Below are 72,089 nucleotides of genomic sequence, written 5' to 3' on the forward strand. Positions count from 1 at the left end.
GGCTAAAGAAGAAAATTATTTGATAATATCAATTGATGCAGAAAAAAATTTGACAAAATCCAATAGCCTTCATGATATAAACTCTCAGCAAGTTAGAAATAAAGGAGAACTACCTCAACTTGATAAAGAGCATGTACCAAAAAACCTACAACTAACATCACATTTAATGATAAAAGACAGAAGGCTTTCCCTGTAATGTCAGGAACAAGGCAAGGAAGTCTGCTTCTATCACTCTTACTCAACATAGTACCTAAGATTTTAGCCACTGTAATTAGGCATAAAAATGAAATAAAATCATATAGATTATACAGATTGGAAATGAACCTGGACTAGAGACATAACATAACACCTGTGGCTCTCCTAAAAAAAGCCAGATCACAGATGATCTAGCAGCTGTTTGAGGATACATAAGTGAACCTAACCACACTAAAAGAATTGCCCACTGACCTGCAGATTACTGAGCTAATAAATGCTTATTGTTTTAAACCACTGAGTTAGGGGTAGATTATTTTGCAGCAAAATTTATTAATATAAACAGCCTTGTAAAAACGTAGTATCAGAAAAGTTATTCTCCAAAATAAACTGAATTTTAGAAAAAGTTTTAGGTATTCAAAGAAGAAAAAGACAAAGATTCACTGCTTACCCAAGATGATCTTATGTTAAGAAGTGTAAGATGCATAAAAACTTGGTTTACACAAATATTTGCTCTTCTTTTGTAGTGCCATTAGAAGAATCATTTAAATTATTAAATATTAAAACCCCTTATAAAAAACAAATTAAATTCCTCGATTAATTAGCAAAGTGAAAATGTATATAGGTGATTTAAATGAAGTAGTATGCATGTTCAGATGCACCACATTCTCAGGTACTAAAAACAAATTCATTGTCATCATGAAACCATTATGATGAATGTCAAAAAGCCAGGAAGACAAGAGAGGAGATTAAGGGAGGTGAAGGCATGAATATTGTAAAAAAAAAAAAAGTCACAGAAAGGGACTGAGAAAACTATGAACCCCTATTGGACATTAAACAGATAAAAGAAAAAAATCGACAATGTTTAAAACAAGCTTATTTGTTTTTAAACAACCACTAATTGCATACTAATCTCTACATTCTGAAGAATATCCACAAAATCTCATTGAAGTATCACAGCCACTCGTTAAGATATTATTTCATCCCCATTTACAAATTAAGATGCTGACAATTTAAAAGATGTTTGAATTGCTTAAAATTCCATAATATTCTCAAAGCATAACTGGAACTAGAAAGAATTGGAGTGTTTCTCCTCCATAAGCCATGTAGTTTATGCTGTGCCCAATTCCTTGCCTTTGTACTTAAAATGGTTTTTTTGAAACATTTTTGTGAAATGAGCCAAAACCAACCATAGAACACATAAAATAAACAAACCAAATTTCCATTGGAAACTTATCAATGTAGATTGATGTGATTAAAATTGTAGAAATAAATACATGAAAAACTCTAGCAAGAAATCAGCCAATGCTTATTTTTATCTTTATTTTATTGAGTGTTAATTTTATGTTAAAAACATTCTCACCTAATTGCATAGAGGAGACCATGTTTAATTGATTTCATATGAAAATAATCGCTGTAAACACATAACGTGACACTATGTATAAAATATACACTAGGTGGGAATAATATATTAAGTTTAGAAAATAGAAATTTAGGGTTCAGTCAAGGGAGTTATAGTTTATTGTTAGCTGGGTAGACCGCAGCTTGGATGTAGTGTTTACTACTGTATATTGCTAATAGCTTTTAAAAATAGCCTTTTTATAAAAATGTATTAAAATACCTAATGTATATCAGCCAATGTGTCATTATCTAGGTGTGCAAACCAAAAAGTGATAGTGTCCTTGTACCTTTCTCTTTCATATAAACAGAAGTTCCTCCAGAGCAGGGACTTCTTTTTCATTTTCACATCCCCAGATTTCTATTTGGTAATGTGGTTTATAGAAATCATGCACAATGTGTGGGTTAAACAAAACTGTGGTTGTAAAACCATCAATGAATTAAAATATAAGTGCTGTATTTCATTATATATAGTTACATATTGTTGTTATAGATACCATGACATTTAAGAAAAGGACTGAGATCATAGGAAAAATTGATGGTGGAACAATGAGTAAAATTTTTTTTTAATTAACTTTTCACTGTGACTTTTTTTTAATGAAAAAAGTACTGGCTATTCCTTTTTTCTGGGATATTTTTCTCCCAGGTCAGTGGCCTCACGCCTTCATCACCTTTGAGTTTTTGCTCAAATGTCACCTCTCAATGAGACCTAACCTGACCACTCAAAGTAAAACTGTGAAATTTTTTATCCTTTTTCCTTGTTCTACTCAGTGTTGTTCCATAACGATTGTTGCCTTCTAAAATACTACATAATTTGCATATCATTATGTTCTTTTGCTCATGATTTGTCTTCCCCCTCTAGAATATACTGTATACTAGGGCAGGGATATTTATCTGATTTATTCTCTGATGTTTCCTAAGCATCTTAACTGTGTCAGACTCATTTATCTAATGAGTGAATAAGTGCATGACATTTAACATTTTCAAATACATCAATCCAGTAACATTATTTTGCTTGTGACACTCATGGAGTGAAAACAGTAATATGTGCCTTCTTTTGCCTTATTTCTTATATATTTCTTCATATTTTTTAGTTAAAAAGTAGTGTTTGTTGTAAGAATGCGATAAAAAATACACAAAGAAAATATCAATCACCTGCTCCTTCCCTATTCCTCCAATCCTATCTATCCCTAATCAGCCAAATATTGCCAACCTGGTATATTTATTTTAGAAGTTTTCTCATGCTTTTACATATTTATAGGTATATATACATGTGTTTTCATTTGTTATGATTTTATCTTCATAATAATAAACATTCTACATGCATTCATTTGCAACTTTTGGACATAATTTAACAAAATACCATGAACAAAATTTCAATTGAGCAGAAACAGTGATAATTAATTCTTTTACTTAGCTATATATATATATATATATTTTTTTTCCTTTTTTTGCCGTACGCGGGCCTCACACTGTTGTGGCCTCTCCCATTGCGGAGCACAGGCTCCGGACGCACAGGCTCAGCAGCCATGGCTCACGGGCCCAGCCACTACGCGGCATGTGAGATCTTCCCGGACCGGAGCACAAGTCCGTGTCCCCTGCATTGGCAGGAGGACTCTCAACCACTGCGGCACCAGGGAATCCCTTAGCTATATATTTTTGAGGAGACAAATATATTATTTACATACAATTTCCCAATGGTCAGTTGTTCCTTTTTTCCCCACTGAAAACAGTGCCATACTGTAATATTTCTGCTGGTGTGAATTCCAAAATTGAGATTACGTGGTCATAGTGTATATGCATTTTTAGTTTTCATTATTACTTCCACTTGTTTTACAAGTGTTTTAGTTTTTTACTTAATTCACAGAACATGTTTGGATAAGTCCATTTGCCTTTTTATTCTTCAACAGAACACACAAGTTGTCTAAAACCAACATAGAATTTGAGATTTGAACATCATCATAAGTTTGGACACACTATTTTTAATGAAAACTATTGACCTGTCTCAGGTTCAGATGTAGATTTCTGGGGCTGTTATGAATTGGTACTATTTTCTCTTTAATTACTTTCTGTTATTCAAAAGCCTGATAATGTCTTAGGTGCAGCCATTGCTCAATAAGCTCCACTGAATTACTGAAAATTGATCACTTGTCCGTAGCAAGTAAGTTCCCATTAAAAACAGCCACTGCTTATCATGGCCAGCTGATTAGACTGTTTTGACTAAATGTATATTGGTATAAGTTTATAGGCTCTGAGTACCTTTTTTCATGTTGAAGTGCTACCCTAATCTATCAACTCTTTCAGTTCATCTTGCTTGAGTCCTTTATATAAAATTAAGAATGTAATGTTTTAAGAAGGATGTAATTTTAGTTTCCTTTCACTGCTATGTTTTCTTGAACTGAAAATACAATCTTGAAACTTTCATTGAGAAACCTCTTATTTAGCACAGGTGATCTCTGTTTCACTCTACTTCTGTTTCTGTTGTGGACATTATTTAGGCTTTGGCAAGTTTTCTCAATGCGACAGGAAGAAAGGATAATGAACATCTAAATAAGCAATTCTTTGGATTTTTTGAACCAGCAGAGTATTAGCGCTTTATAGTCTGTGTCTGGCGGAAATATGTCAATAACAACATATGACTGTTGTCAAAAAGTCAGCAATTTATTATACTTGTTTGCTAGTTGAGGTGGTGGGAAAGGAAAGGCAAAGAGGGGTAAACCAGTCTACTACCCAGATGTTATTTACCACTAAGAATAAAACCTCCTAGAATCATGAATTTTCAGCCAAAGAGAAATGAACTAGAGTAGGGATGCCATACAGAACAAAGTGGCTCTGGACAGAATCTACCACCAGTAAGTGTCTGAACTAAGCCAAATTATCATGATAATTATCCTCATTGTGACTCTGAGGGCTCTGCAGATCATTATAATTCTAAGTTACCACAACTCAGTTATTACATTTAAAAAGTCATTTTCTAAAACAAACCTAGAGTAATTAGGCCTCTTTTAAAAGCAGGCATAATTATGATTTATACAGAAACATGAACTAAAACTTTTTTCAGGAGGTAAAATGCTAGAGTATGTGAACCTGTTGGAACCCAAAAGCTGCAGGTGCTTATTTGAAAAATGACACATCCATCATCTACCTGACAAGTACAGCTGAAATATCAAAGTTATAAACATTCTGCTTCTGTGTGCCAGCTGCTGTTTCCATGGAAACAACCTGAGTTGCAAAAGGAAGGTAAATGTCTTTAACTTAAAAGTGTGAGGTTTTAAATATTTTACTAAATATGTATTTGGATATATCACTTTTTATTATAAAAATGTCCATTTTGTTAATTTTATTCATATATCTGTATATCTACATATATAAGCTCAAGTGCTATTAAACTAAATAACATTCTCTTTTATTTTAACTTAATCTTGTATGATGTAAATATAGTTATAATTTATAAAATGAATTATACTTATCACAAATATTACTCATTATTTAAATATTATAGTGTTCAAAATCTTAAAAACATAGAGAACACAAGGACATATGTCATATATTTTTATTTTTTCATATAATCTACAAATAACTAAAAACAAAGGGGAAATTATTTAATAGTCTAAAAATAAGCTAACTTTAATTTGTATTGATTATCCAGATTACTTTTATCAAAAAAGAAACAAATTAATTATTGGATTTACGTTAATGGATTCTAATATTTTTATATTCTCCTATCTTGCTCTAACAATGCAACACACATTTTGGTATATGCAAAAAAAGTTATGCAATTTTTTCTGATGCAAAATAGTAGCTAAAGATGGAGCAATCTTGCTGTTTTCTTCATCTATATAATATTTAAAGTTGTGATATATGACATAGCTGATGAAAACCTTTCACCCTATTCATTATATATTTGTACACTTGGAATTCATAAACAATAGTAATTTTTATACCTTCAAGAAAGATTAAAATGTAACTTTATGATACTTTCAGTATGTGAGCCAATGAGATTTCATATAAACACTATGTTCTAGGCACTAAAATCATAGCACTGTCATATTACTAGAAGATATGCTTTGCCCTGTTATTAATAGAGCATTGTTAATTGTTGTTTCTACTATTTCAATTACTTGGGATATTATTTTTTAATAGTGATGACACTTATTTCAAGAGTTTTATAAAGCCTGATGGATTAACTTGCATTTCAAAGATACATAAAGTTGGACTGGCTGAGCCATTGGGAGAATCTGCATCATCCTCAAATATTACTTAGCTAACCAATTTTTGTTGCAATTTAAGACTTCTGTGATTTGATAAGGCATTACATGTATTAGTCTCATAATTTTTATAAGGAATTGATTATATTGCCCTTTTCTTGGTAAGTTAAATGGGATATATATTGATCTTTGATTAAAGAATTTCAAGTTTCTTTTTTGTTGAAATATAGTTGATTTACAATATAATGTTAGTTTCAGACGTACAGCAAGAGATTCAGCTTTTTTTTCAGGTTATATTCCTTTATAGGTTATTACAAGATATTGAATATAATTCCTTGTGCTAGTACACTTGAGTTTCTTTCTTTTTGGTTTTTGTGAACCTATTGTATATTTTTGACTTGTGGTTACCATGGAGTTCAAGTATGTTGGCCCATAACTATATCTACTTTCTTTAAACTGATAGTCATTTAAGTTCAAACACATTCTATAAGAGCTACATTTTAATACTCCCCGCCCACATATTTTGTGATTTTGAAGTCCTATTTTATATCTTCATGCTTATTCTTTTACTGTTAATTTTAGTTATAATAGCTTTTACAATTTTTTGATTGTTTTTAAATGTATGTACTGGCTTGTTTAAGTGATGGGTACTTTTATATGTTTGCCTTTCCAGCTGTGATTTTTCCTTTCCTATAGATTCTTGCTTCTTTTATATTTATAGAAGGCCCTTCAATATTTCTGTTAAGATAGGTTTAGTGTTGCTGAATTCTTTTAGTTTTGGCTTGTCTGAGAAATTCTTTCTCTCTCCTTCCAATCTAAATGATAATCTTGCTGGATAGAGTATCCTTGGTTGCAGGTTTTTCCCTTTCAGGACTTTGAATATATCATGCCACTTCCTTCTGGACTGCAAAGTTTCTGAAGAAAAATCAGCTGATGGCCTTGTGTGGGTTTCCTCGTAAATTATCCTTTGTTTTTCTCTTACTTACTTTAGAATCCTCTGTTTTTAACTTTTGTTTTGGTGTGGGTTGTTTGGGACTCACTGTGCTTTCTATACCTGGATATCTGTTTCCTCCTTTAAGTTTGGTAAGTTTTCAGCCGTAATTTCTTCAGATACATTTTCAATCCCCTTCTCTCTCTTATCCTTCTGGAATCCCTATTATTCATAGATTGACACGTTTTATATTATCCCATAGATCTCATATGTTGATTTCACTTTTTATTTCATTTGTCTTTCTGTTTGCTGTTCTGATTGGGTGACTTCCATTATTCTATCTTCCAGATCACTTATTTGTTCTTCTGTGTCATTTAGCCTGGTATTCATTCCTTCTAGATTGATTATTTTTCTCAGCAATTGAATTGTTTATTTTTGATTGGTTTATCTTTATAGTTTCTAGTTTTTTATTATAGTGCTATGCATTTATATTAGTAATCTTTCTTAATTAAGTTAGCATTTTTATTATCTCCTTTTAGAACTTGTAGTCTAGTAGACTGGTAAGCTCTGTTTCATTATTTTTTTCTTTCAGAGGATTTCTCTTGTTCTTTTAGTTGGGAGTTGTTCCTCTACCTTTTCATTTTACTTAACCTTCTCTGTCTCTATTAATTTAGGAGAAGCAGTTATCTACTGTGGTCTTGAAATGGTGTATTTATGTGGGAGTGTCCTGGGGTAGAATGTGTGTGTCCACTGTTTTTGGTGCAAGGCTGGTTTCAGTTTGGATGCCAACCATGTCTTTTCTCAGAGTGTGCTGCTCATTTTCCCCCTGATAGGGGGTAAGGTTGGTGTTGTAGTATCTAGAGTCCATGATGGATATGAGGCAGGGCTTCCTCTCTGCTCCATGGTTGTTACAGCCCTGTCAGGGGAAGGGGTCTGCTCCCCAGTTGGTGAAGTATAAATCCTGAGGGTCTGGTTCAATCAGGATCCGTTGCCCTTGAGTACATGCCCTGCCCCAAAGGCAGTGATTGCTGAAACAAGTGAGGCCTGTGCAGACACAGAGGAGCTATGCACCTTGTGTGTAAACGCCTGTGGTTCTGCTTAGAAGCAGCCCAGGATCAAGTCCCTTTCTCTGTTGTGTTCATCCCAGATCTAGTGCAAGGCTGTGGTATGGATTAGGTTAGGGCTTTGGGTTAGGGTGTTGTGGCTGCAGAAATTGCACTGGCTGTGCTGCTGCCTGAGATCTGGGCTGCCTCTGTGGCAGACTTCTCCCAGGATACCAGTCTACCCGAGATCTAGCACTAAGCTGTGGTGTGGAATGAGTAGAACCAGGGCACTGCCATTGGGAGACAAACCCTGGGTACTCCTGAGCATATTGACAATGACCTCACCACCCCACCAGACCACACCCCAGGCTCTCCAGGCTGTGTAAGCATAGCTAGATGTGTTCTCTCCCAGGGCCTGTCTGCCCAAGATTCAGCACGTAGCCACTGCACAAGTTTGTTGTGCTGCCCCATATGCATGCTGGAGATGACCCCATGACTACACTCACCACTCTGTGCACACACTGATAGTAGCCTCCAGGGTTCTACTTGGATCACACTCCAGGTACCCTGGTCTGTCTCTCTGCAGCTAGACTGGGTCTCTGCCCAGATATCATGCCAGCCTGTGGTGTGCAGTAACCGGGGCTAGGATGTTTGTACCTTCAGATTGGGAAGTGCAGTGAGGCAGGCAGTAGCCACCTGTGCAAGGCTCTCTCCTCCCTGATTGTCAGCAAGCTAGCACACGCACTCTCTTCCCAAGTAGAGTCTAGGCTTCACTAGACCTTCTATGTGTCTCAGTGGATTTTCCAGACAACAAAGGGACCCATCACTTCTCCTCAGGACCCCGGACTGGGATGCCTAGATTGTGGTTTGACCTGTTCACTTCCCAGGGTGAGAGTCTGCCCTTGCAGATGTTTTCCTCCTTCTAGATCCCTCCAACCCCATGCCTTTTTTTTCCTGTCCTACTTGGTTACATGGAGATCTTCCTTGCAGCTTTGGTTGTGTAGGAATTCTTCTGCCAGGTTCCAGTTAGTTTTCCACGTGAATTGTTCCACATGTAGATATATTTTTTAATGTGTTTGTGGGGAGAGATGAGCTCTATGTCCTCCTACTCCACCGTCTTGGTCCCCTTCCTAAACTCTCTGCTTTTAATCTGCTGCATTATGTTCAGTAAGTTTCTTGTCACTTCACCTCCTTGCACCTCAATTCCAAGCCTACAATTCTTTTAGCATCCTCCAGTATCCCAGGAGTGGCCCTGGCACCCAGCAACCACTATATAGACCATGTGCCTCTCTGGGGCAAAAGCTACAAGGACCTTTGCACAGGCCCATGGGGCCAGGATCAAAGCACTTCAAGTTTCTTAAATAACTTAATAATATTTTTAAAATATCAATTAAAAAATTTAAGAAAATTCAAATGCAGATAATACACATAAACACATATAAACATTTTCACTACATGGGGTGATTTTTAGTGACTGTGTTAAACGTACATTTTAAAATGGGATATTTAAAATAAGTAAAGATTATGAACTTCAGAGGTATAGTAATGAGTTTTCTTATTCTTTGCATAATCAATCATTCCACCTAATTCTGAAAGTGCCGGAAGTTAATGTTTCTATGTTAACCTTGATTCTATTCTTTAGTGCACCAGCAGGTGATAGGCAGGATCTCAGTCTGAGAAATGTGAATTTATTGCAGCCATAGCATTTACCTCAGCAGAAGACTTAGAAATTCAGTTGCATTCTACATGGGCTATTATTTCTTAAACCAACTTTGGTCTTATTAGGAATAAACATCATAAGACTTCTGCGTTTTTTTTACCTTTTCCATTCTTTAATTGACTAAGATGTATTTCTTCTTTTCTTTCCCTTTTTTTTTTTTTTTTTGTGGTATGCGGGTCTCTCACTGTTGTGGCCTCTCCCGTTGCGGAGCACAGGCTCCGGACGTGCAGGCTCAGCGGCTGTGGCTCACGGGCCTAGCCGCTCTGCTCCGTGGGATCTTCCCGGACCGGGGCACGAACCCGTGTCCCCTGCATCAGCAGGCGGACTCTCAACCACTGCTCCATCAGGGAAGCCCTTTCCCTTTACTTTTATGTATCTTTTTTCCTTCCCTCAATTCCCAGGTACAATTCTTTGACCCTACTCTTTGAAAAATTAAGATAGTGTCATCCATCTCCAATGTGACTGTATTTCATATTACTGATAAAAATACTTTGGAAACCATAGTGTTGGTAGAAAATATAAATGGTGAATTTTCATTATCATCCAGTGTTAATGTACCAAATGTTATGTAATAATATGATATGTGGCTCAATCAGTCACAAATGATTTTTCTGCTCTCCCCTCTCTTTATCTAATATTACTCTATATCATAATACAGTAGAACTGGAATGGATAGAGTATAGATCCTGAGAGGTTAACCCTTTAACCATGATTACCTAGCTACTTAGTGACAGAGCTAAAACTCAAACTCAGTTTTATCTATTGCCCATCATTAATTACACATGATTTTGTACTGAAATCATTACAAGGTCAGTATATTCCAACACGCTGTGTTCTGCTCTTTTTGCCGTAGGACAATTGGATTACTTCCTTTTCCTTCTTACAGTCCTGGTGAGGCAAGTTTGTATATTATAGTAGAAAATGCACTAAATATTAACCAAAATTATTTAAGTTATGTCAATAAACATAACCTATAAACTAGAATTCACTTATATATGATTTTATAAAATTCATGTATTTTAATAATTCATGTGTCATCTCATTTACTTAGCAAAATAACCTGCTAAGATTATTTTATAGAACAAACACTGAGGGTTCAAAAATTTCATTATTTTCTTAAGGATACAAAATAAATGGAAGGAGTCATTTCTTCTGGATTCACATCTAACAGTCTTTCATTGTTGAAAATTTATTTGATTTGCTTCCTACTATGTTAAGTGAAAAATTAAAAAAATTAATCATGGCTGGCAATCATAAATAATCCAACAGAAGTTCTATAGCCTATATTTTAATAATTAATTCAGAGTATAACAACTTTATCTTAATTCTAACTTGATAATTCATCCCACCATGTACATTTTTTATGAAATTAGAGTTGTATGTAGGATTTTCATTTTAATATTAAAGACTAAAGAAAACCTTAAGAACTCAGCATAATCACATTTGAATATGAACTTAGGTTTGTTTCCTAATTATTTATTATTAATTATTACTAATAATTAGTAATTATTTAACAAGGCAGAGACTCCATTCCAGACTGATGCAGCCAAGAATACAGAACTTTCTCTCTCTCTGGCTCTCAGTTGGACTCCATTTCTGTAGTGGAGGTGCCACTCAGAGAGAAGCTTGCCATTGTTACCATCCCCAGCTCCAGAGTCCTGGCTTACTGATTTTTCTGGCAAAAGACTGGCCTTAGAAGAGAGAGCTTTTAATCTTTTACAAAAGTAACTTTCAATTACTTCATAGTATGGAGAAGCTCAAGCCTAAGAGTGCTCTCAAGAACAGTGGAGAATGTGGTGAAAGGCAATTGGGAGGAAATTTAAGATACAGGCTAAACTGCAAATCATGTAGTTTGCGGGAAAGAATGGGGAATATGATAGGTGAGAGAAGCCCTCCTGGTCAGAGCAAATATCAGACACTGACTTCAGAAACTGTCCCTTCAAAGGAGCCATAATTTGATTGATTAGTTTATAAGGTAATCTATGCCAGAAGGTGTTGTTGAACTAATAGAGCAATCAGCTGGGCATTGTCAGGGAAAGAGAGGAAAGAAGCCCTATCAAATCACATGGGGATATATGAATAAAAAAATATTGTTTACAAGAGGCACACTCAAAATTTGAAATAAAAGGATGGAAAAACAAAACAAAACAAAACAAACAAAAAAAAATCACTGTCAACCCAGTGTGACCTCTGGGCACACCTCAAGTTGTATCTCCCAGAGGAACAATATCATAGGCTTAACACTTTGTGTGTGGGGGAGTGGGGTAATAAATAGTTCACCAAAATAATTCATCACTAAACAAATAAACAAACAAATGACAATAAAAATCCCTGATGAGAATGAGAGACCAGTTCCCAGAGCTACCACAATGTATTATTTAAAGCGTCCAGTTTCCAACTACTGCAACAATAAAATATGATGCATACACAGAAAGAAGAAAGTATGACCCATACCCTGGATAAAAAGCAGGCAACAGAAAATGCCTGTAGATGTGAACAGATATCAGACATAACAGAAAAATAGTTTAAAGTAGCCATTATGTTAACAGAATAAGGGAAACTATGATTAAAGAAGTCAAGGAAGGTATGATGACAATGTCACATCAAATAGAGAATATCAATAAAAGATAGAAATTATAAAAGAGAACCAAGTGGAAATGATAGAGTGGAAAGGTAAAACAACTGAAATAAAAAATTCCATAGATGGGTTCAACAGTAGATTTGAATTCATAGAAGAAAGGAAAGGTGAACTTGAGACAGAGAAATAGAAACCATGCAAACCAAAGAACATGGAGAAAAAAGAATGAAGGAAAATGAAAAAGCTCAGAGAAATATGGGGCACTAGTAGGCACACCAGCATGTATATAATGAGGATGCTAGAAGGAATTGAGAGAGAAAGAAGAGGAAATAATGTTTGAAGAAATAATAGCTGAAAACTTCTCAAAGTTTTTGTAAAATAATAACTTACACATTCATGAAGCTAACAGATTCCAACTAGGATAAATGCAAAAAAAAAACCCCACAAACAGACCCAGCATAATAAAAACATTGAAAGTCAAAGACAAGGAAAAAGTCTTGACAGCAGTAAGGAAAAAAAATCACACAATACTTCCATGGAAATTCCAAAAGATTAATATAGCTGACTTTTGAACAGAAGAGCAGAATGGAGGCCAAAAGGCAGTGGGATAACATATTCAGAGTGCTCAAAGAGAACAAAAACCTGTCAAACATGAATCCTATATCAAGCACAGCTACATTTGAAATATGAAAGCATATTAAGGACTTTCCAAGGTATAGAAAAAATAAGAGAGTTTGTTACTGGAAAACCCATCTTACAAGAAATACTAAAGGAAGTTTTTGAGGCTGAGAGAAGTGATCTCAGGTGGTAATTCAAATCCACATTAGTAAAGAGTATTATATAACTATATAAATCAGTAAGAATATATATATTTTTGTCATTTTTCTCTTCATTCATTTAAAAAGCCATTGTATAAAATTATACATATGTTATAGATAATATATAATCCATATTTATAAATATTATATATTAGTCTTTGCATAATATATATATTTTTTATATATAATATATTGTAGGGCCTATAATTTCTTTTAGGGCCTACATATAGAAATGTAATATATTTGCCAGTAACAGCACAAAAGAGGCACATGAGAGCAAGGGCTAAGGAAATGACTACAGATGGTAAAAGTAATTATAACAATTTATTGTTGAGTTTGCACATTAATGTAATATGCATGATGACAATACAACAATGAGATGGAAAAGGGAATAGATATATAGGTATAATATTTGTATATAATACTGGAATTAAGCTAGTACAAGTTGGAAGCTGAGTCAGTTAAGTTGAGATATATATGGTAAACTTTAGAGCAGCTAGTACAAAAGAACTCAAAACTATGGTTAAAATTATGAAATAAATTAAAATTCTACATTAGAAAATATTTACTTGGTGCAAAAGAAAGCAGTAAGGGAAAAATAGAGGAACAAGAAGATATGAGACATACAGAAAGCAAAAAGGAAAATGGTAGATATATGTCTGAATATATCAGCAATAACACAAAAGACACATACAGAGTGAGAGTAAAAAAAAGAAAGACTAGGCTTCCCTGGTGGCGCAGTGGTTGAGAGTCCGCCTGCCGATGCAGGCAACGTGGGTTTGTGCCCCGGTCTGGGAAGATCCCACATGCCACGGAGCGGCTGGGCCCGTGAGCCATGGCTGCTGAGCCTGCGCTTCCGGAGCCTGTGCTCCGCAACGGGAGAGGCCACAACAGTGAGAGGCCCGCGTACAACAAAAAAAAAAAAAAAAAAAGAAATACTTAAAAAGATATTTCAAACAAAAACCACAAGACAGCTGGAGTGGTTATGCTAAGATAAACTTTAAAACAAGAAATGTTACTATTGATAAACAGGGATATTTTATAATGATAAAAGGGTCAATTCATCAGGAGGATATAGCAATTATAAACACAAAACAATTATAAGCACAAAAACACACCAAAAAGTGTGAAGGAAAGGGTGAAATAAATAAAGAAGAGTAGACAATTCAACAATAATATTTGGAGACTTCAATACTTCACTTTCATTAATGGATAAATTAGACTAAAGACCAGCAAGGAAATAGAAGACTTGAAAATGTTATAAACCAACTAGACCTACCAATCATTTTTAAAATATTCCACCCAACAAACAAATACACTTTCTTCTGTATGGTACATGAAACATTCCGCAGAAGAAACTGTATGCTAGGCCATGAAACAAACGTCAATAAATTTAAAAAGTTAGAAATAACGTGAAGTATTTGCTTTGACCACAATGGAATGAAATCAGAATCAATAGCGGGAAAAAAATCAAGAATCTCACCTATATGTGTTAATAAAACCACATGCTTCTTAATAACAGGTGGGTCAAAGAAGAAATCAAAAGGGAAATCAGAAATAACATTTGAGATGAATAGAAATGAAGACACAAAATTTACAGGAGGCAGCTAAAACAGGGAAATTTATAATTGTGCCTCTATTAAAAAAATATAAATGATCTCAACTCAGTAACCCACCTAAAATGGGTAAAAAATTTGATAGATATTTCTCCAGAGAAGATAAACAAATGTCCAAGAAACATATGAAAATATACTCACCATCATTAATCATCAAGGAAATGCAAATCCACTGTGAGATACTACTTCATACCACTAGGATATAAATAATTTTTAAAAAAGATATTAGTATTGTTACAAGGAAGTGGAGAAATCAGAACCCTCATACTTTGCTGGTGGGAGTCTAAAATGGTACATCTGCTTTGGAAAACAATTTTTCAGATCAAACAAAATCTTGCACATGTATGTTAGTAGCAGTATTATTTATAATAGCCAGAAGGTGGAAACAACCCAAATGTCCATCAACTGATAAATGGATAAGCAAAATATTTCCTACAAGGAAATATTATTTAGACATAGAAAGGAATGAAATACTGATGCATAATAAAACATGGATAAATGTTGAAAAAATTATACTAAGTGAAAGAAGCCAATCACAAAAGGTCACATATTTACATAATTTCATTCATATAAAATATCCAGAGCAGGAATACACATATATAATAGATTAGTGATTGCGTAGGGGTGATGGGGTATGTGTGTATAAGGAATGAAAGCTGCAGGGTAAGGGGTTTCCTTCTGAGGTTATGAAAAAGTTTTAAGATTGACTGGTGATGGTTGCACCTACTGGTGAATGTACTAAATACCATTGAATTTTACACTTTAAATAGATGAATTGCATGTTATGCAAATTATATCTCAATAAAGCTTTTAAAAGTAAATAATGTGTCGAGCTAGTTTTGGAGAAAATTTGTGTCTAATTCTGTGTAATGCAATGTTATCTGTTTTTAAATAATTGATTGACTTATATTCCTTATCTCAGTTTCTTGCTGGTGACAAGTATACAGAACTCACATCTATTCCTGGATGCCAGTAGACTTTCAGAGTTCTGGGCCCTGGCCTAAGACATTTGATCTTGTGACCCATTGTCTAATTGATGCCAAAATTTGCTTACTTGACCTATCATGTTTATCAAATAGACCAGAGAATATGGACAGACTAAGCTTGTTAAAAGAGGGACTGAATCTGGCTCAACTTATTCTAATCTGTTTTCTTTCTCAAATTATTGAATCACGTGTGTGTGTGTTTTGTTTTGTTTTGATTTGTACAATCATCAAAGTAAAGTGATACAGGTAGCCACAGTTCCATGACTTTTCCCAAATTTTGAAGATTTGGAAGAGAACAAAAACAATACTTATAAGTTAATTATGGTAATATTCAGCACTAGTATTTTGAATGCTAGTTATAATGCTTATTAAAAATAACTGAAAAGGAAGTAATTACTATTATACCAAATAGGTCATTCATGATAATGCCTCTACTTACATCTTCTAGTGGCACATTGATCATAGCTTCTCTCTTTAGGTAGCTATGTTTTTGCTAGATGGGCTGGGATACTTCTGGTACATACCTGGTTAGGACACATTACTTTGGGGTAAATGATAGGTGGCCTACTTGGGGCAAAGGGCATATGAGAAATTGATACAGAGCAATGCCATGAGAAACTAATGGAGAGTAATTAGATTTTCTTATTTAAATAAGGAAATATCAAGACACTGAGGAAGCTGAGATATCTGTAGGCATATTAAATTTGTGAAGAAGAAACTGAGAATAAGTAGAGGCAGTCAAACAGTATAGAAAGAGGAGAACAAGGAAAATGGACAAGGAAAAGGCAAAGTCAGAATTCATGAAAGAGAAATCATATGACATATGGTGAAATTGTAGCCAGATACCTCTTGATACTGTAAAGATTATACATTTAATCTTGACATTATTTACACTTCAGAAATGACCAATAGTGTTCTTTATACGGAAATCTGACATTTACTTAGAAAAACAAATCTTGAGAATCATATTAAGTCAACTTCTCAATAAAAACATATTAAAATTCTCTTTTAAGGTTTTCTGAAATAAATGCATCCAGAAGGTGTTTATTTCTTTAATAGTCTTTCTTTCAGGAGTCCCTAAACATGGCCATGTAATTTAACTTAGCCTTGACGTCTTGACCTTTTTCCCTTTAACAACTGTCATCTATTACTAGCAGCAGTTTTGCATCAATGCTTTCTTAGCCAGAATGCCAGAAAAGAATGAATCCAAACTTTGATTGTTTTGAGAGTAATAGTTACAGTTCTCTAAATGATATAGATCTTGAGCTTTCATTCATGAAATAATGTTTTTTTTCCTAAGGTAATATTTCCAATTAAGTATATTCAACAATGAAAGTCTGTTAAGGAATGTCAGAGTGCTCATATATTTTGCTTTTGCCAGAATCTTTGCATTTAAATCCCTCATAGATCAAAACAGTGCTTGTGAAAGAAATCACCATTTTAAAGAACAAGATTAAAAATATTCTTGTTAATAAATCTTAATAAAATTTATTAATATTAGTGTTAATAACTTGGTACGGTTATAATGCCTGACATATTTTCTCCCACTCTTACTAAAGTATATGTTAATATATACATTTAAAAACTAATGACTGGGCTTCCCTGGTGGCTCAGTGGTTGAGAGTCTGCCTGCCAATGCAGGGGACACGGGTTCGAACCCTGGTCTGGGAAGATCCCACATGCCGCGGAGCAACTGGGCCCGTGAGCCACAATTACTGAGCCTGTGCGTCTGGAGCCTGCGCGTCTGGAGCCCGTGCTCCACAACAAGAGAGGCCGCGATAGTGAGAGGCCCGCGCACCACGATGAAGAGTGGCCCCCGCTTGCCACAACTAGAGAAAGCCTTCGCACAGAAACAAAGACCCAACACAGCCATAAATAAATAAATAAAGCAAACTGTCAACAAGTAAAAATAAATAAACACTAAAAAAAAAAAACTAATGACTAGGGTGAAGTAAGTCAGAAAGAGAAAAACAAATATCATATATTAACACATATATGTGGAATCTAGAAAAATGGTACAGATGAACCAGTTTGCAAGGGAAAAATAGAGACACAGACGTAGAGAATAAATGTATGGACATGAAGGGGGGAAAGCAGGGGAGGGGGTTGGTGGTGGGATGAATACACTAATATGTATACACTAATATGTATAAAATAGATAATTAATAAGAGCCTGTTGTATAAAAAAATTAAAAAAATTAAATTAAATTAAATTTTAAAAAAATTAAATTAAAATTTAAAAAAAGACACAAAAAGTAATGACTACAAAAGCATTGAATAACATGGGAAGAAAGATGGAAATGTGAGCTTTAAAATTTTATATTAACCTCAATATTTAGGCATTTACATGTTATTTTAACTCATATTTCCTCTTTTAGTTCATTACGTTGTTTCTCCATTACTCGGTGGTAAACCTCATATATAATCCTGAACTGCAGTTAAGGCTTGACCTGAATATGGGTGTACTTGTGAAGAAATTACTAATGCTAAGTCTAATGTATTGCATCATGTTCTTCTTTTTAAAAACTGATTGAATTATTCCAATGAAGTCTCAGTCTTATTTTAAAACGTAGCGGCCCTTGCCAGCTTGTACATCCAGTTAAATATTAGGGCGCTGCAACAGAAGGGAAATTATTTAGGACATAACCCACTTTGTGAAGAACATCACTGCTTTCTCAGAGCTATAGAAAAACACAGTAGGAGACTTCCATTATAAGTAGATAAGAAGGTGTCATCTTTTTTACATGCAATAGACAAATGTACTAGCTTTTCGTTTTAAAATTTGAACTTAAAAATTTTTTGTAAATTTTATTTATTTAATAGTTAAAGTTTTGTACTAGCTTTTCTGATTGGGCAAATTGCAGCAGAGTTAAAGTGTTAGTTTCTTGTCCATAATTAAAATTAAATTATAATCAACTCAGAACATACATGTATAATATTCATATATATGTCATAGAAAATAGCCACATCTAATAAAAGAATGATTAGGTAGAGCCATTTCACTAACTAACTGAGAAGCTTTAAAATCTAAAGGGATGTGCTTCAAGAATGCTGCTAGGGGTTACAGCAAAAGTTACCAACAGGTTAACTGCTCTAAAAACTTCATTAACGAAGATCAAGTACCCAGGTACAAGTTGATTTAAAAGAAGCCAGAATATGACTTGGGAAAAATGCTTCATGCAACTTTTTATCCTAGATTTCTATTTACTTTGTTTTGTATATGTATATATATATATATATATATATATATATATATATATATTTAGCTACGTTTATTAAAAAGTATCATTTTGCCATCATGTTGTGGCTGTTTCCCTAGCATAACAGAACCCAAAGACATTCTAATTAATAAGATGGGCAATGTCACATTTTTATTCTCATTCTATATCCCATCCCTGGAAAAATTTGCCTGTCACTTTCAACAGACTAACAATTCTTCAGCCTCCATATGAACCTATCTCTCCCTTAAAACCCTTTTTTTCATTCATGACATGTTTTCTTTATATTTTGGATTGGCATATTTGTCCACCAAATTTGGCAAAATTGGCTTTCTCCTTTTTCTATGCCTAAAACATCCAATTAGTCTATCTCCTTCATGTCATTCATAGTTATTCCATTCATTTCCATTCCCATCACCACAGTATTCATACTTAGCTTGTCATTGAGTTTTAGTTTGGTGCTCTAGTTGAAAAAAAAAAAAAAAGAAGCTTGACCAAAGATGCTTAGTTGGGAGGTTAAAACCCAGGACAGTGAAAATGAAGAAAAGAAGAAATGAGGTGTGGAGGGATGTGAAGCAATGTGAAGTGATCCAGCATGGTGATTGCTTCTACTTCATAATGAGCTGAAAAGAAACAAAACATGTCTCTTGGCAGGTGTGTACATTGGTGTTTCTTTAGATAGAATGCATGGAAAGGCTGTATTTCAGATTAGTCTGTGGGAGAGGAGGAAATTCACTTGCTAGGCTCATTTCCATGTTCTATTCTGCATTAATTAAAGTTCACCCCACGGGGAGTTAATTTTTTCTCACTTCTATATTGCATGATATACCAACTTGGAGGCCACACCAGACTGCCAGATCTCTTACTGTCTAATGCAGTATTTCATCTCAACCCAGAAGGGGCAGGAGGAACTTTAAATTCTAAGTGTGAGGCTGAATGGCTTGGCTGCAGAGGAGTCATTAAGGGGGATGACCAGCACTCCCACCTGCCTGGAAGTCACTGGAGACATTGTGATCTGAGTGGTGGGCAGAATTCTGGGAAAGAATTAAATTGTCAGAACAGTCGAGGATAAATCAGGAAATCAGAACAACTGTAATTATTATGGAAAAAGGAATGTATAGTATTAATATGGCCTTACATCATGCTGGGGAGCTTTGGGAAGTACAGCCCAAAAGAGTTTGTTGAAGGATTATAGAAAAGGTACTAAAAAGACTTTTCATCAACATTTAGCACTAGTGAGGACAGGCAAGTGCTTGTAAGGACATATGGGAAGCCAGGTACAGGTAGCTGCTAGAGTGAGAATGGGAAGAGGAGCTGGGGGGAAAAGCCTAGTGATAGCTACTGTCTTTGTGTCTGACATTGGGCCTGATGTCATTGTTGGTTAGCAGAGCTAGCAATCACATAGGAGTGGACATGGAACAGTGTAGGGTAGAGGCAAGCTAGAATATTCTAATGCCTCTGTATTTGTCTTATTACTGCAACCTTCAGAGATCAATGACTTCTGTTTTACTTCTACTTTTCAAATCTCAGGCAAATTTCTCTTTAGACCAACTCTCATTCAGAAGCATACAGGAAAGGGGATTGTGGGAAGCATAGTTCCGGCTTAGTCAAGTCACAGAGATAATTCCAAATCAATTTGGTATTCATGTACACCTCCATTAAGACAATAGCAGTCATGCCTCTACCAAACTATGCCTTGGACAATGCTTACTCTCTTCTCAATAATAGTCAATAAAAAATACTATGTACCACTTAGTTCATCTTGGATGACGTTCATACCTTTCTTGTTGAATCACACATTCCCTCTAATATCCTGTCAAACACTGATATATGAATTTAAAGTATATGATCACATCTCATATAATAGGAGAGGGGAAAAGAGGAAATATTTGGTATGTGTATACTAATATTAATATATGCAGGACTATTATAACCATTGTGGCCCTATCTATGTCACTGGTCACAAAAGCTTACATGGTATTTGGAACATTCTTGTTTTATCCCTCCCCGTCTCCGCCCCACTGCATATTTTCTTTGCCTTCAGCAAACACCTCAGCTGGCCATGATTCTTTGTTTTGTCAGTATTCCAAAATTTTATTACCAAGGGGTCTGGGCAATTATTAATCTTTTCTGTATTGGGTTGTTGTAGATTTCCATTACTTTTTTTTCCCTAAAGGATATGGAATTACTAAGATGTAATTAGGAGACCTTCTGACTAACAGACATATTTCTCACTACTCCTATTTTGTGATAAAAATCAAGTGAATCTCTCCAGTCTGCACAGTAAGCTCCTCCTTTGCCTGTTGGCTCAGTTGCCATGAACCAAGTAACTTAGTGGTAGCCATGATCTCCAGTTTAATGGAACCATTGTTCAATCTTGATGGAAGTAGTTGGTCCCCTGGAAACCAGGATTTCTGTACTAGTTTTCTATTGCTTTGTGACATATTACCGCAAACTTGGCAGCTTAAAACATTCATTTATTATCACATAATTTTCGTATATGAGAAATCCACCAGGGATCAACTGGAGTTCTCTACTTGGGCACTCCTAAGGCCAAAATCAAGGCGTCAGTTAAGCTGGACCCTTGTATGGAGGATCTAGGAAAGAATACATTTCCAAGCTCTTTTATGCTATCGGCAGAATTCATTTCCTTACAATTGTAGGCCTGAGATTCCTGGCTGTTGCAGGGGCTGAGCCCATCTTCCAGAGGTCACTTGGATTCCTCCTCATATGGCCCTCTCCACCTTTAAAGTCAGAAGCATTTTTTTGAATACTTTTCATTCTTCAAATCTCCTGACTTGTTCTTTTACTGCTAGCTTTTATTTATTTATATAGAACATTTTTTAAAATATTTTTTATCTTATTTTTAAAAATTTTTTTGTGTGTTGAGTCTTCATTGCTGTGTGCAGGCTTTTCTCTAGTTGCGGCAAGCAGGGCCTACTCTTCATTGTGGTGCGCAGTCTTCTCATTACGGTGGCTTCTCTTGTTGCAGAGTACGGGCTCTAGGAGCGAGGGCTTCAGTGGTTGTGGCGCGATCTCAGTAGTTGCAGCACATGGGCTTTAGAGCACAGGCTCAGTAGTTGTGGTGCATGGGCTTACTTGCTCTGTGGCATGTGGGATCTTCCCGGCCCAGGGATTGAATCCATGTCCCCTGCATTGGCAGGTGGATTCTTTTTTTTTTTTTTTTTTTTTTTTTTTTAAACATATTTATTGGGGTATAATTGCTTTACAATGGTGTGTTAGTTTCTGATTTACAACAAAGTGAATCAGCTATACATATACATATGTTCCCATATGTCTTCCCTCTTGCGTCTCCCTCCCTCCCACTCTCCCCATCCCACCCTTCCAGGCTGTCACAAAGCACCGAGCTAATATCCCTGTGCCTTGCGGCTGCTTCCCCCCAGCTATCTACCTTACTACGTTTGTTAGTGTGTATATGTCCATGACTCTCTCTCGCCCTGTCAAAACTCACCCTTCCCCCTCCCCATATCCTTAAGTCCGTTCTCCAGTAGGTCTGCGTCTTTATTCCTATCTTACCCCTAGGTTCTTCATGACATTTTTTTCCCTTAAATTCCATATATATGTGTTAGCATACGGTATTTGTCTTTTTCTTTCTGACTTACTTCACTCTGTATGACAGATTCTAGGTCTATCCATCTCATTACAAATAGCTCAATTTCATTTCTTTTTAAGGCTGAGTAATATTCCATTGTGTATATGTGCCACATCTTCTTTATCCATTCATCCGATGATGGGCGCTTAGGTTGTTTCCATGTCCTGGCTATCGTAAATAGAGCTGCAATGAACATTTTGGTACATGACTCTCTTTGAATTTTGGTTTTCTCAGGGTATATGCCAAGTAGTGGGATTGCTGGGTCATATGGTAATTCTATTTGTAGTTTTTTAAGGAACCTCCATACTGTTCTCCACAGTGGCTGAACCAATTCACATTCCCAGGCAGGTGGATTCTTAACCACTGTGCCACCAGGGAAGTCCACTGCTAGATTTTAAAGATACATCTTATTGAGTCAGGTATAACCAGATAGTTTTTACATCTTAAGGCCAACTGACTTGTGATTTTGATTATGTCATAAAATAATTTGTTCATGTAAGTACTTTAATGTTTGAATAACCAGGGAACAAGAATGCTGTGTATGTGTGGCAGGGGAAAAGGGAGGGACTTTTAGAATTTTACCTATCACAATCTCTAATCCATCCAGCAGAACCCAAAATTTCAAAGATGGGAACACAAAAATTTGAACTGTATTTTAGGAATAACTATGAGAGGAGGTGCTATCAATCTAATCCTTCTACTCCCAGACCCATGAATCCAGGGTATGGGAGAAACAGCACAATATGTTGATTCTTAGCATATACATCAAGAAGGATATTATCCCAGCCCTGCTGTGATGCCATCAAGCCAGCACCATGACTAAATCTGCAAAAGATTTAGTCTACAAAAGGTCATTCAACTATTTAATGGTGTGACGGGGAAAATTATAAAACCAGTGTATTCCATGAACAAGAACTCATTAGCACACTTCATTTTATGAACAACGACTTCCCTGATAAGAAGCAGTGATATTGGGGAAACAGAAGCAATGCTGTTGGCATAAACTTGATGAGATTTGGACATAAAATAAGTATATAAATAATGTTTCTTTTTCCTGGTTTTGGCAGAACCATTCAAACCAGAGAATGTAAATCAGTATCCAAAGTAGGTATCTATTCCAATGAGGACAAATCACTCTACCTTCCATTATAGAATTAACCCAGTGTGGTCAGAGGGACTTTTTAAGGAATGGTGGCATGTTGTGGGATCAGTATTAGTCTCTGCTGCTGGCAGGTTTGGCACTCAGCAGTGGACATTACCAGGTGATTCTTGGTGAGTGGAAGTCCATATTGCTGAATCCATACATACCCTCCATCCTTGCCCCTGTGACCACATTATTCAAAGCCCATTGGGCAAGGAGAAGGATAGCTTGGAGAGAGGTTGACTGACATTCAAGGAATAATTCATCTTGTCCACCTGATTATTAAGATTCTTATGTGCTTCATTATTTTTTTCTAAGCATGGGCATGGGGCACAAGTATTTTATTAGGGATGTCTGTCTTTTACCTTTTTCCTGTCCCGTTTGTCAACAATTTTTCAACCATATTCCTTCAAAGCTCCTGACTCTCAAGCCAAACTATTAGTCACAGCCTGTGGGTCAATGTAACCCTGAAATTCTGGGCATCTCTTCTTCCAGTCAAAATTAACAATAAGGTAAACTCCTTGATACAAAGATTATCTCTGAAAATGTTACTTCAGAGCTATCCCTCAGCAAGGTGCTAATGCTTGCAGATGTTCACTTTTGGGTGGTACCAAAACATTATGGAGAATTATTTTTAAGCCAGGTTTACTGAATAGTGGGCCTAAGGAACTCCTCATGGACTATAAATGCAAGTGAAGGGAAAGGGGAGGCTATGTAGTGGTAGGAGAAGTCATGGAAACATGAGCACTTTCTCATTAACTTTGTGTTTTTAGTAACTATTTGAGCCTTATTTGTTTATACTACCTCCATTTGAAGATTGAGTGCTACATAGCACACCCAACTTTATGACTTGATGAGTCAGACAACACCCAGTTAATGATGGGCATATGGAATTTCATGGAAAATTGGTGGTCAAAGTTAAGTATTTAGTCTCTTCTAGGGCCCCCAAACAAGCATGAAGCTGTTTCTCCTCAGGTGAATAGTTATCTATAGGGGCTAGCATAGCTTTGCTCCAAAATTATGAAAGTCTACTATGAATCACCCACAGGGGCCTGCCAAATATTCCACACTTCATCCCTATCTTCCCTAGCACCATTAAATCTACTGGGTTGTATGGACAATTGACATAAGAGCCTGCACAGCAGCCTGGACTTATTACATTACCTGTTCTCCGCATCTCACTCAAAACTGGCATCCTTTCAGCTTATCAGGTAAACGGCTTGGAATTGCAAACTCAAATGAAGTATATTCCCAAAATCCAAAGAGGACCACTAGGCACTGCTTCTCTCTTAAAGGTAGGAAATGTTATTCGTCAGGTCTATAAGTTCAATGGATAATTTTTCCCCACAATTTTTGCAGAAAATAGTGCTGCCAAAATTTCTAACACAGGGCGCTTTTTCCTCTAGCCTAAAATTTCCCTTTCAGCCTTTACTAATATTCTCCTTAGGACCCTTCTAGTTTGTACCTGACAGCTAGTCCCAAAACTGATCCACACGTTTCAGCCTTTTGTCACGGCTGCAGTTCACTTTTGTTACCAATATCTGTTTATGTATCTGTACTACACGGCAAATCTATTCTAAAACCTGATGGATTATTCAACAATGATTCTTTTTAAATCTCTCAGGATTCCATTTGTTGATAGTGGCTCAGATGGATGGTTCTTTTGCTCCAGATCATTGTTATCAGGTGCCACAGGCATCTGCAGTCTATACTGGGTTTGAATGTTCAAGACATTTAACTCATGTGGTTCCAATTAATGCTGGTTCTTGGCTGGGAACTCCTTCATGGATGTTAGTGAGAACAACATCAATTTTGTCATTGTGACCTCTCCATGTGGCTTTGACTTCTAACAGCAAAGTCACTGGTTTTTAAGAGCAGGTGTTCCAAAAGGTAAAAGGGGACACTTCAGATCTTCTAAGGACTATCTTTGGAAGTTACATAGAAACACTTCAGCTGCACTTTATTGATCAAAGAGAGTAACAAGGTGAGCCAAGATTTGATGAGGGGAAATATACTATGTGTGAGTACTAGAAGCTCTCATTCATTGGAGGCCATCTCTGTGGATTAGCTATAGTAGGAGAGCTTCAGAATGTTTGTATCAAATATACAGTGTTAGTACCTCAAATCCTTTCATCTTGAGCATTACATTTTTGTAGGCTGACATTTTGTATGTTCTGCTTATTCATTTCTCTTTAGTTGTCTACACTCAGATCCTTATTACTGCTTCTAGAATGTTCTGTACAAACACAAATCATATATATCTTTTTACTGCTCAGTACCATTTACTGACTCCCTCAGATTTTAGAATAAAATTTATGCTCCACATTTTCTAGTTTTATCTCTTTGCACAGGAGTGAGAAGGTAGTCAGTGAAAATACAATTTTATAAATGGCTGAATGAATGACAAATGAAGTGAGTGATTTATTTTATATCATATGCTCAAAAAAGCACTCATATATAATGTACAAGTCAATTAGATAAATTTTAATCCTGTTTCGTGAGATGTGTAAATAATAGAGTACACCATTTGGATGTGTTGGCTTCTGGTAGTAAAATAATAACAACAATAAATCTATTAGGCACTCTAATGTATTCTCCTAATTACTTCTATACTAATTCAAAAACTAAGATGTTGATTTAATCTGATTTCAAGGTATTATGAGTACCTAATAGGAAGCAGATTCCAAAAATTCCTAACTGATTTCAACAAACTCATTCCTTAGGGAATATATTTATAAATATCTTTTCTTACTTGCTGTTGTTATGTACATTTTGAACTCTCCATTCCTGTTTAACTTATCACTTGAAAATGATATGGCTTCTTGGGCTAGGCCTGCCCATATAGATATCACTTTGGACAGTCTGAAAAGAGTCAATCTGGTCTACATCCTGCTTTCTGGATTGGTTATAAAAAGCTTCTCTCCAAGACAAACTGCACATATTTCAGGTATATTAAATACTGGAGTTAGAGAGTTAAGACAATGCTTTCCATCTAGCTTTCTTATGTTGTTATAAAGGGTATGTGTGTGTGTACATTCTTGCAGATATAAGATTAACATGATTAACTTTGTATACAATCACGTGAAATAAGCTTAATGCAGTACTTTTACTGTAATATATATTAAATTTATATTTAAGTGAGAGTTTAATCTCTTAACATAGATCTGTATTGGATCATGTACACACTTAATTTTGGTATTTTTTCCTGATCATTTAATCTAGAAGCACTTTCTTATATGACCCCCTAAGCCCACAAGTGCCTCCTTCTCCATCTAGCAATCTTTATCAATAATTGAATGTGTATTCTTTCATATTTTTCCTTCAGGCTCATGGGATCGTGAAAGGGAAGGCAGACAATTAAGGCATATAATGAGGCAAGTTAACATTGTAAGTCCCTAGAGTTTTAATGGCTGTTGTAGAACTTGAGGGGTCATTGTAGCCCATGCATCTCAAATTATCCCCCCCCCAAAAAAAAGGGACAGGAGAAATTGAATGCTTATCCACCAGGTCCTGTCAGGCATTGGTTGAGTGCTGTTACAGAGGACATGGAGTACTGGGCAGCACTGACAGCCTGAAATGTTTGCAGGCAGAGTGGACCCATATTTTCAAAGAAAGGCCTCGTGCAGGTGGTCCAGGTGCTGGGGGTTGGAGGACAGGCTGAAATGTACTGCACTGGTAAGCTCCAAGAGGCTGTGAACAGGGTAATGCCCACATTTGCTGACAAAGAAACTTTGGGAATTATCTGTCAAAGATAGCAGAGCCTTCATCAGCCTGTATTCTTGAGTGACTATGTTGAATCTGCACCCCAACACTGCAGATTGGACTTTAATCTAGCAAGAAATAAATCATATTTGTTAAAGAATAGAGATTAGGGTGTTTATGTATTACAGCAGCAGCTGTTAATAAATATCTGATGTTTCTCTGACTCTAAAGGACTCTAAAAATGAAGTATCAAGTTTTTCAATAGCCCTAATCTTTCACTGGATATCAGGATCCCATCCCGTACATTTCAAATACCTTATTTAAAATTCTTCAAAAGAGGTACTGACTACTCTTTATAATCCTTGTTCTGAATTGTTATGGAGTAATACATAGGACATTATCATATGACTTGTTTTCAACATGACAACGTCTTGCCTGCTAATGTATTACCAGAATCATCAGAACTTTGAATCTGACTATGTCTCTGCTAGTGACCAAGAAGTCTACTGGCTTCCTTACTGATCAATTAAACAGAAACTCTTCAGTCTCTTAATGTCTCTGCACTCCTTTCTAAAAAAATCACTTTATCTAGAAATTTTACCACCTTCTAGACATTAAGGTAAGAATAAACAGGAAAAGAGAGGTTTTAAAGTCTTAAAATATTAAGAAAGATCCTTAGTGGTTTGTTCTCACTTGAATTTGTACCTATAGGACTTCCCTGATTTCTTTCATTCTCTTTCAGCTTGTCTTATGTTTATCATGGCTAGGTCATTTTCAAAATCACTTTCCTCCTTCAGGTCTCTAATATCCTATAAACAAATTCAAATCCAATATGCTTCTATTATTCTATTATCAACTACCTTCATCCTATCCATAGGAATTAATTGGCTGCCTATTAAACACAGAAAACTCAGAAGAACAGTTCATGTACATTGTACATTTTAATCATCATAAACATAGTGTAGAACAAGCACTAATATTTTGATTGACAGATGAAAATATCGAAGCTTGTTGCCAAAGTTTTCAGGGATATTAAGTGGCAAGGCCAAGTTTAACTCAAATCTGGTTAAACCAATATATTCACTGTCATGTACCACCTCTCTCACTGGATTTATTGTCCAATGTATCTGATGCTCAACGTTATAGTAACAGGAAAAACAGATTAAGACCCCATAATATAAAGCATAATTTGAGATATTTATCATTGACTTCAAAGGTTAAGAACATGTCCTAATATTGAAAATACTTGTTTGTGGAAATTCCCATTCACTTGTAATGTTAATCTTAGACTGCTTTGCAAAAATAAAGAACTGGACCACCCTCCAAAACATATTATAAGGCACATTGTTCCCAGGTTATAGAAATAGAAATCAGTTGCCATTAGCAATTTATTCTAGGTACATATTTCTAGCTTAGAAAAATTGCATACGTATATTTGACTGAGTCCTCTATTTGTTTTTATCTGAAGAAGCCTATTAAATGTGTGGCACATTTGAGTAAAGTAAGAGAAAATAATTAATGTGGTGCAGCCACACTGTGTGGGATTTATTCATGTTACTGCCAAGATTTGAGCAGAATGTAAGAAATTATCATCGATCATCAGTGTCTCACAATTTCTTTCATCAACTTAAAGCTCAGTCACATCTGGAGTCTTTACTCTTCACAATAAATTTAGCATACTGTGAGTGCCAATTTAAAAAAAGAGTTGGAAAAGGCAACATGAGGGTAAGCACTTTCAGGAAGTAATATATTTCTCTTAAGCTACTACTAGCATATACAAGTAGTTATAGAATTACCCTTTCATTTCCACTGTCTTGTACTTAAAACTTGAATGTAATGAAGTACTTCAGTAAATAGATGTGTTCTTACTCTTCCTTTTTTTGTTTCTTCTGTCTCATTTGCTTTAAAATTCTTATTCTTTAAACTTATAATCTTTGTTCACACCGAATCATTTTATTTAAAAAAGGTTTTTTCTTCTCATTCAGAGTGAAGGTGGCAATTTGATAGAAGGTGTGCATATGGTTTTTGAAAAAGGTTTTAGCTTCTTCTAGGAATTACCATAAATAAACTCCCAAGGAAAGAATCTTCCTGTGGGCAGTAGAGCATAGTGCAGTGGTTTCCATATTTTAGTGTGCATGTGTTATCCAGGATGTTTTGAAAAATTACAGATTTTAGGACCCTACCTTAAGATATTTTAATTCTATATGTAGGAAGGGTAGCAGGAAAATGAACGTTAATAAGTAAATTGGTGGATCTGATTCAAGTAGTCTGATATTGGAGAATCATTTGTGTAGATGCCAAGAATAAAAGATCTGAAATAAAAGTGATGGAGGAAGCCTTTGGTGTCAGCCCATATTGGTCCCTGTGGGGCAGACATCTTATGTCTAAGCCCACATGTTTTCTTGAGTTGCAGTGAGTCTGATACTAACATGCATCCCCAACTAGGAAATCTTTCTTGTCCCTGGAACTTCAGAAGAGACATTTATTTTTAGACTATTTGTCCACTAATCTTGATCTCTATTGAAGAATCTTATCTGAATTAGTTACTATGATGTTTATAAAATGATGATTTTCTAAAGCTGTTTTTTCTTCAATATTTGTGATTTAGCATTCTATTGTTTAAAAAAGAGGTTTTCCTTTTCCCTGATCTATCTATCTATCATCTATCTACCTATCTGTCATCTACCTATATCTGATTTTATCAACTTTGATTGTTGGATTAGTAATTTATTCAATGGATTATAGTCTGTTACTGTCATTATTCATTTTGATGTTCAAATCATGCCTGATTGGACACTAGTAGCCCCTTTTAAACTATTCCCACACTCACTTTACATGGTCCCATCATTTTTTTCAGCATTTTCCTTACTTCTGGTTCAAGACTTTTAAGGCTCATGTTATGTATTTCTTGCTCCAACCCTGGAGTCACTAATTTCTCTGAGATTACAAGGAGATTTGGGTTCATGTTATTGGTGAACAATATTTACAAACAAATATCTGGGTCCTGGTTGTAGTTATTACTACTTGAGTGTCATTGCTTCTGTGCCTTCTAGGTGAACAAAGAGAAGAAAAATTAAAATGTCATTGGTTCAGCCCAATATGTGGAGATACTTCTAATTCCAATGCAAATGTTTTGTTTGTATTTCTCAGTTCCAAATTGTACTTAATTTCTCCAGTAGGAGGAACCAGACTCCAAACAGCTTCTCAAAATTTATTCACATGTAATCCTACAAAACAAAATAATTTCAGAGTGGTTATACCACTACCAATTCAAAAGTCAAACATACCAATTAGGGTTCTAGATTGACTTCCAATTATTTTTATTTTGAATAAAGATATATAGTAGAAGTACTGTATATTTTCTTATTTTCCTTCTTTTTAGCAAAAAACACCATTTTATACATAAATATAAATAAATATTTAGGTGCCCTTTTAAAACTAAATATATCCTAGAAATCCCTCCATTTCACTTCATGGAGCTCTTATGCTTTTTGCAGATGCATAGTGCTCAGTTGTATGGTTAAACCAAAGTGTTTTCAAGCAATCTCTTATGCATGAGAGCTTAGGCTGTTTTCAGTGTTTTTCCATTAAAAGTAACATGGCAATAGATAACTTTGTGCAAATGTGTTTTTGTATAATTAAAAGTGTATCTTTAGGGTAAATACCTGGAACGGAGATTTCTCAAAGAATAAACGCATATGTAATTATATAGTTTTGTTAGATATTATCAAATACACTTGCTTAAGGGTTGAATTTGCAAGTCTGCTATTATGAATGAAGATGAATAACTTTTCCTAGGACGATTTTTACAGTTTTCTTTTTTAATGAATTGATTGTTCATGCCTTTTGCCCAAGTGCATTTTCCCTTACATTTTTACCTTATGCTTTTCCTCCATTTTAAAGATTCTTTTTATGTTAGGGATATTGGCCCTTTTTTGTGATATATGTTACAAATATTTTCTCATGGAAATATATATATTTTTACCATGAAAATATTTTATTTTTCATATTTCTTTTAATCAAGCTAAGTAAGCCTGTCCCCATACTCAGTTTATAGAGTAATTAATCCTACTTTCTTCCCAATATTTGTATGGCTTTACCATTAATATTAAGATTTCTGATCCATATTGAATTTGTGTGTGTGTATAATCCAATTTTATTTATTTTTCCCATCTGGCTTTCCATTTCCTGAACCTATTTTTTTAAAAATGTCCATTTATGCTTATTGGTGTGAGCTACCACCTTTATCATATGATAAACTTCCTTATGGGCTTGAATTATTTTTGGATTTTCAACTGTAATCTATTGATATTTCTTTGTATCCATGGGCTAGTACCATACTGTTTTGTGTTTTTTTTAATTGTTTTGTTTTGTTTTGTTTTTGTGGTACGCGGGCCTCTCACTGTTGTGGCCTCTCCCGTTGCGGAGCACAGGCTCCGGACGCGCAGGCTCAGCGGCCATGGCTCACGGGCCCAGCCACTCCACGGCATGTGGGATCTTCCCGGACCGGGGCACGCACCCGTGTCCCCTGCATCGGCAGGCGGACTCTCAACCACTGTGCCACGAGGGAAGCCCCCATACTGTTTTAATTAGAATAGATCTTTATATGATTTAGTATAATATTAAATATTAATATTAGTATATTTATATTATTAATAATAAGTTACTATTTCACTTTTGAATATTCCATAGTTTACTTTTATTTTCCATCTACCATTAGGTGTGTATTTGAATTATTTCCATTTTCTGTCCATTGCTATTACTATCCTAATGGATATTCTTATATATGATAACTGGGGCACAAGAACATTAATTTATATGGGTATATATCTACAAATTCTTCAATCACTGAGAGCTTATTTCTGTGATTAATCTCTCAAATAAATTTAATAACTATTGCATATTTTCCTTAAATGATGTAATCTACACTTGTGAAAATATATGCTGTGGACCTAAGAATGGTCTCTTTAGATTTATATATATTATATTAATCCATTTGTTTCATTCTGGTTATAATTTTCTCCCATTGATAATCATTGATATCATGTGCATTCTACATGGCTAGATTTTGTGATCCAGGTCATATTTTTTTCCCTTTGGTAAACACATATAAATATTATTCCTGAAATTGCTTGGTAGAAGTGAAAGGAAGATGCCTAAAACATGGTTTAACTTGTTTCTTTAATGCTTCTGAAGGGACTCTAGAGTAGCAAAGCAGAGAAAACTTTGATCAAAACATAATTCCAAATCAAGGTGAAAAAATATGCTAATATCAAAGAATCCCATTAACTTGCTTCAAACCTCTAGGAATATCCAAAGATTATTGCACTTTCATTAGGATTCACGTATCCAACATATGGTCTGAGAGTAATTAGCAGCCTATCTGAAAATCCTGGTTGTAACACTTCTGAAACTGTAAGCAAATACCAAAATTATCCAATTAGTTAGCATATATGCATATGTAAACCAGAAGGGTCCCCAAAGCTACCTTCTGCTATCAATTGCTCCTAGCTTTGGGGCAAAACTTACGGGAATTAGATTATTAACTAAAAGTGATACTGCATGAAATTCACTATATAATGAAGAGGTTTACACATTTTCTGTCACTATTAGCAAAAAAAAGCCTTCAAGGATTACTGATGAGAATACATTTGATTACATTGGTCATAAATTCTTACAATACATTATCTGATACTTATAAAAGCTCAAAGTCAATTGCCTCACTAATGTTACCAATTAAAAATTTTGTGAAGTCCATGAATTTTGATTACTATTATAAGTTATCTAATAATTTTCAGAAAAGAAAAACAAAACTAAAATTTATAAAAAGAATGGACATACACAGTTCACTCAAGGAGAATTATGTCTACTATCTTCAACTTCCCATACTCAATCAAAGGTTAGTTATGCTGCAGAATTAAAATGTAAGAACATAGTACCAGGTAAACATGCAATGTTATGGGAATTAGAATAAAATCTTCCTAATACAGCTATCTCCACTTGTGACCAGAAAGTCAGAAGAAATCTTAAGGTCATCGCCTATATTAAACAGCAGTAAATAAAATGTAATCCATGTAGCACATATGAATGATCTCATGTGTTACATTTTTAAGTTTTTTAATATATTTTTATGGTTTCAAGATATAATTAATATCATTATATAAGTTTAAGGTTTACAACATAATGATTTGATATATGTATACATTGAGAAACAATTAGTTTACCATCACCTCATATAGCTACAGTCTTTTTCCTTGTGATGAGAACTTTTAAGATCTACTCTCAGCAAATTTCAAACACACAGAACAGTGTTGTTAACTCTAGCCATTATGTTATAAGTCACGACCCCAGTACTTATTTATAAACCAAAGTCTGTACCTTTAGATCACCTTCACCCAATTCTCCTACCCCCCACCCTCCACCTCTGACAACCACAAATCTGATCTCTGTTTCTATGATTTGTTTTTTTTTAGATTCCACATATAAATGAGATCATACAGAATTTGTCCTTTTCTGTCTGACTTACTTCACTTAGCATAATGCCCTCAAGATCCATCCGTGTTGTTGCAAATGGCAAGGTTCCATCTTTTTATGACTGCATGATATTCTATTGTGTATATATATCACTTTTCTTTATCCGTTTATCTATTGATGAGCACTTAGGTTGTTTCTGTGTCTTGGCTACTGTAAATAGAGCTACAAAGAACATGGGGGTGCAGATATCTCTTCCAGATAGTGATTTCATTTTCTTGGGTATATGCCAGAAGTGGAGTTGCTGTATCATATGTTAGTGCTATTTTTAATTTTTTGAGGAACCACCATACTGTTTTTCATAGTGCCTGTACCACAAATTACATTCCCACCAATAGTTCATAAATGTTCCCTTTTCCCCACATCCTAGCCAGCATTTGTTATCTCTTGTCTTTTTGATGATAGCCATTCTAACAGGCATGAGGGTTTTTTTTGATGGTTTTTATTTCTTTCTTGAACTTCTCATTTTGTTCATGCATTGTTTTCCTAACTTCCTAATTTAGTTGGCACTTTGCTAGACATTTTACACAGTTACTCAAATTGTAATAATCACAAAATATCTTCTATATTATAATGGCTTATAAAAGTAAGTACAGAATCCTACCACTGGCAATTTTCAATATAAATAATCCAAAATTACTCTCTTGCAGAAATTATAAATAAACTTTATTATTTCTTTTAATTCCATACTTGAACTCTCAAGAAATAGAAATCCCAGAAGCCAGTAACAAAGAAGAAAATTGAAACAAAGAATAATATTTAAGAATTAAACCTCAGTAGTTTTGAGGTGTTGTTACCTATTATGATATCCAAGGGATAATGATTTTTCCATGGACTCATAATTATAGGAGAGAAAACCTTTAGAACAAGCTAGTTGGAGAATAGGAAATGAGACTTCTCAGTTAATCCATTGTTTTAATGAGCTTCATATTTCTTTGTGGCAAAAAATGGAAAAAGTCAGACTGTCTGTCTTGATCTGGCTTTGACTAAGGATAAAAATTTCTCCCTTGAGAATCTATAGCACTGATCTTCCCTAAGGTGTGTTTGGGGTTTGAACTGAAACTCCAAGACAATGAGTTAACATGAACTATTACCCTGAACAATAACATTCCTGGGGTGATAGCAAGAAGAAAACAGAAACTTATTGGCTAGGGCCAAACTCTTAAATCTCAAGGAAACATTTGATTTACACATTTAAGTGAATTCAAACTCCAAAAGCACAAGTTTCACAATTAAAATAATCCAGAACGAGTTAGAATTAGCAGAAGCAAAACATTGGAATTAAGCTTCTAAATATAATTTACATCTAATAGAATTGTTATATAAAGTACATAGCAATAACTAATGAAGATAATTCATAATTATAAAATGTTCAATTCTTTAAGAAGACATGAAATTTCTCAATATTTTAACACTTAATAATATGGTTTCAAAATATATTACGAAATAATAACTACCAGAAAAAATAGACAAATATGCAAACATACTGCTCTAAGAAGAAAAAAGAGGAAGAGGATGCATATCCATACAACATTGCAGCAATAAAATGGGATATTACTAAAGAAATTACAATCATATGTGCCACATCTTCTTTATCCATTCATCTGTCGATGGACACTTAGGTTGCTTCCATGTCTTGGCTATTGTAAATAGAGCTGCAATGAACATTGTGGTACATGACTCTTTTTGAATTATGGTTGTCTCAGAGTATATGCTCACTAGTAGGATTGCTGGGTTGTATGGTAGTTCTATTTTTAGTTTTTAGTTTTTTAAGGAACCTCCATACCGTTCTCCATAGTGGCTGTAACAATTTACATTCCCACCAGCAGTGTATGAGGGTTCCCTTTTCTCCACACCCTCTCCAGCATTTATTGTTTACAGATTTTTTTTTTTTTTCCGGTACGCGGGCCTCTCACTGTTGTGGCCTCTCCCGTTGCGGAGCACAGGCTCTGGACGCGCAGACTCAGCGGCGCGGCTCACGGGCCCGGCTGCTCCGCGGCATGTGGGATCCTCCCGGACCAGGGCACGAACCCGTGTCCCCTGCATTGGCAGGCGGACTCTCAACCACTGCGCCACCAGGGAAGCCCTGTAGATTTTTTGATGTTGGAACGAAATTGAGTTATTTGTAGTGAGGTGGATGGACCTAGATCTGTCATACAGAGTGAAGTAGAGTCAGAAAGAGAAAAACAAATACCATATACTAACACATATATACGGAATCTAAAAAAAAAAAAAAAGTCATGAAGAACCTAGGGGCAAGACGGGAATAAAGACCCAGACCTACTAGGAAATGGACTTGAGGGCACGGGGAGGGGGAAGGGTAAGCTGGGACAAAGTGAGAGATTGGTAGTGTATATATGTCCATATATATACTACCAAATGTAAAATAGATAGCTAGTGGGAAGCAGTCGCCTAGCACAGGGAGATCAGCTCAGTGCTTTGTGACCAGCTAGAAGGGTGGGATAGGGAGGGTGGGAGGTCGGAAGATTCAAGAGGGAAGAGATATGGGGATATATGTATAAAAGATTCACTTCGTTATAGAGCAGAAACTAACACATCATTGTAAAGCAATTATGCTCCAATAAAAACGTTAAAAAAAAAAAGAAACTGCAGTCATTAAAAAGTTAAAGAGAATGCTATTAAACACTTTATGTCAAAATATTTGAAATTTTTGATGTGTTGGACAAACCATCAAAAACTGATTCAAAGAAACATAGGAAGCCAAATTATTCCTGCAACTATTGAAGATATGGAATAAGTAGTTAAAAATATTTTCTTACAAAGAAAACTCTAGGGCTGCAGGCCTGCAAGGCTTTGCCCTTAATTGCTTTACAACCATGAAGGAAAACATATTTCTGTTCATATTCAAACTATTCCAGAAAATTGAAATGAGAAGTTTTTCATGTCCCATTATATGAAGCGAGAATATCTTTGACACCAAAACTTAAATGTTAGTTGACAAAAATAAAATTATAAGTGTAATATTTCTAAACCACAAAACAAAACAAAAATTTTGCAAAAAACATATCAAAATCAGTAAAAAGACAAAAGCAACAGAACAGATGTTTAAGGACTGATACAAAAAAAAAAAAAAACTTCCAATGGAATATTACTTCACAATGAACTATTTGTGAACTACATAAAAATAATGACAAAAAGATCATTTTGAACTAAATTGTTTTGAAAGACACTTTAAAAAATTTCAATAATTGTAAAATTTGAAGAAATGCTTAGCAAATTTAATTGTAATCAAAATATAAGGGTAAAAATGAAGTTTGATTTTTTGTTCTAGGTATGTCTATAGTAAAGTGTTTCTTTCAAGATAACTTGGAAGTATGTAACATTAACTTTTGGAAAATTAATGTTTATATTTCACTTTCAGAGAGTGTGAACTGTGTTGTGAGTATATGTGCTTGTCAAGGTTTAAGTTCTGTGTTGTTGGAGTTTGCATCTTACAAAACAGGGAGATCTTGGGTTTACAATCACATTCTGGTGAACTTTTAAAAAAAAACTTTTTTAGGAAATAACTTTTGGCTTTACACCTACTCTTGCCCTTAGAAGAAAGAGAATATTATATAAGTCTGCATTATTGTCCATCAGAAGGAATTGAAAGATACAATTCACAATGCTGTTAATATAACATGGAAACGTTCAGCATTTTATTGTATTTATGGCTATCCATATATTTTGTATTGAATCACTTAAAGTTTTATTACAAAATTATAACTGGATATTATAAATACATTACAATTTTGAATTTAGTTGCAGAATTGATCATTAGAATAAAGCAATACAATTGTAACATCTCATATACTCTGCAAATTGTAGCGCAATAATATGTTTTACTGACATTTTCCATTATATCTAAGTTTGATTTTTGAGTAAATTCACACCTTTTATTTGTAAAACTAATAACCTAGAAAACAGCAACATCAGAAAATACTGAAAAGAACATAAAAATTGTATGTATTCTTTGTCAGTCTTCCTGGCTGTTAGTCACTATTTAGCTATAAATATAGCTACTATACATTAATAAAATGCAAATCTATAAAAAAAAGACCGCTGGATTTGAACAAATCAATAGAAGTTTTGAAATTAGTCTGTATTTTGGTCAAAAAACCTATACTTCTAATACTAGGTTCAGTCACAATGATTTCAAATGCAAGCAATACAAGGTGACAGTGTGTGTGTGTCTGTGTGTGTATTTTATCGAACAAAATCAATGACATAAATTATAGACATTGGTAAACATTTCTGTTTTATAATTTAATTAATTAATACTATTTTCATCAAGTAAGCAGGAGATATTTAAAGTTGGTATTTAAAAATTTTTTTAACATCTTTATTGGAATACAGTTGCTTTACAATGGTGTGTTAGTTTCTGCTTTATAACAAAGTGAATCAGTTATACATAAACATATGTCCCCATATATCTGCCCTCTTGCATCTCCCTCCCTCCCACCCTCCCTATCCCACCCCACTATGTGGTCACAAAGCACCGAGCTGATCTCCCTGTGCTATGCGGCTGCTTCCCACTAGCTATCTATTTTACGTTTGGTAGTGTATATATGTCCAAGCCACTCTCTCACTTTGTCCCAGCTAACCCTTCCCCCTCCCTGTATCCTCAAATGCATTCTGTAGTAGGTCTGTGTCTTTATTCCCATCTTGTCCCTAGGTTCTTCATGACCATTTTTTAGATTCCATATATGTGTGTTAGCATATGGTATTTATGTTTCTCTTTCTGACTTACTTCACTCTGTATGACAGACTCTAGGTCCATCCACCTCATTACAAATAACGGAATTTGGTCTTTTTTTATGAATAATAGTCCATTGTATGTATGTGCCATATCTTCTTTATCCATTCATCTGTTGATGGACACTTAGGTTGCTTCCATGTCCTGACTATTGTAAATAGAACTGCATTGAACATTTTGGTACATGACTCTTTGAATTATGGTTTTCTCAGGGTATAGGCCCAGTAGTGGGATCGCTGGGTTGTATGGTAGTTCTATTTTTAGTTTTTTAAGAAACCTCCATACTGTTCTCCATAGTGGCTGTATCAATTTACATTCCCACCAACAGTGCAAGAGGGTTCCCTTTTCTCCACACCCTTTCCAGCATTTATTGTTTGTAGATTTTTTGATGATGGCCATTCTGACCAGTGTCAGATGATATCTCATTGTAGTTTTGATTTGCATTTCTCTAATGATTAATGATGTTGAGCATTCTTTCATGTGTTTCTTAGCAATCTGTATATCTTCTTTGAGGAAATGTCTATATAGGTCTTCTGCCCATTTTTGGATTGGGTTGTTTGTTTTTTTGATATTGAGCTGCATGAGCTGCTTGTAAATTTTAGAGATTACTCCTTTGTCAGTTGCTTCATTTGCAAATATTTTCTCCCTTTCTGAGGATTGTCTTCTTTATGGTTTCCTATGCTGTGCAAAAGCTTTTAAGTTTCATTAGGTCTCATTTGTTTATTTTTGTTTTTATTTCCATTTCTCTAGGAGGAGGGTCAAAAAGGATCTTGTTGTGATTTATGTCATAGAGTGTTCTGCCTATGTTTCCTCGAAGAGTTTGATAGTGTCTGGTCTTACATTTAGGTCTTTAATCCATTTTGAGTTTATTTTTGTGTATGGTGTTAGGGTATGTTCTAAATTCATTCTTTTATATGTAGCTGTCCAGTTTTCCCAGCACCACTTATTGAAGAAGCTGTCTTTTCTCTACTGTATATTCTTGCCTCCTTTATCAAAGATAAGGTGACCATATGTGCATGGGTTTATCTCTGGCTTTCTATCCTGTTCCATTGATCTATATTTCTGTTTTTGTGCCAGTACCATACTGTCTTGATTACTCTAGCTTTGTAGTATAGTCTGAAGTCAGGGAGCCTGATTCCTCCAGCTCCGTTTTTCTTTCTCAAGAGTGCTCTGGCTATTCGGGGTCTTTTGTGTTTCCATACAAATTGTGAAATTTTCTGTTCTAGTTCTGTGAAAAATGCCAGTGGTAGTTTGATAAGAATCACATTGAATCTGTAGATTGTTTTGGGTAGTATAGTCATTTTCACAGTGTTGATTTTCCCAGTCCAAGAACATGGTATATATCTCCATGTATTTTTATCATCTTTAATTTCTTTCATCACTATCTCATAATTTTCTAGATACAGGTCTTTTGTCACCTTAGGTAGGTTTATTCCTAGATATTTTATTCTTCTTGTTGCAATGGTAAATGGGAGTGTTTTCTTAATTTTACTTTCAGATTTTTCATCATTAGTGTATAGGAATGCCAGAGATTTCTGTGCATTAATTTTGTATCCTGCTACTTTACCAAATTCATTGATTAGTTCTAGTAGTTTTCTGGTAGCATCTTTAGGATTCTCTATGTATAGTATCATGTCATCTGCAAACAGTGACAGCTTTGCTTCTTCCTTTCCGATTTGGATTCCTGTTATTTCTTTTTTCTTCTCTGAATGCTGTGGCTAAAACTTCCAAAACTATGTTGAATAATGGTGGTGAGAGTGGGCAACCTTGTCTTGTTCCTGATCTTAATGGAAATGGTTTCAGTTTTTCACCATTGAGGATGATGTTGGTTGTGGGTTTGTCATATATGGCCTTTATTATGTTGAGGAAAGTTCCCTCTATGCCTACCTTCTGGAGGGTTTTTATCATAAATGGGTGTTGAATTTTGTCGAAAGTTTTCTCTGTATCTATTGAGTTGATCATATGGTTTTTCTCCTTCAATTTGTTAATATGGTGTATCACATTGATTGATTTGCGCATATTGAAGAATCCTTGCATCCTGGAATAAACCCCACTTGATCATGGTGTATGATCCTTTTAATGTGCTTTTGGATTCTGGTTGCTAGTATTTTGTTGAGGATTTTTGCATCTATGTTCATCAGTGATATTGGCCTGTAGTTTTCTTTCTTTGTGACATCTTTGTCTGGCTTTGGTATCAGGGTGACAGTGGCCTCATAGAATGAGTTTGAGAGTGTTCCTCCCTCTGCTATATTTTGGAAGAGTTTGAGAAGGATAGGTGTTAGTTCTTCTCTAAATGTTTGATAGAGTTCGCCTGTGAAGCCATCTGGTCCTGGGCTTTTGTTTGTTGGAAGATTTTTAATCACAGTTTCAATTTCAGTGCTTGTGATTGGTCTGTTCATATTTTCTACTTCTTTCTGGTTCAGTCTCGGAAGGTTGTGCATTTCTAAGAATTTGCCATTTCTTCCAGGTTGTCCATTGTGTTGGCATATATTTGCTTGTAGTAATCTCTCATGATCCTTTGTATTTCTGTAGTGACAGTTGTTACTTTCCTTTTTCACTTCTAATCCTATTTATTTGAGTCTTCTCCCTTTTTTTCTTGATCAGTCTGGCTAATGGTTTATCAATTTTGTTTATCTTCTCAAAGAACCAGCGTTTAGTTTTATTGATCTTTGCCATTGTTTCCTTCATTTTTCATTTATTTCTGGTCTGATCTTTATGATTTCTTTCCTTCTGCTAACTTTGGGGTTTTCTTGTTCTTCTTTCTCTAATTGCTTTACGTGTAAGGTTAGGTTGTTTATTTGAGTTGTTTCTTGTTTCTTAACGTAGGATTGTATTGTTATAAACTTCCCTCTTAGAACTGCTTTTGCTCCATCCCATAGGTTTTGGGTCAATGTGTTTTCATTTTCATTTATTTCTAGGTAATTTTTTATTTCCTCTTTGATTTCTTCAGTGATCTCTTGGTTATTTAGTAGTGTATTGTTTAGCCTCCATGTGTTTGTATTTTTTACAGGTTTTTTCCTGCAGTTGGTATCTAGTCTCATAGCATTGTGGTCAGAAAAGATACTTGATACAATTTCAATTTTCTTAAATTTAACAAGGCTTCATTTGTGACCAAAAGTATGATCTATCCTGGAGAATGTTGCATGAGCACTTGAGAAGAATGTGTATTCTGTTGTTTTTGGATGGAAAGTCCTATAAATATTAAGTGAGTCCATCTTGTTTAATGTGTCATTTAAAGCTTGTGTTTCCTCAGTTATTTTCATTTTGGATTATCTGTCCATTGGTGAAAGTGGGCTGTTAACGTCCCCTACTATGAATGTGTTGCTGTCGATTTCCCCTTTTATGGCTGTTTGTATTTGCCTTATGTATTGAGGTGCCCTTATGTCTGGTGCATAAATATTTACAATTGTTATATGTTCTTCTTGGATTGATCCCTTGATCATTATGTAGTGTCCTTCTTTGTCTCCTGTAATAGTCTTTGTTTTAAAGTCTATTTTGTCTGATATGAGAATTGCCACTCCAGCTTTCTTTTGATTTCCATTTGCATGGGACTCTCTTTTTCCATCCCCTAACTTTCAGTCTGTATTTGTCCCTAGGTCTTAAGTCATTCTCTTGTAGACAGCATATATATGTCTCTTGTTTTTGTATCCATTCAGCCAGTCTATGTCTTTTGGTTGGAGCATTTAATCCATTTACATTTAAGGTAATTATCGATATGTATATTCCTATTACCATTTTCTTAATTGTTTTGGGTTTGTTATTGTAGGTCTTTTCCTTCTCTTGTGTTTCCTGCCTAGAGAAGTTCCTTTAGCATTTGTTGTAAAGCTGGTTTGCTTAAAATTTTTAAGTTAAAAATATAGTTTGTAGGGCTTCCCTGGTGGAACAGTGGTTGAGAGTCTGCCTGCCGATGCAGGGGACATGGGTTCGTGCCCCAGTCCAGGAAGATCCTCTATGCCGTGGAGCGGCTGGGCCCATGAGCCATGGCCACTGAGCCTGCGCATCCGGAGCCTGTGCTCCTCAACGGGAGAGGCAACAACAGTGAGAAGCACGCGTATTGCAAAAAAAAAAAAAAAAAATATATATATATATATATAGTTTGTAATCTGTCCAAACAGCACTAAAACATATATAATTAACATGAATTATCCAGTCTCCTTAAAAGCACAAATTTCAAGAGAAGTGTTTCCTTAATATTCTTCCATAAAATCTGTATGCTCATGCAAGAAATCTTCTAGTTTTCCTTTTAAAGTATTTTATTGTTTATCTTTTTATTTTATTATATTTATGACAAAATTAGTATTTAATTAAAATATATACAGAAAAGTGCACAGTTTGAAAGGGCACAGGGGAATACATTTTCACAAAGTGAACATACTTGGGTAACACTACTTAGATAAAAGAGAGTATTGCTAGCATTTGGAATAATGTTGTACTAAAGCTTGGAGTCTACAACCTATTTGGGGAGCTGTAGTATTAATTGAAATGGGGTAATTTGAACCCTATGCAACAATAGCCAAAGAATAAAAAAAAGTAATTTACAATATGCTCTCGGGAGAGTGGTGGTGAACATAAAGGGAAAATGGGGTTAGTGCTGCACAATGAAGAGAGGGAGAAAAAGGATGGAACTCAGGGGATCCTGGGATACTTTGGTGAATTGTCTTGCCCAGTGGAAATTTATATTTACCCTGAAGAGGTTGGACTAGCAACTCTCAGGAATGATGGCCTTATCAGCAGATGAATATCCAAAAATATAGGTAGAATGCTGAGAGAAAAGAGAATACGGGATACCTATGTGGAGCTGAGAAATTGTAAATTCTAATAAAAACTTTTTTATCAGTTTCAAAAAAAATTTAGCATCTACATAATTAGATTTTATGTATTTTAACAAATTTCCCTCTGCTTTTATCAACTTTTCCCTACTATTGAGATATAATTGACATATAACACTGTTTGAGTTTAAGGTATACAGCATAAGATGATATTGTTCTAAGAATATTACATAGTCCTATCTACTTGATGAATAACAGCTTTGGGGATGAATTTTTTCCTTCAACATAAACTTACTTTCTTGAGCTTAGATGTTTCTCAGCACTTAATGTATGTGTGTGTGTGTGTGTGTGTGTGTGTGTGTGTGTGTGTGTGTGTATAGATGGAAGAGCAGTGTGTCTTGTATTTATTATAAAATTTCCCTGTAGGAAATAACCTAAGTTAGAATTGTTCATTTCTAATACTTGCTTGTGAGGATCTTTTAAGAGAGATACAGGCATATATTCTTATTTGGAATGTGTAATTTTATTCAGTTTTGCACATAGTCATGCTGAAATGGACCTTTATTTCAAAGTTCTTTGTTTCCTCACTCTTTCTCTCTCAACCTCTCTTAGTTCATGTATGGTTTTTCAGTGAAATAGTAAGAAATCTTGATTCCTATTGCATACAAGGAAAATGGAAATTTCCCAAATCTGTAGTTATCAGTTTCTTTTTTCTCTCTCTGCTTATTTTAACTGGAATTTTAAAATGTGAAATTTCCAAACTATACAGGCAGTAAGATTTTTTTATTATTTTACATGTAATATGTAATTTCCTTGTTTTTCTCCAAATTATAAGTTCTTGACATTAGTGAATTTATAACTCTTTGGCACTCTGTATTTTTCAGATTTATGTCATGCTTACATTTACCTGTGACAATAGTCCTAGTGAAGCTAATAAAAATTTTCATAAAAGATTATACAATATATAAACTACTGTTAAATGGTGAACAATATAATTTGGCAATCATTATAAGACTTTTTGTATCTTATAACAATTGCCTCACCCAATTTGTCAACAGACTGTAACACATGTAACTATATAAGATTTTTCAATTTTAGGTGAATATCAGGAAAAAATACCAATAGTTGGCAAAAATTAACTTTATTTTATCTTCCTTCTATAATGCACATGATGTTTCATCAAGACTTTTTATCTTTAGCAGTTTGAGAATACATGGTGTGATACTCATTATAAATATATCTTTTCTGAACATTTTAACACCTGGGGTGAATTATGATAATTAAGTACTATATCGTTTTATTCTTACTGTTCCTTTCCAGCCCCTACTGTAAAAATTCAATTTCCAGATGCTTTTGATGTTTCCAGTTTAAAGGTGTGAAAAGATCCGCCTTTTCTAAACTCTTAGGTTTGTCATATTAGAGATTTATTTTATAGCACTCTTTCAGTGTTTCTTATTTCTCTAGCCAAATTAGGACATGTATTTTTCAGGGTAAAGAATAGATTCTGCATTTGCAGGTTGAGTTTCATTGAATGGCATTTAATATTTCAAATTATTCTAAGCAGTATTTCTTTTGAGAAGACAAGAAAGTGAGGTATAATTAAAATAACATTGAATTTGTTGTTTGAAGACATATAATTAAATCTCAGCTCAGCTATGTAATCTGACTCAGTTAATAATGTGGTCACATTATTTGGTCAAATGAATACAACCCTTTCTTGATAGAAATGCAGTGCACATTAAATGAGATAACCAATATAATGTATCATATAAACCCTACAATGCTGTACAAGAAATTAAGGTGATGTTGCTGTTGTTACATTGATCTTTATTTTCTTTAATACATATTCCTACACTTGATCCTTGATGTAGAAAAATACTATGTAGGGTGTTTTATTGTTGCAAAATAGCTAAAGGTAATTATTTTTAAAGGACCATGGAAAGGTAAAGTATATAAGATACTAAGATTTTTAAATTAGCTTAAAGGGGTTATCTAATTTCCTTTATTACTTCCTAACTGACAGGCTAAATTTGTTGATAAAATATTTAATAATTGTGTATATAAGTATACATATATGTATATATAAATTGTTTACTCATCTTAAGAGTTTGTATACCTGAATCTTAGAAAGGTCTTTTGCAAATGATCTTGATATAATTAGCTAACATTTGCAATTTCCTAGAGAAAAGTTAATGATAAACTATCAGGGTAAAACAGTAAACTAAATGTCATTGTAGTCATTATACTTTGCATGAGTAATTAAATATCTTCCAATGAGGAAAACATGAGGCCCACATGTATAAAGAAGCTAATTCCACCAAATAATCCAGAAATAGATCATTTAAATCTTATAGTAACTAATTAATAAAGAGATAAAGAACACTCACAATTATTTTGACTCTGATATTAATTAGATATTAAAACAAGATAAAGACAGAATTGAAAACTAGAGAGGTGTCAAACGTTTTATCAATTCAAATGAGAAAATACTAACAAAATATTAGCCACCACATTCCACAAGTTGAAGTTAACAGACTTTTACCATATTGAGTTTATTTCAGGAATTTGAAATAATTTCCATATTATTTTTCATGTTAACTGATTTATCGTATTAACTGATTAAAAGATAAATGCAAATGATTGTCTCAATGGGTACAGTAAAGTATTTAGAAAATTTTAAATATATTCATGGAAAAAAAACCCTCAAAGATTGAAGAAAATCTGCTTACTCTGAAAAAATGGTAGTAACATCAAAACTTAGAGTGCTCAATGAAGAAGCATTAAATGTATACTTTTAAATCAGTAACAAATTAATGATGCTCAAACTTACTATTTAACATTTTCCTGAAGTCTTTGTCCAGGCAGTGAAATATGAAAGTATACAACATTTTAGGTATTAGGAAGTGAGAATTAGGCAGAATGTGTTTTGATAGAAAGTCTCACACACACACCACACACACAAAACAAAGAAAGAACAAAAAATACCGATAACTTGACCTACTTCTAAGATGATCAAAAGAGATTGGCAAGTTATCTGAATTTAAAAAATCAATATATAAAAGTATCATTAATTTTCAACAAGCAGTAGAAAATGTAAGTTAATGCAAAGGATCTAAAAAGATATCATATAGAATGTACACAAGTGATACATCTAGGGAGAAAAATAAAGGGAAGCCATATTTTCTGATAGGAAAAATAGTAATGTTTTAAAATATTGACCTGTAGATCCAATAAAATTCTATTAAAATTTCTACCATTTTGTGTTTTTCATGGAATTTAAGAAAAATTTCCCAAAAGATATCTCAAATACCAAATAACTTGGCATATCTAAGTCATTACTTTCAGAGTCCCTCTTCCATGTACTCTCCACATTTATTATAAATATAGATTGAGAGGAAAATAGCTAATATTTGCTTTATATTTCAATACATGTTCCAAATTGATTAGAACAATAAATCAAAATATTTTGCATTTTAATATTTTTATATCAGAGTGAAATCTTTCCTAATTAATATATTAAAAGTTAATTTTTAAAGTTTATTTATATTTTGTGTAGTTTTAAAGAAAGTTTCTCATAATTTGAATCCCATTAAGCTTCACAGGCATAACATGATGAAAAGTGTTTGCACAGATACTAAAAGTGAAGAAAATACAAGATTGCCTCAAACTTATAAAATTAAAATTGATGCTGAAATATTATTAAATGCTTTTTGGCAGTCTATCATTAACTTACACAAAGTAGAAAATTTATGTTTGAATACCTACATTGCATATCTTCACATTAATATGTCAACCATCCTTCAAAATATTTTTTACATATTTCAGAAGCCAAACAAAAAGGAATGCTGATACCTTCAAGAAATTATTCATAAGCTGACTACAAGCTTTATGGAATTATAAACTCTTACAGGATTACTACACTTTGATTAAAATGGACAGTTTTTTTTTTTACTCTTTCCTCCTCTAATTACATTTACTTTCCATGAAGATTTCATTTAAATGATTTATTTTGAAAGCATCTGTTCTCAAGTTTACTATAAGTAGCAGATAGCAAAATATAGTTAATTTGACTTTTTTACTTTGGCAAGTAAATCACACAAAGAAACAAAGAAACTAGCACTAATTTAGAAGTTAGAGATCAAGGAAGATTCTCTTCATTAGTACGTGATATACTTGCTACCCTTTCGATTTAAAATCAAATCCTTGCTATTAATCAAGTGTCATGTAAAACAACATAACCTTAAGAAAATAGTCCCTTTAGGACACCTTTACTTTATGTGTAAATGGTGATAATACAATAATGATATTACCATTATTGAATCTCACTAGTTTGTTTTTAAGATTAATTTTCTGTGAAGATTAATCTGAACATTGAAGATAAAAGCACATTTCCAATGCTAAGAAACCCTACATAGTAATCACTATTCACATATGGTTATGCAAATCCCATTCCATAATGATAGTTCTATATTATATCACACCTACGACATATAACTCTTCTAAAATATATTTTTATCTATTAGTTTTTGTTGTTGAGATGTAATTGACATATAACTGTAAGTTTAAGATATACAACATATTGGGCTGATACATTTATGTATTGCAATATGAATTCTACCATAGCATTAGCTAACACCTCTATCATGTCACTATCTTTGTGTGTGTATGTGTGTATGTACGGTGAGAACAATCAAGATCTAGTCACTTAATGCAAGTCAAAACCACAATAAGGTATCATCTCACATCTGTCAGAGGGCTATCATCAAAAAGAACACAAGTAACAAATGTTGACGAGGATGTGGAGAAAAGGGAACTCTCGTACACTGTTGGTGGGAATGTAAATTGGTGCAGCTACTGTGGAAAACAGTATGGATGTTTCGCAAAAAGCTGAAAATAGAACTACCATATGACAAAGAAATACCACTCCTGGGTATATATATGAAAAAAACAAAAACACTAATTAGAAAAGATATATGCACCCCAATTTCCATAGCAGTATTATTTACAATTGCCAAGATATGGAATCAACCTAAGAGTCCATGAATGGATAAAGAAGATATAACACACGGAAATGCGCACACACATGCACACACACACGCACACGCACACACACACACAAAATGGAATACTACTCAACCATAAAAAAGAATGAAATCTTGCCATTTGCAACAACATGGGTGGACTTGGAGGGCATTATCCTAAGTGAAGTGAGTGACAGAGAAGGACAAATACTGTATGATATCACTTATATGTGGAATCCAAAAAATACAACAAACTAGTGAATATAACAAAAAAGAAACAGACTCACTAGAGGAGAAACTAGTAGTTTCCAGTGGGAAGAGAGAAAGGGAAGGGGAAATATAGCGGTAGCCAATTAAGAGGTTCAGACTATTATGTATAAAATAAAGTATAAGGATATATTTTATAACACAAGGAATATAGTGAATATTTTATAATAACTATAAATGGAGTATAACCTTTAAAAATTTTGAATCATTATATTGTACACCTGTAACCTATATGATAGTGTACATCAACTATACTCCAATTAAAAAATAATTTATAAAAAAGATCTAGTTACTTAGCAACTTTGAAGGTTATAATACAGTTGTTGACCATATTCACAATGCTGTTCATTAGATCTCTGGAAGTTATTTGTCTACTAGCTGTTTGTCCTCTTAAATAATATCTCCTAATTTCCACCACCCCTAGCCCCTGATAACCACCATTCTACTTGCTGTTTTTATGAGTTCAGGTTTTTAAAATTTCACACATAAGTGATCTCATACAGTATTTGTCTTTCTCTGTCTGACTTATCTCTAAGTGTCCATCAACTGTTGAGTGGAGATATATATATATATATATATATATATATATATATATATATATATATATAGTGGAATATTATTCAGCCATGAGAAAGAAGGAAAGAAGGAAATCCTGCCATTTGTTACAACATGGATGGACCTTGAGGGCATTATGATAAATGACAACATATTTGTTTGGTACATTTGTATATTGCAATATGATTACTGCTTTTTGCTTAAAACTGCTTTGATATAATGGATACCAAAACAAATATATCAATTGTTATTTTGAAGCACATATTGTAACACCATTAACTCCTAATTCCATGTTTGTGAGTGTACTTAGAAGTTGAACATGAAACCCTTCTCTCAATGCCAAAAATCTGAAGATTAGACCTTTCATTGGTAATATACACATAAAATATATTTTATTGAATTTGAATTTGTATAAATTGATTAATTATACATAGGGCCATTATGTGTGTGTGTGTTTGTGTGTATGTATAAAGCATTTTATTTGCCAACTAGTCTCAGTAAATTGGAAGTCATTCAGATGTACAGCATTACAATAAAATGGGTATATCATCAAAGACACTTTTCCCCCGCAAGCTGTGTATACAAATTTGTTTTGGTCAGAGCAATTATGTAAATTTATGTAGTGAAATTATTGCATTAGGTGATTTAGTCATCAAAACACTAATTTTTGTCATCACAGTATAAATATAAAATTGATTACAAATCATGAAAGTAAAGCTCTTTGCAATGGAAATGTAATTGATATGTTAAGAGGAGGAAATTAATGTTGAGGTAAATGAGGTTATTTAAAACACATTAAGTTGTGATTGCATTATTTTGAATTTCACATTAATTTGAAGAATTTAAATATGCAACAAGATGATACTTAAGATATGTGATTTTCATTTTTGTAATATTTCTACAATTTTAAATAAACTTCTCTAATCTAATTTCTTTTTAAGGAACGTATCGAAGTCTCGATTTGTGAAGAAAATTTGCATATAGAGGATTTATTGTTGAAGTGTTCCTCCTCTCTGGTGAGCTCCATACTGCCTTCACAGGCAACTAGAGAAAAAGGTAAACACTCGCATGATCACAACTCAACAATATTTTACTGTAGAGTAAAACCAAAGTGTCTCAGTATGGCCTACAAGAAACTTTATAAGTTAATCTTTTCTTACTTTTTTACTTGATTCAGTCTCCTTCTACTTTACATTAATTTATGCACTCATTCTTTCATTCATTCATTCTGCAATTACTACAGGTATACTCTTTGTTTAAAACTGGGTTGGTGCTATGGATACCAGAACAAATATATCTATGTTATTTTGAAGCACATACTGTATCACTACTAAACTCCTAATTCCCTGTATATATTTTTCTGTTTCATGCTTTAATGCATTGGTTCAAGTTTTCCTTCTCTCTAGTACCACTCTTAACTCTTTACTGCCTTGTTCACTAGGTAAATATTCTATAATTTATTCAGAACTTTGACCAGGCATAATTGCTGTGAGGCTTTCCCTTACAGAGTTTGTCACTAAAGGTGTGTACTAATTCTTTTATTTTACATATGTATCTAGTACAAGTGGCTCCATTTGAAAGCATAAAATTTACTTAAAGAAAAAAAAACTATTTATAAAGCTGCATTTCTTCCTTTTAGGGACATATATAATCCAAACAGTGTGTCAAACTTTCAGAGGAAAAAGAGAAATGTCCTGTTTTCCATCATACTATCACGGTTGCTCCTGCTCTTTGCTCCTTACTGACACACAATATCTCTGTTTTATGTGGTCTTTTAAATTGAGCCAGCAAATTAGAGCCATACTAGAGCTAAATCCTGCAGATCCAACTTCCAGCACAGATCAATGTGGTTTAAAAGAGAGAAACACCATCAGAATGCTCCTCTGTCAGTATTATGCTCAACATAGTGTGCTCTAACCTGTGTTTTTCAGTTCATAGCTCTTAAGGTCCATGTAATCTTTTAGGTAACTCTCATAGATGTTGTACTTTGAGGCCCCAACACCAGAGGTACAGTCTCTAAAGTAATTTAGATGTCCAATTCTATTAAAACCAACAAAAATTTTCCCTGATTCCAGGCCCTAGATGCCACCAGGATTCTGGCTAGTTTCCTTTTCAGCCCATGAAATACAATAGGAACTCTGCAACTTTTCTCCTTGACATGGTGCTTGATTACTCCAGTGGGGAAAAACTGTGGAATACCATTGTGTTGTTTTTGTATTATCTTGGAGTGTTCATATTTACTTAGCAGTGTTTCTTTTGCACAGTCAGCACAAATGGCTCATAATTCTTTGCCTTCCATGTGGCTTATCTACTCCATCCCTTCATCCTCCAACTCAAAATCTATGGTTTGGGGAAAACATCTATAAATCATGACCTCTAAGCAGACGACCAAGTTGACAGCTTTGATAGAGCAGAGAGCAATAAAAGGCAAACTCCATGGATGTTTAATCTAGAAAGCTCCATTATGCTAAACATATTTCTGGTTTGTACATAAACAATATTTTGTAATAATGTCTTTAGGGCCCAACAATCTTTCTGTGTGAAGTCTTTCAAGCCAGAAGCCATGTTTATTTATCATTGTACCCAATTTACAGTGATTTGAGTTATTGGGACTTTATTTTTCTTCTATTAATATTTTATTCAATTTTGGCATAGTCTATTATAGTTACATTGGAAATAATGTTCTGTAACTTACGATAGGAGCTTATATTTGAAATATACATTTCAGAATCATAGTATTACATGTTAGTTGGATCTGTGACTATTGATGAGATCACCATGGGGATATGTAATGCAAAACAAGGACCAAATATAGACCCTTAATAAATAACATCAACTGAATGGCAGAAGAAGGGCCTCCTGTGAAGCAATAGATATGGAAGGAGATTAAGCACCAAGAGAAAATACTGACAGTAATTTTGTAAATCATCAAGTTTAACAATGTTTCAATAGTGGAAAATAATGCAAATTGTTAAGAAGGAGTAAAGATATCGTTAGAATTAACACTTAGGATGCCACTGTAAATGTTCAAAAGTATATGAGGAAAGCACTGGAAAATATAATAGGATGGATTAAAGAATTATTGGAAATAGTGAAATAGAACAAGCAAGGAGGAATACCAGAAAAAGAATTTTAGGTAGATATTTAGCAGGAAAACAGTGTTCTCAGATTGCCTGTGGAACACAGTTCCCCATCCATGGAAGTTTTCCAAATCAAAATCCCTATTAATGTGGAGTAATGTTTTATACATTGCCCTACCCATTCTCAGACTGTACCCAGTTTTATCTCAGGTGGGTATCTGACACAGCAGATGTCAGTTCTTTTTATTGTGCAGAGAATTTACACTTGGCAGATTCACAAAAGGGTTCAAACAAATAGAATATTACTTTCTTGATTTTGGATTAAGATACAGAGAGACTGAGACAGTAAGTCAGATGCTAAAAAGATGACATGTAAAGTAAAACCTGTGAGACAGCAAGCTGAAACAATATGCAGGATGGAAATATAAGGGTGCAGAAACTATGAGAAAGTAGTGGATGCCTGCCAGCAGGAAGAGCAAAAGGGAGAAATGTTGTAAGACATAGGGAAAATAACCTATGAGATCATGCTGTAGACAGAGAGGCTATTTCTAGAGATGAGATTTCCTCTGACAAGTTTTTGTTTCGGTTTAACTCAGTCCTTAGAATAAATTAGTTTGAAAAGTTTAAGCTAGTGTTTATTTGTGTGTGGTTATTTTGGGATTTTTGTTTGTTTTATTTTTATCAAAAGGCAAAAAATGCACAGTAAGCTTTGAATGCAGTCAAAAATTCATTTACTTGCTAGAAACAAATACCCTTCTCATGGAAGCATGTTATTTCCTCAATTCTAAGAGTAAGAGAAAGTAGGACCCTAGAAATGTTATCAAAGGTCAGATATACGTAGAGAGGAACAAGACATAGATCTAGTTTCTACAAAATGGGACTTTATCACAATGACAGAGCAGAAATGGTATAAACAGAACTAAGAAGGCAAGAGTGGGAACAAAACAAGGCTATGATTAATTTTTATTTGCATACTTATTTAATTAGGACTTCATATTGTTTTGAATTCCAAACTAGTTTGAGCCCTTAGCTGGAGAACTGGAGATTATTTTCAGTTTGAGAAATGACCTCATTTCTAAGAATTGGAGTGATTGAATAGTGTGCCCATTGTCCATATCACTAAAAGCATCTTCTCTGTTTATTTATTGGGTTGACCAAAAAAGTTCGTTCGGGTCTTTCTGTAACACCTTACAGAAAAGTCCAAACAAAGTTTCTGGCCAACCCGATATATTCGTTCATGCAAATGTAGTGTTCATAGAACAGAAACTGATTGTATGTCTTAAGGTCTTTTGAAATGAATATATTAATGTTAATTGTATTCATGCATTATTAAATTGGTGCTATTTTCCTTTTCTGAATATATATTGTAATATGTATACGTCTATATAAAATAGAAGCACTTACTTCATGTAAGGAACAGGACAAACATTCCAAAACTACTTGAAAATTATGTCATACACCAGAATTTTAAAATATTCCCCCTAAAACCTAAAATATTGAGAGATTGCTTGAATACTGATGTGTTCTCTACTGTAGGGTTTTAATGTCTTACTAGCAATCAAATCAAATCAAAATATTTTCTGATTACAAATACAATGTGCCCATTTAATATGTATTAGTTCATTTAAAAATACTAAAAAGATTCAAAGGATGGTAATTTAGAGTTCTATTATTTAAAAAAGACTATGTTGGACTAAACAGAATTTTGTTCTGTTTGAAGGAAGTACAACTGCGTGGTTTTGGGCAAAACAATAAAACAATACCAAGTTATACATACCCTTTTTTGTACATTTGGCTCAACCTGATAATTCAGATCTTAGCTTAAAAATTTTTCTTCCAAGTTTTTTCTAGGATCACTTGATTTAAGGTAAGTAATTACACATTTTATTCACATATTGGCTCCACTGAATATTAGTAAGCAATAATGATGTCTATTTTTTATACCATTGAATCCACAATACCTCAAAGCATACCTGGAACCAAGTAGAAAATCAATAAATTATTGTTGAATTTATAAATGAATTGTTCAAGTTTCCATACCCTTTTTTCCTAAATTTACGATAATTTCTAGACAAAGCAAACAACTTGGACAAGAGCTATTATACTGAAATGAGTTTGACATGTTAGTGAAGTCTTATACAATTCAATAAGACATGTAAAATAAATTAATGGTGCAAGAATTGGAAAGAAGAATAGAAACTCAACTCATCTGCATACAACATGATCATGTACATAAAAAATCAAAAATATTCTAAAGATATTCTAATGGTATTAATAAGGAAATTATTCAATTGATATATAAGGTCAATGTAGAAAATCAAGTGTATTATCTATATGTAAGAAGAAAAAGTATAAGGAAAGATAGCATTTATAATAGCATCAAAATCATCAACTATTACAGAATAAACCTAACAAGACATCAGCAAGTTCTTTACACTGATAACAACGAAACATTGAGAGAAATTAAAGAAGAAATAAAGGGATATAATGTATCCTTTGATTGGAAGAATCAATATTTTAGAGATGTTAATTTCCTGGAAATGGCTCTATTAATTTTATAAAATCACTGAAAACAACAGCAATTTGTTTGAATTTTTAGTAGCAAGATGGTATGATTTTGGCAAATGAGAAAACATTTTTTTGGAAAATTAATACCCTTTTTCTAAAATGTATATAGAAATGCAGAGTCAAGAAGAGTCCAAACAATGGATAGACAAAGTAGGAGGGTTGAGGAGAGAAAGAAGGTGAAATTTTCATTTGAGAGAATGGAAAATCAGACATCATAGACAATTGTGGCATGTTTCTTTTTCTTTTCCTGATGCAATGAATTTAACATAATACTAAGCAAGACACGTTTGTGTTGCTTCCTCACCAGCACTCATTCTACTTAGCTGCAGTCAAAATATGAGCTGGTAATTGGGTTTAACTTGAGTTTGTGTCACACTAGGAGACAGTGCAATTTAGGGATCCTGCCTGCAAGGGACTAATAATAATGATTGCCATGCATTGTAATACGAATAGATTCAGAAATGAGAATGGTAGGATTCATGTGTGGGGAAATGATGAAATTGAAAGTTTTTAATGCTGCAGTAGATGAGCTGTAAGAGCTGTGGTTGTTAAAGCTGAAGATGTTTGAAGTTTACTTTCTAACATGATGCAGTTATCAATAATGAAAAAGTCAAACATATAACAAGAAGATAGAATAAATAAATGTGAGGAAAAATATATTTGGAGATGAGGAAGTTGATTACAGTGGGGTTAGACTAGAACAATGCTGTCCAGTTGAAAGATCATGTAAGCTGCAAATGTGAGCCATAATACAATTTAAAATTCTTAACTGCATGAAAGGAAAAAGAGACAGACAAAATTTATTTTAATTTAATAATGTATTTTATTTAACCCAGTATATAGAATATATTATGTTTTACATTTAATTAATATAACAGTTTAATGAGATATTTACATTTTGGTTATATATAGTTTTTGCATAGTAAGTCTTTGAAATGTTATGATTTATAGTTTCATATATTTTAATTCAAGTTTCAGTTCATTTCAAGTTTTTATCAGTTACTTGTGGCTGGCAGCTGCTAATGTATTGGACAACAAATAACTGAATGTCAGTAACATTAATGTACCTGGGAAAAGCCTACATCTGGAAATGAAACATCACATTTTCATGGACCATAAATGAAATCACAAGGGAAATTAGAAAATATTTTTAATTGAATGGCATTGAAAATATAAATATCAAAATTTACAGAATGTAGCTAAAGTGGTGCTTAGAGGGAAATGTAATTTTAAGTTCTTATATTACAAAATAAAACAAAAATAAATTTCTAAGTGTATTATATTTTTACTGTTGCTACAATATATTACCACAAATTTAGTGGCTTAATGCAACACAACTATATTATCCTACACTTTGGAGATCAGAATCTGAAAATGGATCTTATGAGGCTAAGCTAATGGATCTTACGCTGCACAAATATATTATCTTACACTTTAGAGGTCAGAAATATGAAAATGAGTCTTATGAGGCAGGGCTGCATACCTCTTAGAGGCTCTACAGGAGAATGCATTCCTTGCCTTTACTAGCTTTTAGAGGCTGCTTATATTCCTTGGCTCATGAGCCTTTCCAGCAATGGTGTTACTCTAACCTCTGCTTCTGTGGTCTCCTCTAAAATTGACTCTCTTACCTTTCATTATAAGGACCCTAAATATTACATTCTGCCCACCAATATAATCCAGGATGGTCTCCGTATTTCAAGATCCTTAATTTAATTGCATCTTCACAGTCCCTTCTGTCATGTTAGGTAACATACTTATAGATTTGGAGGATTGGAATGTGGATATTTGGGAGGAGGCATTATTCTGCCTACCACATTAACGTCCAAATATGAGAAACTAGAAATAAAAGAGCAAAGTAAGCTCAAAGTAAATAGAAATAAATAAGTAATAGAGATGATAGCAAAAATCCAATTTAGACAATAAACCAACAAACAAAAATAACCGATTCATTGAAATGATCAACAAAATTGACAAACCTCTAACTGGACTGGTCATTAAAATCAAGAAAGAACCAATTCACCAATATCAGGAATAAAAACAGGGATTTTCATCACAAATCCTACTGACATTAAAATGATAAAAAGATTATGGAAAAACAGTTGCAACAAATTCAACTGCTTAGATGAATTGAAAACTTCTTAAAAATACAACTCACTAAGGAAAAAGAAAGGGAACATTTGAATAAATCTCTATTAAAGAAATTAAAATTGTTATTCAAAACCTTTCCATAAAAGAACACCCAGGCCTACATAATTCACAATTTCACTAAATTCTATCAAATATTTAAGAATAAAACAATGCCAATATTACATGCTATTTTTTCAGAAAATAGAAAAGGAAAGATCTTTATTCAATCTATTTTATGAGGCTGGCATAACAGTCATATACCAACATCTGACAAAAACATAATATGCTAAAATATGTTTACAGTAATGCAAATGCAATTATATACAAAATAAAGAATAGAAATAAATAAACAAACTGAGAATTAAGAATGAGTCTTGTTTTGTGGTAGGGATATACAATTATTTTCTCTTTGTATGTTCCCACATACATGTTCACTTGATTTATTGAACACATTATTTAACAAACACATGCAATGTTTAAGAGAAAGCAATACACTAATCTATGACTTGATATTTGATGTTTTGTAAAGTATACTTGGTGCTTGGAACTGGCCTCATTCTGAGATAGCACCATAAAACCTGAATTTGATGATGGTTTACAGGAGTGATTCTTAAACTTTAGCGTAAGAATCACTTGGAGGTCTTAGTAAAACACAGATTACTGGGGCCTCCACTAAACGTTTTGATTTGGTTCTGGCACCATATTTTGAGAACCACATGCCTACAGCAAAAATCATATCGAAACTAGGATTCTCTTGGCAAAATTTGTGAAAAGTTTCTAGGGATTTAGGGAAGTGGGTCTATTTGAATGGACTGATTATGTATGACCTGAGAATCCATCCCACAATTCCACCAGAGAGCCTAGGGGACAACTTGTTTAATGAAGAAAAGAAAAAGAAAAAGAAAGAAATGTGCCAATGATAAGAGAGTATCAACATATTGAGAAGCCCAATAATGGCTGTCCTTAATAGTGACCAGGGTTGAGATTAGGAATGCTGCTATGGAAAGTGAGCTCTCTAGTATCTGGTATGATGCAATCCCAGAATGACAGAGGCAGAGTAGCTATACGTAAGCAGTCAAAAGGGATATTATTTTACTTATAAGCAATAAGATCAGAGATTTAATCAGAACGCCATCTGATGATTAAGAGCTCCTCTGAGGTAGATGCCCTTGCCCATTCTGAAATGTCCATCATGTATATCTTCCATAGACATTTTTGTCACCAACTTCCCAATCCTGTTTCTTCTGAGTCCTTGGCCATCCAGCCAAACTATTGTCAACTTCTTGAGATTTATCCCTGAGTGGGCTGTAATGCTTGAACTGTCCAACTAATTCAGATTATACCATCATATAATGTAGAATAATCTGAATCCACACTTAAATTTCTTCCTCAGTCATTTGGTCATAATGAACTTCACAGGATACCATAGCATGGATTGAAGGAGAAGAGGCAAAACAATAGGAAAAGTGTCAAACAAATCTGAGCTACGTACTCATTTAACCTACTTTCATTTCTGGGTCTGCCTGAGCTCATTCCCTTATAAATCATTTTCATTTGATGATACCTTGCTGCTGCACATTCTCCCTCCCATGGCCCTTGTAAGGAGTTAGATCAGACAGTACCAAGTTCACAATGCGAAGCTTAGACCTCATGATTACTTGATGTTCATGGTAATTCACTCTCCACCAAAGTCCATTAGTTCCACCAAAGTCCATTAGCAAGCCATAGTTATTTGTCAAAAGGAGAATAGCTACCTGCAGAAGAAGGGAGAGACACTAGAGTTCTGTGCCATGATTTTCCTATTGCTCTTTTCAGAGGCTTCTTATCACACTGATACTTCAAGTATCACTGGTTCTGCTAGATCATAAGGCTCAAGTCCTAGAGCAGCTTGTACTGCAGACTGGATTTGCTGGAGAATTTCTCTTGCTCTGGTCCTGTAGGACCTGGAAGTCTAACAGGTGAATCTACAGATGGCTTGATATAGCCCACACAACTATGATATATTTAACTTCCAAAATCTAAAAATGCCTAAAATGATTATCATTTTTTCTCAGAATAAGTGATATGAGGCTCAACAGCTTGTCTTTTACCTTGGTGGGGCTATCCCAATATGCTGAAAATCACAGAATTCCTACAAACTTTACTGAGTCAAAAGCACCCTTGACTTTTTTCAGGTTGATATCCCACTATTTCATATATGTCTTCCTGAGGCATCTAAAGCATGTGCTTTCTGTTCCCCAGTCAAATAAGTATAAAATCATTAATATAGTGAGTTAACCTGATGTTTTGTTACATTTCAAGATTAAAAATCTCTGGAGACAATTTCTACCTCAAGCCATGATGGAGTAAGATTCATCCAACTTATCCTCCTAAAATAAACAACTAAAAACCCAAAATATAGAAAACAACTGTCTTCAGAAACAAATGACTAAGTTCTGATATTGCCACAAATTAAAGCCTGAAAAGAATTTCCTAGCTGTAGCAAAGGAAAGGAGACCAGATCAGAGCACACAGATAGCCTTGAATTGAGCATATGGAGTTAGAATCCTTGGGAGTTCGAAAAGCCTAGTGTTTGCAGAGCAGAGTATCAGAGAAGAGGTATGCACACTTCGAGAGCTCTAATGCCCTGTTACTCTGTCACGGCTGGGAGAAATTTGATGATGGATAATTTGTTATTCCTACAAATATTATTGAGCTTTGCTCTGGAGTGTATTTAAACTTCTTGGAGACAGTTTGATCCCTTCACAGTTTATTAGGTGGAACCAGAGCAGTCTTAATCTAGGGCTCATTTGCTCTCCAGCATAGCAACCTAAAACTGGATGAAAGGTATGAAACAATACATTGAACATCATGCAGAGGATAGTAAAACTTGAGAGACAGGAAACAGATTCTGTAAGCGCAAAATTTCCTAAGCTTACTATTTGGAGAGATACAGGATTGGGAATAATCCATGTCTCCACCAGCTAGAATGAAAAAACCTCATAATTTGTGGAATATTGGGTAAAGTACTCAGAAAATTTTGCTTCAGTCAAGAAGAAAATTATCCCTAGACAAAATACTATATCAGTCCCACCTAACAAAGATTCATATTAGTCAATCTCAAATCCGTGGGCAAAGAACCATTTTTATGAATTTCACAGAATCAGTTAACTTTTTTTCTGTTTCTACTGAATATGCAAAATGGTCACAGTTGATGAATGGTTTTCTTTTTACATTATAAAACAATTTTCTTTCAACAAATTAAAACAGGAACTCTTGCACAAACACCTTATACACACCTATTGACTTACACAAATCCACCAAAAAGTGTTTCAATTCAAATATTATCTAAATTTTCATATATATTAGTTAAATAAGATTACTATTTTAAGCCACAGTTAGTATAGCTAGTTATTGTAATTAGGTCATGCTGTTTTATATGGATAATGAACTCAAATATTTCACTGGTGATACATGAATATTGAATTAAAATTCTCTGTCAAAATTTGCTAAAATTCAACTCCATTGTACTATGGGCATTTGAAATATACTGCCAAAGATTCCATGCAGATAGTCAAGTAAGAAATTACATATTTAATTTACTATTGAAAACATCAAAGCATCTTTTCTTTAATGATTTGTGTATTTTCTTATAAGTTTAACGATATAAAAATAATACCAGAAATTTTGGCACCTACACACATTTTTTTATATTCTTCAAAATTTAGTTGCATATAAACAATATACATGTAGAAAAGTTGAAATAATTTAAAATGGTAATTAATTTATGCCAACTTGTAAAGAACAGTGCCACTATCGATACCAAAAATTTAAGGTATAGATCAGGCTCTGCTATTATATTAAATGGTAGGATTATAACTAGATCAGGCATTTGATAAACACATGAGCAGGTCTATAAAACCAAGTCATATTTATGTGTTTCTTGTTCAATTAGAAAAAAAATAATTTTTAAAGTTAAACCATCTAGAAAAAATCTTTTGATATTTTTTCTTTAAAAATGCATTCTTAAATAGATATGAAAATGTATTCTTAAATAGATATGAAAATGTTAAAATATTCATTGTTATATGAATCTGGGAAATAGATCTCCTAGAATAAATTCTCTGTTAGCATGTAAAATGGTCCTGACTTATTTAATGTATTGCTAAGATCTTCAGTGAATCATGACACAATAATTTTTTCATGAGTTCAGTCATCACAATGGTAGAATTTTAAGGTTTTTAAAATTAATTTCCTTCTTACATTGAGGAGAAGAAAATCACTCTTCAGCTCATGTAGAACCTTATTTCCCTAAGTTGATGAGCATGTCTGATGTCAGTTTTTTGTATAAATGTGAAGTTACAATATATTCAGTGTTTCTTCTGAGGCATCAAAACTCAAAAAATGAAAAGGAGAGGGTCTGAACTGCTAGGAGATTTATGTAAAACTAGACAAGAAATCATGTCAAAACAGTCTGATGATTTGTAGGGCATTGCAAACCTTGAGGATATATAAAGGAAGGCTAAGGAAATGATCAGGGAGTTGGTAATGAGGAATTCTTTGCATAACACTGACTTTGGATATTGTTCCTTTTCTCTCTTATCCCTCAAGTTACATGAAATGGTTTTTAAGATTTTTATTTAGAAATCCTAGTATGTGGTCACTGGAACTTGGGGGAGGATGAAAAAGCAGGGACTGATTCCTGAGTCCCTAGTGATTTAATCAAACAAACATCCTAAAGGTAAGAGGCATATTGGAAGACCTCTAGTGAAAGGAAGTAGTTTAGAAGGTACTGTAATCATGAGGTAAGATGGATTTTCTGATGGGCCAAATGGACCTGTGGAATGGAGCCAGAGTTCAGTTATGATCAAAGGGACTTGATCCAAGAGGCTCACTGTAGTGGCAGTGGAGGTGTTGTGCGTGCATACACGCTTGTGTTTGGGGGAATTGTTCTTGAGACTTCAGGAGAGGAAACTTTTAAGAATAGCTTTTGTATTTCTGCTATGCCCAGAATGAACTAATGTTCATCCATTCAGCCATAACAACATAGCTACTTTTCTCTAATTCCTCTCTTCATTGATCCTGAATTTGTACAACTTAAAATTCATACCTTGCTGTGGGTGAAAGAAAAGAAACCTATGTTTCCTCCTGTGAGGAACTCAGCTGAGCTTGGAGAGAGAGAGAGAGCTGAGTTGCCAGGTGTCAGTAGCTGATTAAAGCAACAAACCAAAAACAAAAGGATTAGGTCTTTAATCACTTACTGAGAGGGTGTTAAGCAAGAGTCTAAAACTCAAAGCTCCAAATCCTCCTGTTCTATTTTTGCCCATGGAAAGGCCCCAAGGTGGAGGGTCAGTTGGCTCAACACAGACATAAAGGTGGTCGTCCTCTATTTTGAGGGAGTCCTGAGCAAAAGGCTCCAGCAGTTTTATGGACTCTGGGCTTGGGGAGGCGAAGAGAAGGGCCAGGAGTGAAAAAATACCGGGTTCTCAGTGAGAGTGGGGAAATGTGTCCCCAAGGTTTCTCCCTCCTCCCCCCTTAAAGGGCCTGAAGACACCATGTTCAAGGCCTCAGATAAGAGACCTAGGAATGCCGGTGCCTGGACTAGGAATGTCAACATGCAAAGACAGTGACTGGCCAGAGGGGCCTGCATCATTGACTGCAACTCCTTTCAGAGACTGCAGTGCACTGACTGTGCACTAAGTTTGGTGTGGGGACAGCAGCCCTTCCCCAAGAGTCCTGCCAGATGAAGCTTTGTTAGTGCCTGTGATCTGGCCTGGAAAATCATACACTTTTTTTTTTTCTTTTTTTGTGGTACGCGGGCCTCTCACCGCTGTGGCCTCTCCCGCTGCAGAGCACAGGCTCTGGACGCACAGGCCCAGCGGCCATGGCTCACGGGCCTAGACGCTCCACGGCATGTGGGATCTTCCCTTACCGGGGCATGAACCCGTGTCCCCTGCATCAGCAGGCGGACTCTCAACCACTGCGCCACCAGGGGAGCCCCCATACACATGTTTTTAACCAGGAGTCCGACTCCTCACCTCCCTCCCAAATAGAAGATTTCTATATCCAAAATAGATACTAAATGCGAGAGAGGACTTAACCTTATTTAAGGTTAAGAGACCAAGCCATGTAAGTTTTTGTCAGTTCCAAGCATAGGAACAACTGAGGCTGAATCAGTGTCCACAAAGCACATAATGATGAATGTTGATGTTATTACTATTAATTCCTTTATTTCCTGTAAGTGCCTAGTTGGTTTAGAATGAAACCATGAAGACACAAATCATCTAGTAACTTTCAGTGAATATAGCTGTCTTCAGGTGCTGAGTCCTGTGAGAAAGAGGGGAGAACAATAGATGTGAGAGCAGGAAAAGGAGAATTTGTTGTAAGGGTCCACAGCAGGTGTCCTGAACAAGACTCAGCCAGAGATATCACTGAACTTCTGTAGGGTGACAGAAAAATAGAGACCAATTCAACTGCCACCATGAGATTCTGTAAACTTCCTACTACATTCAGTCATTATCTTGGACTGGAAAAAGCAGAGAAATATCTTTTGAATGGGGTAGAGGGAGGTTTGATGACTTTGAATTTTTAATTCACTGAATATATACAAAATGGAATGTATTAGGCTTAAAGAAATTGATTTAAATTTTGAAATGCTTATCTACTTTTAATTGACAAGATTAAAAAAAATTGTGTTCTGTCAAGTGTGGGCATGGGCCTTCCTGAGCAATTTGAGCTTTGTTATAAATAATAAAGCTATATATTTTTTGGGCTTCCCTGGTGGCACAGTGGTTGAGAGTCCGCCTGCCGATGCAGGGGACACGGGTTCTTGCCCCGTGGGAAGATCCCACATGCCGTGGAGTGGCTGGGCCAATGAGCCAAGGCCGCTGAGCCTACGCGTCCCTAGCCTGTGCTCCGCAACGGGAGAGGCCACAACAGAGAGAGGCCCGCGTGCCGCAAAAAAAAAAAAAAAATTCACCTTGATTCTAGAAGTGAGATAATTCAAGAAATTATCACTGAATCAAAATGAAAATTATATAAACCATGACATATAAAATTAGGGGATGAAATGGCATAGAATCTTGAAAGTTAAGAGGATTTAGTTCAGCTTCTTCCATGATAGGATATTAATCTCTATAGTTTAATTAAAATATCGTTTAGAATAAAGGAAACAACATGACTTCAAACTCCTAGTAGTATTCCATTTTTTTTCTTAGAGAAGGATTAAAGAAACCAACATCACTTTTGGGGAAGAAATAGTTGTTGGTTTGGCAATTCCTTCTGTTCTTTCACCACTAAACAAAAGTAAAATCCAGTATTTTATTAAATATGAAATATGTATATACACACACATACATATACTTATGTACCCATAGATGTGATTTTTCTCTGTAATATAGTCATTTATACAATCACAAGTGAGAAGAATAGTTAATTATCTAGACTTTTCTCTGAGAGACTTAGTGCTTATTCAGGTTTTTATAATTTGGTCTACCCAGGTATCATCAAACTTGGCACAGGAATGTTTTTAATACAGTACATGTTCACAGTTGAATTTAAGAATATTTCTTCTTTGGAGGAAAAACAATAAGACTTTCTAATGGGTCCTAACTTGGCTGGCACTTACAATCTTCTACATAAAACAGAAGGCATCTCAGCATTATATATGTTAAATGACAAGCAGATCAAGTCAGCAGAAGTGTCAAAAATAACAACTTTATTCAGGGGTATATGGGTTCTCAGGAATCATCAAGATGCCTCCAATTTGTCAAATATGGAATAACAGGAAGATTATCATCTCCATGTGGAGGAGAAGTCAAACACACAATATCATAGGTATAAGAAATGGACATTTCAGGAATAACTCTCTAAGATAGTGCATAAAAAGTTATGCACTTAGGAATGGCAGACTTGATAGGAATGGCAGACTTGAGTGTCTATTTATTTAATGCTAAATAAGTTACTAGAATGAAAATTAGGACTTGTACAAGCCCAGTGTTTCTGAAGTGAAAAATTAAAATGGATATCAAGAAGAATTTAGAGAATTTGTATTCACAAATATTTAAATTCTTAATTAAAAAAAAAAAACCCTCCTATTTCTAGAATACCTCAGAGCACTCTGACCTGTTTCAGTTCTTGTAACTTTATATTATTCTCTATTCAAATTTAAAAACATTTTTTTGTTTGTTTTGGGTTTTTTTTGGCGGTACGCAGGCCTCTCACTGTTGTGGCCTTTCCCATTGCGGAGCACAGGCTCCGGATGCACAGGCTCAGCGGCCATGGCTCATGGGCCCAGCCGCTCCACGGCATGTGGGATCTTCCTGGACCGGGGCACGAACACGTGTCCCCTGCTTTGGCAGGCGAACTGTCAACCACTGCACCACCAGGGAAGCCCAAATTTTTTTTAATTTAAAAAGATATGTTTATGGGCTTGTGGGAACTGATGTCTGTTAGAATCGAGGTAAAGATGGCAAAAATAGTTTTCTTATCCAGAAAAAGTATGAGTGGAGAAATAGAACATAAAATATGCTACCAAGTTCATTGAAGTTATCTCTTGTTTTTATTCAGTATTTTATTAACCTATATAGTATATATTAAAGTGATTATTTTGCCTTTCACCTAGTATTATACGTATTTTTATTAAATGCTATAAAAATCTCTGTGAAGAAAGCTTTAGAGAAATAAATAAAATAAACAGTGCTGTTGATAAATTTACATATAAATCTGAAAAATGTTAAATTCAGAATAAATCATCACTAGCTTTAATACTTCTTGGCAAGAATTATTTGACATTATATAAATGGTCTAGGTTGTCGTCTTCTGACAATAAAATACATTTATTTCAGAGTCAACAAAAAATTAGTTAATCTACAGTTTTTCATCATCAATCTATTAAAATTATTCAGGAAACTATGTGAAATGGTTTATGAAATTCTTCCCAAATAATCTGTGAAGCAGAAAAAAAAATGACTTTTCCAGTTCTTTTGTTTGGGTGAAGAATTCATCCAAACTCTTAGCCCCTCAATCTCATTAATGCACTAATGGTAAACAGAATAATAGAATCATTTGTTTTCATCCAACTTTATATGTAATTTAAACAAAAAATTTCAAGAATGGAACTACCTCCAGAAAACATTTAAAAAAGCAACTTCTTTTTCCCTATTATATCTCAAATAATTTTTAAACTGGAAGAAATGATATTTTGATTTCTTAAAGTAACTAAATATACATGATTTATAGTCAAAAGAAATGGAAATCTATTTCCTTAATTAATTTCTTACTTTAGACGATGCAATTTTGTATTTTAAACATTGGGACATGTTCTTAACTTTTTTTATATCAAGTACAATCTTTATTCACTCTCCAACTTCAATAGAACTTTGTAGCTTTTAAAAGGAATTTTCAGGACTTCCCTGGTGGCACAGTGGTTAGAATCCACCTGACACTGCAGGGGACATGGGTTGGGTCCCTGGTCCGGGAAGATCCCACATGCCACCGAACAACTAAGCTCATGTGCCACAACTACTGAAGCCCACGCACTTAGAGCCTGTGCTCCACAACAACAGAGGCCACTGCAATGAGAAACCCATGCACCACAACGAAGAATAACCCCTACTAGCCACAACTAGAGAAAGCCTGCGTGCAGCAATGAAGACCCAATGCAGGCAAAAATAAATAAATAAATATATTTTAAAAAAGAGTAATTTTCAAAGAACAACTCATTTTCTGGTAGCCTTTACATATACTTAAAATCCTCAAAATAGTGGTATATATCTAGTAAAATTGAATCATATGAAATTGCTAATGTTTGATCTTTTTGACCAACAATTATAGCAATTTTGTATGATTCAAATCAGACTTTAAAAACAAATTGCAGTGCTAAATACTAAATGAAAATGATCCATCTCAACCTAGGGTAGTCTTTATTTCTAGGGAAAAAGATGCTTAGAAGGAAACAGTTGGGGGTTTAGCTATATGTTTACATTTTTGTTTATTTAAAATAAAAGAAAGAGATGAGAAAAAAATTTCCATTAACAGTAAATAAAATACTTAGAAATATATTTAACTATAAATACAAGTAATTATGTGAAGAAACTATAATGCCTTCTATAGGGACTAACATTAACACCCCATTAAATGATGAGATAAAGCATAATCTAATATTAAAATTTTGGAGGGCTATTTTAATTTTAGTTTTAATTAAAGTCTAATTAAGTTCAGATGATAATATTTTCACTTGAAAATTTAGAAAATTTTATTTTCATTCATTAAGAAGTGAATATAAAAATTTGATAACTGAGGGAAAATATTTTCATATATATAGACTCTCCTGGGTCTCTAGCTTGCCAACTCACCATGCAGATCTTGAGACCAGCCAGCCTCCATAATCATGTGAGCCAATTCAGTAAAGTAATTCTCTTTATAGCAATCATTATTGCTATTAATACAATTAATTGATAATAAGTAATTGGTAACAATTTATATTGAACAACTATATCATTTCTTTATTTTTAATAATTATTATTCTAATAAATATATTTATAAGGAATTGGCTCACACAATTATGGAGTCTGGCTAACCCCAAGATCTGCAGGGTGAGTAAGCAAGCCTTACTTACATCCTTGCAATGGATGGTTTATTACCACTCTGACTCTAAAGGCCTGAGAACCAGGAGAGCTAGTGGTGTAGTACCATCCTGAAAGCTGGCAGGCTGGAGACCCAGGAATATCCAATGTTTCTGTTCAAGTTCGAAGGCAGGAAAAGAGCCTGTGTTTCAGCTCAGAGGCAGACAGACTGGAAAAATTCTCTCTTCCTCAGAAGAATGTCACCTTTTTGTACTGTTCAGGTTTTCAAATGATTGGATGAGACCTACCCACATAAGGGAAGACAATCTGCTTTACTCAGTCTACCAATTTAAATGTTAATCTCACTTAAAAACACTCACAGAAACTCCCAGGACATTTTACCCAATTTATGGACACTCTGTGCCCCAGTCAAATTGATGCATAAAATTAACCATCACACTGTGCAAATTACCATATTTTATAATATGTTATATATTATACAATATATTAGTAAACTATGATAAAGTATTGTACTTGTCTCAAAATGATAAAAAAGATAATAAAGATCTAAAGACATATCAGAATTACCTATATATTACACAGATATATGTGTGTATGTATGTGTGTGTGTGTATCTATATATGTGTATATATATGTATAAGCATATTGCATTTTTTACAAATTGAAGGCTGTGCGGAGCAAGTCTATTGGCACCATTTACCAGTAACATTTGCTGAGTTCATGTGTCTGTGTCATTTTTTGCAATATTTCAAGCTTTTTCACTATTATTTGTTATGGTGATCGGTGATGAGCAATCTTTGATGTTACTACTGCAAAAATGTTAAAACTCATTGAAGACTCAGATGATGGTTAGCATTTTTGAGCAATACAGTATTTTTAAATTAAAGTATATACTTTTTTTTGCCATAATGCCATTGCACATTTTATGTACTACAATATAATGTAAACATAACTTTTATACTCACTGGGCAACCAAAAACTTCATGTGACTTGCTTTATTGTAATATTCACTTTACACTGGTAGTCTAGAACTGAAGCCATAATACTTTCGAGGTAGACTTGTGTGTGTGTATGTATGTATGTATGTGTGTGTGTTTATATATCTATATCTATATATATCTGTGTGTTTAGAGAGAGAGGGGGAGAGACACAGATATAGATACAATGTTTGATAATTAAATATACATAGTAACATGAAAAAGGGAAAGGAAATTTGGCGAGTGGTGAATTTGAAGTAGAAATAGAAATATTTGGAGTGGGTTAAAATTTTGTTATCCACCCCTGGTTTTTTGAAGTGGTTTTGCTTATCTTCTGAAAACCAGGTTATAAACTATTAAAACTATCTAAGAAAGATATCACAAACTCTGGGTACAATAAGAACATAGATGCAAAGATCACAAAAATAACAAATGTTGATATATAATATCTGGTCCCAAATACTCCCTAGCTTAAAATGCAGGAGATTGAAAGCCTGAAGAATTACAGAGAGAACACCTATTATATCCATTTGTGTTCTTCTGATAGTTCTTGACCATAAGAAGCACCAGAATAGTTTAATAAGTAGCAGATGTGGACAAATGCAAGCCAGTATGAGAGACTAAGCACATTTGTACTATCAATAGCCCTCCAATGCATTTTTTATAGGAATGTAAAGAGAGTTAGAGCCTCTTATTCCACTCTTACTGTAGATCCTGGATATTTTTTATTTGTGCACCTCTAAATAGCCATTTGTCGGTTTTTGGAAATAAAATTAGAAAAATAGTAAACAAATTATCTTATGTTATTAATACAAAATGCTATGTAGCTATTACAGTTTTTAAAATGAAGTTAAGATATCCATAATATGTGAAATTTAAAACATGAGAAAAGTCTAAGATAATCTTACTGCATGATCTACTTAATAAATAATTACCAAAATAACAAAAAATGTACAAATTAAAACTAAGAAAATTTGGAGAAGAGAAAGTAAGGCAGTAGATAGAGCAGTGTGAGTTAAAGACAGGAAATTAGAGATTTAACAATACTACTTAGTTTGAGATATCACCCCCTCAAAATAAATACAACATTCAAAAGTCATTACTGCCAAAGACTTGGACTAAAAGAGCAGATTGGAAGGCCACTAGTTTTCATTTTATAACCTTCCATGCTGCTAATATTTATCCCCACGTGCATATATTATTCTGAATTAAAGATATCTCTATCTAGATTATATGTCTGAGTATGGTTGGGGCTGATAGTGAGTTTCCATGACATGATAGAAATTGTACTTGAGTACAGTGAGTACAGTTGGAAAAAGATGGATTTTAGTTGTGTCTCTCTCTTCAGCTCTAGGATTCTGGATACATTTCTTAATCTCCTTTTATGAAAATACAATAACTATAGAATAACTATGTATTTATTTTCCTAATTTACAAAGTGATATTCAACATCCATAAATGTGCTTTAAAAACCAGTAGTGTTATCTAAATAATCTGGGGATGCTTTGCTCAGAGTTTCAGTCTGTAATTTCACTTTTCTCATTCTCACAGCTCTATTATATTAAAAAATCTTGTGGTGTCAAGTAAGAGATTTACTACCTAAATAAATTACTGATTTCATGTAAGAAAGTGGGTGAGTGGCACTGTACTTTATACAGCATGGAAAGCTAGTAATGTTTAGAACACTGACTAAGTTCAATATACTATGTACCAAAATTAAAATGTTGCCATAATTCATAAGGCAATATTTAAAATAGGCAGGTATTTTGGGGAAGCATGTGTGAATGTTTCAGCAAAATTTATAAAGGAATAACTTAAATGCTGTAATTGGACATTTGCAATGATATTTACAATAGTTACCTCAATGTTATGGACAAAGAAAAGATTCACAATATTAGCAGCTACTATTTTATTGTCATTTAAGTTAGAATAATTAGGTATTCTGAAATGATATGACATTGTCTTATAAAGGATCACAGTATCTTGATCCACTTTATTGTCAATTATAAATCTTAGTAAAAAACATGAAAATGTCATAATTACCACCTATTCTCAGGAATTCAACAATTATCATGTATAATATTATTTAGTATATAACATAGTAATGATATATGTTAAAATATTTAAATAACAAGTATATGTTTATATTATATAATATAGTTAATGCATTATATCACTATACATTATATATGTACATATATATTTGTTTGTTTGTATGTATACACACACAGGTTGATGACCATATGTCAAGCATTATGCCAGGATGTAGAAACAAGATTAATTCATAATCTAATGGGGGCTACAGAAAAGTGAAGTAAGAACGGTGGCATTAGAGATAAGTACAGGTGCCCTAGGGTATAAATCAACTTTTAATAATAAGTGGCATATATTTTAACCTCATCACTGACAGTTTTAATGAGATTAAAATTTGTCATTTAATAACTATTAAGATCTGTAGAGTGACACAGTACATTCATCTCCTTAACATCATGTATACACAATTACTTAATAGTCATATTGAATATGTAGAACAAAATGGACAGAATTAACATTCCTGTTATAACTAATGAATCTGAAGAAACATTTTGACCTCATGAAATATTGCAAATTTAACGATACAAGAAAAAATTTAGAGTCTGAACATAGATACTTCCCCTAATCTACTGATTCACTGGGACATGTACAATTGTTCTGCTATTCTGGGTGAGGCTGTGGAATACAAGTGCTTTCAAATTAATGTATCCTTCATTCCTCTATCTGTGCTTTTCCTGATTCATGCTGCCAATAAGTTAACTCTTCATTGTCACAGAAGCCCCTTTAATATGATGAACTTTTATGAAGGGAAAATATTGTTTAAAGCTTCACTTTTGTACAAATGCTTTTTCACTTTCCTCCAGTGTAACTATGTGTTATAATACTCAGCAGTATTTTCAAGGAAATTTGTTTTTGTTTTATTCTATATTACAAATAATATGTATCACTTTAAAATGTGTTGAGATTACCATCATGAATCAAAATTCAGTATTACCCCTATGAAAACTTTCTTTATATGCAATATAGTTTTGTCCAAATAGCTGACAAATTCCTGAACTTATATGATGTTTTTGTTCTCAGTTTGCAATAAGTGCCTAAAAACTTGAATTAGAAACCAAAACTACTTCTTGTACTGAAATGTTTGATATGCTTTTATATGAATGTGTAGCTGTAGCACTTTTTATTCTAGAGGAGAAATATGTAGTTCATATATTTTCATATCCCAAGGCTATTTTTAAATCCTAGTGTTGTTGTTGTTGGTACTGACAGTATTAAATGGAGGGATGGCCATCACTTAAGTAGTCACATAACTGGTTTTATATAGAATCCTACCCACTCTAGAATCTGAATAGTCAGTTTTATTTGACATAAAACCAAAACTCACTTTGTATTTTTCTAGAATATAAAAATCTATAGCTTTAAAAAAAAAACACATTAACGCTTTTCCTTGAATAAACCAGTCTTACAAATGACTGCAAAAATCATATTTTCTTATCCACTTTTAATCACCTAGAAGTGTAAAAGAAGTTACTAAAAACAGTCCAGTCTAGATCAGGTGTTTCCAGGGCATAAAAAGTTAAAAAGTTGAGGAGAGATATAATTATTATGATAAACTTTGAAAAGTTCTAGGCTCAAAAAATGAAGAGGAAAATCTTTGTTTATAAAATACTACTAT

The sequence above is a fragment of the Phocoena sinus genome, chromosome 2 (assembly GCF_008692025.1).
Source record: "Phocoena sinus isolate mPhoSin1 chromosome 2, mPhoSin1.pri, whole genome shotgun sequence".
Classification (NCBI taxonomy): domain Eukaryota; kingdom Metazoa; phylum Chordata; class Mammalia; order Artiodactyla; family Phocoenidae; genus Phocoena; species Phocoena sinus.